Source organism: Nymphalis io, chromosome 4, assembly GCF_905147045.1.
Source record: "Nymphalis io chromosome 4, ilAglIoxx1.1, whole genome shotgun sequence".
Taxonomy (NCBI): Eukaryota; Metazoa; Arthropoda; class Insecta; order Lepidoptera; family Nymphalidae; genus Nymphalis; species Nymphalis io.
In genome coordinates, this window is record NC_065891.1 from 7,580,121 (window position 1) to 7,649,818 (window position 69,698).

The 69,698-nt window shown below is 31.6% G+C and overlaps 5 protein-coding genes and 1 long non-coding RNA gene across 11 annotated transcripts in view; 3 read left to right on the plus strand and 3 right to left on the minus strand.

The window, feature by feature from the left end:
* The first annotated feature begins 966 nt into the window (after positions 1 to 966).
* LOC126768213 (paired mesoderm homeobox protein 2B-like) lies at positions 967 to 33,628 on the plus strand. Its single transcript, XM_050486183.1, has 4 exons — positions 967 to 1,195; positions 9,118 to 9,314; positions 26,951 to 27,158; positions 32,586 to 33,628. Exons 1-4 carry the CDS (start codon positions 967 to 969, stop codon positions 32,783 to 32,785), a joined length of 834 nt encoding a protein of 277 aa, XP_050342140.1. The 3' UTR covers positions 32,786 to 33,628.
* Positions 33,629 to 37,908: 4,280 nt separating this feature from the next.
* Positions 37,909 to 40,219, plus strand: LOC126768223 (muscle-specific protein 20). The gene is made up of 4 exons (XM_050486195.1): positions 37,909 to 38,090; positions 38,382 to 38,593; positions 39,178 to 39,298; positions 39,728 to 40,219. Exons 1-4 carry the CDS (start codon positions 38,061 to 38,063, stop codon positions 39,917 to 39,919), a joined length of 555 nt encoding a protein of 184 aa, XP_050342152.1. The 5' UTR covers positions 37,909 to 38,060; the 3' UTR covers positions 39,920 to 40,219.
* A 14,036-nt stretch (positions 40,220 to 54,255) lies between these two features.
* On the plus strand, positions 54,256 to 62,329 carry LOC126768191 (muscle LIM protein 1). Of its 6 annotated transcripts, none has more exons than XM_050486147.1 (11): positions 54,256 to 54,481; positions 55,064 to 55,197; positions 55,738 to 55,903; positions 56,906 to 57,032; positions 57,276 to 57,372; positions 57,811 to 57,895; positions 58,751 to 59,047; positions 59,135 to 59,267; positions 59,474 to 59,661; positions 60,092 to 60,245; positions 61,441 to 62,329. In XM_050486147.1, the coding sequence occupies exons 2-11, from the start codon at positions 55,083 to 55,085 to the stop codon at positions 61,561 to 61,563; spliced, it is 1,485 nt and encodes a 494-aa protein (XP_050342104.1). In that variant the 5' UTR covers positions 54,256 to 54,481; positions 55,064 to 55,082; the 3' UTR covers positions 61,564 to 62,329. The 6 variants fall into 6 exon arrangements, 4 of the variants coding, with proteins under 4 accessions (XP_050342104.1, XP_050342103.1, XP_050342105.1 ...); XM_050486146.1 differs by lacking the exon at positions 57,276 to 57,372 and adding an exon at positions 57,522 to 57,618; XM_050486148.1 differs by lacking the exons at positions 57,276 to 57,372; positions 60,092 to 60,245 and adding an exon at positions 57,522 to 57,618.
* Positions 54,437 to 54,773, minus strand: LOC126768234 (uncharacterized). The gene is made up of 2 exons (XR_007669225.1): positions 54,612 to 54,773; positions 54,437 to 54,511 (listed from the first exon to the last, which is right to left on the minus strand). It is a non-coding gene; the product is annotated as an uncharacterized LOC126768234 (long non-coding RNA).
* Positions 60,162 to 61,027, minus strand: LOC126768225 (selenoprotein F). The gene has a single exon (XM_050486198.1). It carries the CDS (start codon positions 60,924 to 60,926, stop codon positions 60,420 to 60,422), a length of 507 nt encoding a protein of 168 aa, XP_050342155.1. The 5' UTR covers positions 60,927 to 61,027; the 3' UTR covers positions 60,162 to 60,419.
* An 845-nt stretch (positions 62,330 to 63,174) lies between the features above and the next one.
* Positions 63,175 to 69,698, minus strand: part of LOC126768175 (DNA repair protein complementing XP-C cells homolog) — an 8,162-nt gene continuing 1,638 nt past the window's right edge. Inside the window, exons 3-10 of the mRNA XM_050486116.1 lie at positions 69,681 to 69,698; positions 67,431 to 69,029; positions 67,077 to 67,351; positions 65,966 to 66,207; positions 64,879 to 65,104; positions 64,630 to 64,798; positions 64,255 to 64,409; positions 63,175 to 64,135 (exon numbers count right to left, since the gene is read on the minus strand). The exon at positions 69,681 to 69,698 is cut by the window's right edge and continues 253 nt beyond it. Of these exons, the coding sequence (XP_050342073.1) occupies positions 63,947 to 64,135; positions 64,255 to 64,409; positions 64,630 to 64,798; positions 64,879 to 65,104; positions 65,966 to 66,207; positions 67,077 to 67,351; positions 67,431 to 69,029; positions 69,681 to 69,698 (2,873 nt within the window). The 3' untranslated portion in view covers positions 63,175 to 63,946. The remainder of the gene's footprint in view (positions 64,136 to 64,254; positions 64,410 to 64,629; positions 64,799 to 64,878; positions 65,105 to 65,965; positions 66,208 to 67,076; positions 67,352 to 67,430; positions 69,030 to 69,680) is intronic.

Genomic DNA, 69,698 nt, shown 5'->3' on the forward strand with positions numbered 1-69,698 from the left:
ATATTTAAAAAAATATTTTAAAATTACACAAGATTTTTCTGTTATCGTTTGTTACTTTCCTAATAGCTGTAATAATTTATTCTTAAAATAAGTTAAAGGTAAGTAGTACTATTGTTATTTAGGTAAGTAGTAGGTAGGTACTACATAAATAAGAACAACAAACATGCAACACAAAGTAATATTCTTTAAAAGGTGAATATTTTCTTAATTTTATAATTAATAGTTATCAAAATTTCCATATCAATTAGGTAACTCGTCCGCCGTCCGCAGCTGAAAAGCGTTTCGCAAATAGCTTACAACGGCCACCCTAAGACAACGATCAATCACTTGCGATACGAAACCTTTTCCTTATAGCAGATCCATCTAAACTTTTAGAATATATCCATAATGTTATTTACTTGTAGGTATAACGCTTACGACAAAGTTGGAGCGCAATAGGGTTCCCGATTAAATATACCAACGGCCATTCATTAGTACCTACCTGGACCGTTAATTACAACTTTTTTATTTTCCTCAATGACAAAGAAACTGTCGGCGAAAAGAAAAGTAGACAAGTGTCGTGACATGCACCCTCGAGCGTGGCGCGGAGGGGACGAGGGTGCGGGGACCAATGGGGCGGTGTACCCGACCGCCGGGCTCGCCCATTGGCCCTCCTGGGGGTGCGGCCCCGCCCCCTCCTCGAGGCTCGCCCTTATTGAATTAGGCTTATCATTCGATTTCAAGTGGGGCGAGCGCGCGGTCCTCCGTGTCGGTAAAAACTATCCTTGTGATCCGATACCATCTGTAATCGGCATAATTCGATATACTCACGGCTCATCCAATTATGTGGTTGTGAGCTCTCGCGACCTCCAACACGTAAAGAACGCGCCCCGCGCGGCGCGTCACTTTTGGCGGGAGCTGAAAATTTTTCGTTTCTTAGGTTTCGGAGCCGATGTTAGAAAGTGCGTTAAAAAAATAGGTGCAGCTATGGAGTACGGGTATCTGAGCGGTGCCGGTGGTGGGTTCGACAGCGGTTGCCTGGGCTCCGGTGGTGGAGAGCTGTCATGGGGAGAATTGGCATCATGTGGACAGATGTCACAAGCTGCCTACCGTTACCAAGGCATGCGTTACCAACCGCCACCGCCACAGTGTGCTCGCCCTCAGGATGCTGCTATGAGAAATCACCACATATTTCCGCCGGCCATGAATTTACAACGTAAGTAACATTAACATTATTTTTTTATTAGCACTTTTCCGTCGGATGGTCTTCAAAAGAATTAAAAAAATTATAACATAAGAAATGGATTTTTTGTAATGCATTTAGTGATTTTGTCTAAATAATTTCCATGTTACGTGCTGTAGAAGTCATTTTATTGGCTAAACAGACAACCTTTACGGCGCACGTAGAGCGTATAAGTTGTTTTTTTCTTATATATAGGTATATGTATTTTGTAAAAGTTAAAGGCATGGAACAATGTAGTAGAAATGTAGTCATACTTTATATGATTTTTATATATTTTCTATAATGGGTATGCAGAAGTTCTTTTAAAGTAAGTAAGGAGGCTAGGCTATGAATTTTAATTCTAGTTATAATAGAACTCTTTAAATACTAATTAAATACGCAATAGATGTCGTCAATTCGGTATTCACTAAATGGGTACGACGAAAATGCATTATTGCATACATTTCAAATTAGAATTTAATGTTTCTATTCTATAATATACCTATATAATACTAACCTATATAATTTACTGGTGGTAGGGCTTTGTGCAAGCTCGTCTGGGTAGGTACCACCCACTCATCAGGTATTCTACCGCAAAACAGCAATACTTGATATTGTTGTGTTCCGGTTTGAAGGGTGAGTGAGCCAGTGTAATTACAGGCACAAGGGACATAAAATCTTAGTTCCCAAGGTTGGTGGCGCATTGGCTATAAGCGATGGTTGACATTTCTTACAATGCCAATGTCTAAGGGCGTTTGGTGACCACTTACCATCAGGTGGCCCATATGCTCGTCCACCTTCCTATTCCATAAAAAAAAAAAAAAATATCTTCTTAAAGATTATTTCGACACCCTAAAAATTACAAAAAAGTTAAAAAAACATATATATTATCTCAATATTTCGATCATATTTTAATTTTTTTTACCGTATCCACCGACGCTGTAGAACGGCTTCGTTCCCTTGTAGTTTCAAAACGAGAAGCACCCGATTCTTTGGCTGCTTGATACAACAATCACACAGGATATCCCATTAAAATTTTTATCAAACATCTAGCTGTGCTTAAGAATATCTTGCCTCACGATTTCATAATTGGAATGCTTTCTTATCGTTACTTACACATTGGTATTTATTTGATAATTATTTGTTAATACATATTGCAAAATCAAAATATTTTGTATTCAAGTAACCACTTTTGAAACGTTATGTTACAGCACTAAGTCGAATGTTAAGTTATCATAGTTCGTAATATTTTATATTCAAACGAGAAAAACCGGTAAGAATCTCGGTAATCACCTAGTCTTTACCCAAACACTGACATAGTCAAATATAAATGTAGAATGAAATTTATATGATCTGTATGAAAATCAACGAATATAAGGTAGTTATAAATATATAATTCCTAAGACTATAAATATATGACCCTATCTGGCAGACTCAACTACGTATAAAATATTACATTAAGCGTGGCAATAAAGTAATCCAGGATAGATTATTGCATATGTTCGGCAGCAACCAGAGCTGACGGCAAAAACAAAGACTATTTACTCCGTTCGGCTTAAAAACATAAATACCATGTAGACCAGTACTGCGGGAACTAAATAAATATAAATATTTATTATTTTTTTATATAAATATTTTTTATTTATTTATTCGAAGGTTTTCGTGCACGACAGAATTGAATTTACACTTCTCTTCAAGGCATCAATAGGCGGACAATTTTCTTATCTGTTTTTGTATAACGGTTATGCTAGTTAATTTATGGCTTGAGTAGTAAAAATCAAAGTTGTAATTTCATATAAATATAATTTTGTAGTTTTTTTTTATATACCTTGTGTTGTAATAATATAAACAAATATGTTTTGTACAACACTTTTTTTCACACATATATGATTTGTCTTAAAAGTATAAAAAATAAATCAAAAAACGACAATTTATGATATTCGATATATTTATTTAAGTTATAATGTATATAATCTGGATAAATATTTGCAAATATATGCAAATAAAATCATGATATGTCCTTAAAATTTAATTATGTGTACATACATAAAAACAATAAAAACGCAATTAATTGTAAATATTTAATATTTAAAAATTCGAAAAAAAAAACGAGAATTATTTAGAATATAACATACGATTATGATCAGATTCTAGTTGAATACATAAGACCCGAATAAAATAAATAGAATCAAATATTTAGTCGTCAACATTACGGTTGTTAAGTCATCAGCTCAGTAGATGCAAAAATATTGCGATTTGTTGTTGGTGTAATTTAATAAATTAATAAAAATACGTTTAATATAAAATTCACGTTGGGAGATCTTAAATACTAAAATCTGTATAATATTTTAAATCTCATAAATTAAAAAGATATAACCTTTTTTTCGATGTAAGATTTTAAAACTTTTTAATTAATACACATTTTTAATTTTTGAACGTATTTTCGAGCAGGCGTATCACATTCGCTTAACTGTCATCATCCTTTTTAATAATGGCTTAATAAGTTATATGTATTTATTTTAACTATTATACTTTAAAAGCAAATGAGCGCATAAGACACCTCACGGTGTAATCTAAGATGTTGCATCCTTTACACAACTAACTCACCCATAATCCAAACTATAGGCTAGTCTAATAGCAGAATGAACAAAGATAAATAAGCCAAAGATATGCTATGCGATTTGTTAAACTCAAACAGTTCTTGATTAATATATCTTTATTTATAACATACCACTATTCGACTTGTCTATTTGTGTCCAATTTAATTTTACTTCCAAAGTTCCGATAACAACTTTCATAACACCATTTTTGAGCAAATTCATAATGAATACCATATATTATTTTAGATATCGACCACGTCAATACATGACATCCGTGGTCGACAGTATCGAAGTTATTTATTTATCTTTACTCTTTCTACTATTCGAATAGGCTGTACAATGTAGGCATAAGTATTCATGTTTGGCGCTAAAATTACAGGTAAGTTACTAGTACTCACCCAAACGGCTCTGCACAGACTAAAAATGAAATATAATATTAAAATGAGTTTAGCTCTAATTATAAAATTTAAGAGCTAAATACATAATTTGACGTAATTTAATTAATTCAAGAGGTAAAGATCTGTCTATAAAAATGAATTTATATAATTGTAAACGTTTCTAAGATTAGAGAGAACTAGCAAATTCACTATGGTTTTCAATACCTATATTTTATAAATATGATTACACTTATTTCGTAGTAACACCAAAGTAAAATCGTTTTCATTTGGTAACAAGTGGTGGAATGATGGGGGAAATAAGACGACGTCATGAAACAAAGAGTGCCTTGGGCGGACCGGGTGGTGTGGGGGCCAAGTTCCAGCCGCGTGAGCGATTGCGTCCCTAATTGGCGGCGGCGTCCGCGAGAATCTTAGAGGGAGGACAGCAGTTCGAGCCAGTCTTGCTTGTGCCTTGGATCTTAGCCTACGGACCGACCCCCTTTTGAGAACTTTGTCTCACCCCCGTTAGCACCCGTACAACAATAATTCTCATCACGTAATCTTCAGTAAGCCCGCCTTATACCCGTTAATCACGTACAAATTAATTACAAGTTTGTATATTAATTGTTGAACAATTACAGGAATTATATGGTTATGTTGTATGCTTTTGCTTTAAGAATACCTATTTTCTTAATATATTTAGGTATGTAGCACTACCTTAACCAACTACTATAAAAACCGTCTAGTCAACTATTGTCTATAAATGTATATTTTATGTTGAGTAACATTAAATTATTCTGCATATTTGACGAAGCATATGTAGGCTTCCTAACTACTCTAATTTGTTTTCAATATAAGTCCGTAAATAAAATATAGCTCTATTTTAGAATAACATATCAAGACATATTTAAAAAAAAAAAACGATGTCACCAAAACTTTCACTACGTTCGAACTATATCGACGGATGTTTATTCGATTTGATTTGTAACGGAGAGGGAAAATTCGTATAGTTGGGTATCGTATAGTTGGGTATCCTAAACCAATATCGCAATTTCTATTCTCGCGTCGGCGCGCCTTTGCATGCAAGTGGACGGGTTAATTCGATTTGGTGGCACAGAGGGCAATATTTTATCGCATCATGTGATCTATTCTGTCCCAGTAAGTATAGTAGAGTGGGTCATAAAAAAGGCAATATCTCACAGTTGAGTTGCGTCGCGAGCCAGGCTCGTAACTTCTACAATGTTACTGTAACACACTTTACTTGAGGATAAGTTTTCATTTTGCCCATATTACATCATCATCTAAAAATATTTTATACGTTTTTGTTAGTTAAAAAAAACGTACTGGCTCACAAAACGACCATACTGGCATACTGGCAATATTATTGGCTATACAAAATTGTTATAATAAGACATTTCTAGTTATTAGCACAGTACTCCTCACGAATAAGTGAATTAATAAAAAATAGTATTTTTACTCCCTTTTTCGTGTCATCACGAGTACAAGTTCACTTCTGTTTCGGGGAACCCGTTTTACTACTGCTATTATCGAAATTTACCTACATGTTTATTCGCAAATATAAATTGTATTGGTGTTCTGCATTACTCTTGACTTTTATATTTTGTATTTTTATGATGCTACAAATTGAATTATAACTAAGATTTCTTAGATTTTTTTTTATTTTAAGGCAATTTTAACATCAATACTGTTTATTGAAATCGATCATTTCGTATTTTGGTTAATGTTGATGAAATATTGAAATAAAACATGTTATAATGTTGTGAAACTTGTGTTTTTTGACTAATATGTCAAGTATTTGAAAAAGATACTCAAATTAGTTATAACTTTTAAAGACACGCGTTTAAATTAACTAAGTAAAAAAAATAAGAAAACGACAGTCTGCCGACAAGTGTCTTTCATTTTTTCTCCGAAAAGCAGTGTCGGCCTGATCCAGCTTACCATTAATCTGCTAACCCTTCCGCAATATGCCGTGTTGACGTGCCGACATCGCCTGCATTATGAATGTCGGCGAACTTTGCGCGTGACGCGAGAAAAATGAACCACGGCCGTGTGGATGGCGAAACAATTTACTACGATTTCCTAAAGAGGAAAAATGCTATAATATATTTCCAGATATCATAAGTATGAATTGTATCTTCGTAATCAGATACCAATAGTTCAGCTTATATTTTAATTAGACAAAACACACGAGAAGAAAATAGTTATGTTTTAATACGTATTTGTAATGTCTTACAATTTTCTTAAAATATAATGATGTACATATATAGTTTAATTAATTTAATTTTTTATGTGTTTGTAAATTTTAAATAATAATACACATCCAAAGTGTAAATGCGCAGTATATCCTCAGAGCCCCTGAAGTCGCTCCGTTCAGTAATTAGCGAAGGATCTCCGGTTGGGAATAAGTCTGGGAGGGGCGAAGGGGGTTCATGGATCATATCACCTGTGAATTAATCGGCGTCTGACGATTAATTAGCACCACGTGTTCTCCATGTAACGAATTCATGATACATAGGTTGAAGATTATGATTCTTAGTTTTATTGCTATTTTATTAAAAACTAATTTATATTAAAATAATTATTTTTTTATTCAATTATATAACGGTATTAATAAAATAAAACTTATCAAATATTTTTTTAGTAAATTGACAATTACGTAAACTTTTTAAATTAACCCATAATGACTCATTCATATATTGACAATTGTTTCTATGTTGACAATAATTGTTATTTGTTATCTATAATTTAATTCATGGAGAAAAAATACAAAGTCATTTATAACACTTTATTTTCAATATCATCGAGAATAAATTTCCGCTAAGGCGGCCTATCTTAATGATCAGCCAAACACAGGGAATATTATTACAATTACTTTTTTATATTTATTTCTGTCAATTATTTGTTAATTATTCTGTCTACCAATACAATTTGATCGAAGAGATGTAGGATTAACAGCTCTATGTTTTTTTTCGGGCAAAGAGATGTAACAATTTTTTGTCTCCTGGCTGAGTTTGAGAATTCCTTAACTGGAAAATTCCATTAACTTCTTATTGGAGTATAGAGTTTGGAGTCTTGTAGGCTGGCTACTGGATTAAAGAGGTAGTTATAGTAAATAGTATTCAGTGTGTTAAGCCAGGATAGGCCGTAATTTTCGAAAAGTAGCTCACAATTAAAAAATATCTCAGATATAATTTCTTAATTATATTGAATATTTTAAATAAAAGTTATTGAATGATTAGGTTTGAACGTTACGTTATCCGAGATGTAAATGATATCACACTTATATTTAGAATCCATTTAGTTACAGTGACTTCCAGGTCTGTCTATAAAGCAATCAAATCCGCAATAATAATGATCGGGCCGCCTGCCTGACCCTAGAACTGCAAACTCAAATTAAACATCATAAGAACAGAAACATCTTGGCGGGATCCTCTTCATTAGGTTTCACAAATTGCGGAGAGGCGGTGCGCGGGCAGTGACACGAATTCCCGTCCTCCCCGCTATCCGCACCCTCTATTAATAATGCAAATGAGACCGCAGCTCGGCCAAGAAGCGAGTCTCGATTAATTCCGGTTCATTTGGGGTAATTGTCGCTGCGCGTGCGGTTTGCGGTTTCTATCCCGCACGTCCGTACTAATGTCTATGGTAACTGTTTCGCAGGAATTAATTATATTGTCAGTTAAAAAATGTTTATTGAATAACTTGAAATGAACCAAAAATTGCATAAATAAACTAAAAAAATGCAAGTTGATATTTTTATGTTTATTCAAATACAGAATTATATTACTTAGATTGTGAGTTAAAGCCATGATTAAAGCAACTGCAGTACAAATACAGCAAAATGTAGAACACAGTTTTCAACGGAATTTTAATCTGCGAACGCCAACAAGACTACGGAATTGTAGCGCGTAGCTCGTAGCTCTTAGTAACAAAAGAGTGCAGTTTTCCTTACGTAGCCAAGGCGTAGCGTCGGCTACGATCGATACCTATGCCACGCGACATGCCACCGCTACGGTTTTCCCACCCATTACTATTTAGGAGAAACGTCTTATATTGCTTCTGTATTTCTATAAGCGAATTATTTAACTGAATAAAAAATACGAATTTGGTAAAATAATCTTCTTAATCTATTATATTTACAATACAAGTATGTCAAGTATTATAACTATTTATATATTTTTTGAAACTAAGCAACCTACAACGGAAACGTTACCAAACAAGAAAACATTATAATTGTATGAATTAAAAAAAGTCGAACTAATAGGTAATAAAGATAACTATAACTACAGGTATACACAATTTTTTTTTCAGTTTTATATATTAAAAAAAAACATTATGAATTACGAATTATCGAATTACAGCCGTAAAAATGAATATGTTAATATATATTGGTGTTTCTAATATTTGCTTATTAGAAAATTTTGCTGATAGGGCAATATCTGTCTAATTGTCATTGTAATTTCTTCTTTATATTTAGTCAATATAAGGTAAAAAATATAAAATATAATAAGTATATCAAAGTATTAGAATTTGTAATATAACTTCTATAATATAATGATAACAGTAACTCAAAAATAATTAATATAATTTATAAACATGAAATATATACATAAAGGTGTAGGTACAATAAGTTGTACCTACGAGGGTGCAGTCGGAGGGGAGACAAAAATGGCCGCTTCTAAACGCGAACGAACCTTCTCTTTCATTCAGTACTACGAATTTTGTAGAAAACTGTAAAAAATATTATGTCTTTTCATCAAAATAGCTTTGTTAAATTTTTAATTTAATATTGCACTGATACCGATATTTGAGTATATTCTTGGTGTCTACTTATTAAAGGATTAACGTATCTGTGATTATTAATATTGTAAAACACAAACATTAAATAGCACGAATAAAATACATTTTTGTGTTACAGCTGGTCTCCCTTACAAAGTATACGGGGGACATGAAGGTTCCTTGACAGAGAAACGGAAGCAGCGAAGAATCCGGACTACATTTACGTCAGCACAGCTTAAGGAATTAGAAAGAGCCTTCCAAGAGACACACTACCCCGACATTTACACCCGAGAGGAAATAGCAATGAAAATAGACTTAACGGAAGCTAGAGTACAGGTAAGTTTTATTAATTATAATGTCACTGATATTTAGTATTTAGTCAAAATAAAAATAATTTGTTATTTAAAAATATAACAATATTTAAACAATATGTAATATTCACTACGAGACGATATGTCATGTTTGCTGTTTACAATTGACTAAAACCTTAAAATCGTCTAATTAACCGCATAGCCTTCGTGTCTATCGATTTAATGGAATAAAGTAATCAAAATATTCGAGCCTCCCGCTGGGCAAAAAAAAATAGAACCTTTTTTCCGCTTCGTCCGTCACTGCATTTCCACAGTCCAATTAGTGTCCGGTAATTCGGCTGTAGCTGACGGCGCCTTGCCAAAAAAACGTAGCAGACATTCGCGGTTAGCTACTGTTAATTTCATAATAGGCGCTCATTTTTATGTACGCCGGGTCTGCGACGCGTGCTCCTTGTTGCTCTTACTGAATATTTAATGTTACGGAATCGGGTGAGTGGCGCGAGAACTGATCACGTTCTGCCGCAAGCGACCCGCTGGTGACTCTATACTAATCTCATATTCTACATGACAACGCCCTAGACATTACAACATATTTTGATTCGTACTGGATATATAAGTATGAATACATATATTGAAACTTTTTAAAAATATTATGTTATCATCGAATAAATAAAACTAACTAATCTTAAAGATTCATGAAGCGTCGCCGGTATATAATACATAATGGAAAAACAATCGTAAAGCTATGTATCAGCGCAACCCCCATAGCAACGCTCATTACGTTAAAAAGTGTATTGGAATGGCAGACAGCCGCCATAAATATCGTGGGCGGTCGCGTAACTCAGCCGCGCGCGACTCCCGATAATTAAAACTCGCCTGGAAAATGCGAATTCACATATTACAATTAAAATTGGGTGTACGCGACCCGCGGTAAATACAGTATTCATTGTAGAGTGCAAACAAATGTACTGCAGGTAATTAAATTATTTTGATATATGAGTAGATACGTTTTCTGATTGTAGATTTGCATTACCTACAAGAGATCCATAATATATTCTATTAATGCAAAGCCATTTAAAGCAAAAGTATATTTAATAAAGGAGATTTAGTAACTGATTTGAGTTTATATTTAAATAACCTTCAGTGAAGCCTGTAGCCTAGCTTTAAATTTTAACATTAATAAAATTATTGCTTCACTGAAATCATTTTTCGTCAAACAATTTCCATTGGTCAACCAATACACGAGGGAGTGGCAGTAAATGTTAACATTACGAAAAGGTAAATATTACGAGACGTCCTAATTCAACACGAATCTTGCTCAAATTCATCCGAGGCGGTTCGCAAACATAGCTTACCCGAAGCGCTAAGCAAACGCACAATTTACCGTAACCGGCCGGCAACGATAAAAGAATGGCCACCTGCTACCAGAGCAAAAGGAATTGCTTGAAAAATGACCAGCTGCTTCATAATACGGGACGTATTTTTCCGTACTCACATTGTCATAGGGCTAGAGCAATTTAATCCATCAAGCGGTGCTGCCGTCCGAGTCGATAAATTCTATATAATTGCGGACGATTTTGGTTTTATTGTTATCCACGAACGGCGAGAGAGATTAGATTGGGAATATTCGGAATTTACATGTGAATCTAAATTACTAAACCGATAGAGAATATCATATTGTACGCTATGCAACTACTACACTTACATACCTAGTAATACTAAATACGTGCCCGACAAAATTGACATCTCTAACATTCCCATTATGATTTATTATTCAATATGGAACCCAATGAAAATTAAAGTTCAAAAAGTAATAAAGATTTACTTTTATGCTTATTTGAAATTTTAATATTGCAATTTCTAGCGTTGTTTTTATTTCCATAATATGAGATATTTATGAGGATGTGGTCTCATTGTTATTTCACATCGGTGTGGTCACTAAAATATGACGTGTGCCGAGCTGAAATGCAATAAAGATTGACACGACTGCCTTCGGGAACGTCCGCAAAATGTCAATCCAGGTCTTAGATCTTGTGCTTGCCGCTTGGGAATAGAATTTCTGGCGATTGAGTAAGGGTCTCCGAATAGAAATGTAATAAATACATTATTATGTGATTATAAAATGCGAACTTAATTATTTATTGTAGTAGGTCTTTAATATTTTAGTATTATTTATTTTTCATTTTAACTATTTCTTATATACAACGTGTACCGCCATGCGTAAACTTTGGACATTGAAAAAATATTTTGACAATCAGACACAAACATTTTCATTTATCTCAGTAAAACTTTGTATGTAAATTAATCATCTAATGAATAGTGTTTAAGAAATATTATATATATACTAATATAAAGCAGATTTTGTTTGTATGTTTGAGAGCACTAATCTTAGGATCTACCTATCAGATTAAAAAAAAATCGGTTGTCTCCTCTCATTAATAAATAGATTAGAAGGCTACTAACTGAGCAAGGTTATAAGTTGTGTCATATTTACGACCGAGCTTCTACGAGTCGGGTAAAAAAGCGCACAGCAGAATAATCTTTAGTTATTATTATTATAAAGAATGGGATTTACTCTCTGGTTTGATAAAAATTGTCACCGCACTAAATCTTTTATAAAAAATAATGCAAACACAAAAAATTATTAAAAGTTTCATTATTTAATGGTGTATAATATAAGTGAAAAAAAATAAATATTAATATATATATTATATTTATTGTTCTGTTTATTTATATAATATGTATAAGTTTTAATACATTTCAATTATAGTAGTAATAAAATATCCCAATATTTACTTACAAGTCACAACTTATAACTCAATCTTAGTGTTAAATGTATGTTTTTAAGAAGGGAAATACACATTTTTCTTTGGCTTCATTTACAAAAGTGTATGTAAATAAAATAAATACATTTAAATTATTCTAATTCAAGTGGTAAGCAATTAATATCACTGTCTCCCTATCCACTCCCGCGCAGGTGGCTAGTCGTATGGGCACGTGGCACGCACGCGTGCTTGCCACGTGATTAGACTTGCCACTTGCCATATAGACAAGGGTATAAAATCATTATGGTTATTGTTTGTTTGAATTGCAGTGCTCGGAATTGTTATGTTATTATTTCTTCATTTTATAATATGTTTGTTCTACGTAATGAGCAGAAATAATTCTGTTACGTTAGTACGTAGATATGTACGCAAAAATGTTATTACGTCATTGAAATAAAGTAATTCAAAAATAAAAAATATTAAATGGTTATAATATTTAATTTGGCTAGTTTCATCCAATAAGTCAATTATCCATTCATTCCTTCCATGAGCAAGGAATTCGCTTCTAAGTATAATAAAATCCACTAATACTTTTACTTTGACAATTAATAAATTTAAATTACATGATAAAAAATATTGATAGGTAAGACTTATTATTCGACAAAAGATTCTAAAGATGTAAAGAAAGCGTGGCGTCGACGACCTATACGATTTGTTGATATTCTTAATAAATAGTCTGGATAAATTAAAGATAAATACCATTGTATTAAATTAACGCGTAACTACTAATCTTTTTGTCGGTTGTTTTCGGTAGAATCTATATTCTTTAAATTTAAATTTAATTTAATTTAACCATTTAAAATAACTATTAAAGCGCTCGTAAGTGCTTACTTGAAAAAAGTATTTTAGTTTTAATATTGTTCTTATTTATTTATTGAAACAGCTTTGAACGTTATATTTTTAGAACTAGAGTAAATTCTGACAACTGACGCTTATTGGTTTCACGTGCAGTCGTCATTGATAAACAATTTAAATTGATTTTATTTAACAATGAATAGTATTTCAATCTATTAAAATCTGTTATGATAACGAAAACCAATGTAATTAATAGAATAAATATACTTCATTCTTACAAAAAATACATAGTTATGTTTATTTTATGATTTATTTAAGTTTGCAAAATATTTTAAACCAAAATTAAAAATTTGAATATTTTTAATGGTAATAACTACCATAGTCTACATTTTAATGCTATTTAATAGTATATTTGATTGATTGTAATGTTTGGTTATAAATAATGAAATGTAATACATAATTAGATTATATTTAGGATACTCACTGAATTAAATCTCTTGATTTCAATTTGAAACTTACCCTAATGAAACTACCGCCCCAGTTAATCGCGTTGATTGCGGTTCACGCAGTAAGTAATCACTTAAAGTCGACTTCAGGCCCGGGTTAGTCGCCAGAAGGGATCATCAACGTAATTTTTAAATACAAGTCACAAAACGTAAAAGTTCTAGAGTTAACAAATACACGTTTTTACAGATATTAAAGCATTAAGTAATGCGGAACAGTTACATTCTAATTGTCGAACTCCGCCAATGTACTAATGAATGTTAAGGTAATCGTTATCAATAGATTCCAAAAATATATATACGCTAATCTCGTAGTAAAGTTGTACTGAGTTTTCTAATTATTTTCTTTTTAATTAAATAAATATATGATTTTTGTATTCAACTGCGTTAAAGAAATTTATTGTATAGATTTGACTTAACTTATATAACTTATTGTTGCATTATCTTCAGTAATCTATTTCTACAAATCTTTAAAACAAATGATCTATATATCCTTTTCAGATTATTTTTATACGATTTTATTTTTCTTAAGTTTGTCCTTAAGAGTAAGGTCCTCTAATATAATTTATAATATTAGTACTAGCAAATCTTCCAGCATAACAAGTTATCGAATAAATAAAAATGTCAACGCATGCTTAGTGCAACTAATCGAAATGAAGGGCGTGACATTTGATATGGTAGAAAATAGCAATAAGTGTATCTGATCCCTGGCATCGTGGGAAGTAGTGATCGCGCGCGCGATTAGTTCGCGCACCGTGACCTGTATCTCCCACGGGATGTAGTAGATCTGATTATTCCTGTTAATTGATTAACATCATTTCACACAAAACTTAATGCGTGTAACATGTAGTTTAAAATAATTCGAACACAACTTGACATTTTTCCGTTTTTTTATTTTTTATATATATTATAAGATATCTATTGGTTTAAGATTAAATAAAAACACACTAAGAAGGTATACTCGTATAATTATCAACTTTAAATAAAGATTAATTAGATTTCTAAGTTATTTTAATTAATTATTGGGTTTATTTTCTACCGCATAACTTTTTTTCGTTCCTCTGAAAAAACGTATATTTTAAATTAAGGTGTGTGAAAAAAGTATGTAATAATATATATAATTCATACTAATGTTGCTTTGGTAAATTACTCAATTGTTTCCGAAGCAACATAAGTATTCATATTTTTTAGTTGTAAATCGCTCTGAATACACAATAACAATATTTTTGCATACATCTTCATTATTTCTCAATATTCACGTTAAGGAAGGGATACAAATCGTCGTTAGCACTTAAAGTGATTAAAATGTAGCGCAAGTAGAGATTGTCGTGACATCAAAAGTGTCTACTATATTTGCAGTCATATTAAGCCTATATTAATACAACAATAATTTTAAATGCAATAAACAATATTCTGCTGTGGAACTTGTGCTTTGATTATTATTAATAAAAAGAAATAGTTTTATAGAATAGGAAGGCGGATGAGCATATGGGCCTCTTGATGGTAAGTGGAAACCAACGTCCATAGATATTGGCATTGTAAGAAATGTTAACCATCGCTTATATCGTCAATGCACCACTAACCTTGAGAACTAAGATTTTAACTTATGTCCCGTGTGCCTGTTATTAAACTGGCTCACTCACCCTTCAAACCGGAACACAACAATACCAAGTGCTGCTGTTTTGCGGTAGAATATCTGATGAGTGGGTGGTACCTACCCAGACGAGCTCTACCACTAGTGAAACGAAATAAAACGCTCTTATTTCGGGGTAAAAATATAGAAAACCTTTTTTTTGAACACATCTATAATTAATTGAAATTAATTGGTAAACTATAGGCAGGAACTATTATTTGAAAATTGTATCTAAGTTAAAAGAAGATTTATTTATTTACTCAAGTAAACTATTATTGCATAAATATTAAGGAATCTGTTTAGTTTGTGTACAATGTCTAAATTCTAAAATTCCAATTTGTCGAAGTTAAATTAGCTTATTATTGCGGCAGTACAGTAAAGCCGGGTTTCTGAGGTACATTTATTGACGGTTTAGCAATTTGTTAGCAGTTCAATAATTTTTAAAAGTGTGAAATATAGTTTTCGTTTAATCTTAGGTTAACTTAACTGAACATCAGTTAAAACTAAACTAAACTTGAATACAAATGATAAAACCATAAATTAACCGTAAAAAATTAAAATTAAGATTATTTATGGACAAAACATTATTAGAATAATGAATGTATGCATTAGTGTTCATTTCTAATATATTAGTACCGTGAAACTTAAGCCGTGGCGTAAATCTTTATGCTAATTTACGAATAAAAACCTTAAGTTAGATATCGCATTGATAAGAATATTATAATAAAAATAATAATTTGAATACCATTCGCATATATAATAACAATGAATTAGAAGTTTTTTAAAATAATTGTTAGTGATAAATAGACGAGATTCATACAGCTCCTTAATGATAATTAAGAAAGTAATTCAAATATAGTAAAACCATACTATATATTAATGACGAATTAAAATTATACTTTTGGCACGGTTAGTTGGTTAATCGGTAACTTCAGAAACCGGGCATTAGATGAAATATTTTTTGTTGTATAAATTTGCTTTCTTTCGTAAAATGGAATGAAAAATTCATATTAGTTTCGTATTTTATAACCAGCAGATATTTATATATGTATTCCTTCTTATTTAAGTTTTATGTTGACTGTTGACGTTCGTGCTCCCAGACAATTATTTTTCATTTAAGCTCGCGACTTGTTGTTTTTTCCCCAGAGACTATGGGATCAAGTGCATGCGCAGCGCCCCCGTAAAATGAAAGTACAATTTGAATGTGAGAAATGTTCGCGGTATGTAGGGAATACTTACTTGTGCACTGTCTGGGGAATCGTAATTGTTGTTCACAGGATAACAAAATAAGGGTCTAAAAATATATATTTCTAGTTCCCACGCATGTCTCAATGGTGACAGACATTAAAAATAGCATTCAGAAAAGCACGATTCGTATTTCAACTTTTATCATTTATTTGTATACAATTTCTTAACCTCATATAAACTCCTCATATATTCTATATCTTTTGACGTTGATATAAATGAAATTAAAATATATACAATAATATACTAAATTGAATGTTTAAAATAACTAAAGCATAAAAAACTTTTTTAAAGAAATAAGTTATTTTTCTATGTATATCTAAATTTACTTTCAAAGTTAATAATTTATAAAATAGCAAAGGTTTTCATAAAAGTGCAAATTCATGCTCCCCATTGGGTTTTGGGTCGATTTAATGGGGGAAGCATAGGCGAAATGTCAAAAACTATCATACGAGCTAAATGTATGGATATTATAAACGAATCGCCATTGCTTCAATGTAGAAGAGGGTCGAATTATTTGTGTTATTTGATAGACACTTATTATTTTCTCTTACATACTTAATAATAAATTACATTTCCATCCGAGACTTATTTAGCACTTTAGTTTCTGATTATTTTATTAAAATCATATTTAACGTACACTTTGCAGTATTAAGTTAGTAATGAAAACTTTTTTTATTTAATATTTATATTTGGTTATTATATATTAGTATTTTAGTAATTATATAATAATATTAGAAGCATAAGCTCGATAGTAGAAAAATAATAGAGTATAATGACAATTTAGGATCAAATAATTGTTAAGAAAAAAATGTATAAAACTTTTCACGGGTGGTATTAATTTTTAATATTTTTGCAGTGATATATCAACCATATTTCGCTATAGTGCACGATTTTCTCACGAATCATTTAGCACGGTACGCAGACAAGTGCCGATATTGTCTGAGCGTTAACGTCACTATTCTGCTCCCCGTGGCATTTATCATAGGAGATTCGCGACTCATTTACTGCTCACTCCGTTCATTCACTGTGTAGGGAACCTCATCAAAATATGCGATAGCCATCTGGCATTATATTTCGTATAAATACACGAGTCACACCAAAAAATTACTACCTAAATTTGTATTCATTTTATAAATTTAATAAACTACTATTAAAAAATATTGGTCCTTATTATATATTTCTAAACGATATCATATCAAAAATATATTTTTTACTACAAATTGAACCGTAATTGTTCATATTATTATTATTATTAAGTATTCCGGTTCATCTTACATTATCATCGAGGAATAATTCACATGTTTCGGGAAGACTACAATCCCGAAGTCAGATTATTTTTTAATAATAATATATTTTTATCGATTAAATTATATTTTTGATAAAATATCTGCCGATTGTAATTGAATAATCAATCAGTATAACCGGCACTTCCCTACACGAGGTAGTTAAAATTGCATTGATTCATATCGATTTTGAATGATCACCGTGATTGGACTGAACAACGCCGAGACAATGCGTTCTAATCACAAATATCATGGCACGTGACACGGCAAATAACCAATAGAGATCAGCAGATGTTACACTAGTGAATTTTAAGTTCCTAAATAATATTTTTATAAATAATATTTTAATAAAAATTAAATGTAATTAAAAATACATTTTATATTTGATTATTAGTTATATTTCTATAAAATCATATTTGTAATAATATTCGTCATAAGTTGAAATTATATTTATGTACATTAAAATCTTACGTACACCTTTTGCCTGGAATTTCACAGTTACCATTTTGTAGTAGGTATCATAATTATTTATAATGATTTGTTAATTTTTGAAAAATTAATTGATAACTTCTTAAGCTTAATATAGTATAATATAATAATCTATATAAGATTAAAAAAATGATAAAATATAGTTGATATTCGTTGACTTTCATCCACATATTCGTACAAAAATCGTTTTCTTTAGATACTTCTGATGGTTTAAATCTATCTGAAGATAGTGTATTTAATACCATTTTTTTTAATTAAAAATAAATTATCTCGTTATTTTTGTAAAAAATGTAACAACGCCATTAAGAGTAGAACAAGTTTTGACTAATATAAATGGTGTTTAGTTATAAAAAAATAACAAGTCAGCAAGTAGAAGGCAATGAAGTGTTCACTATCATTGGGGGCGCATCTGTCGCTGGGCGGTTTATGACAGACTTTTTGTGATTTAGACAATTCGGATCATTAAAAATTCATTGACGCACATTAAACAAGATGATAAACGGTGTTAATAATTGTTTTACAGTGTTATGAACAGAGGAAATATTTGCTAATAAATATATTGTTTAATTGTCACCAAAGTTGAGTATAATGCTTATAATGATTACTAGTAATCGAAACAATTTTATTTCACTGAGTCTTACCTTTAACAAAGTAAATTACTGAAAAATGATAATATATTATGAACTTTACGATACCTACGTAATATTATATATTAATGTTTGTATATCAATGAACATGATTCTGTACTCTAATCAATGAAATTGGGGCTTATGAGTAAATAAAAAAAACCATAACCCGTTTGGGTAGGTAGTAGGTATAACCTTATAGTTTATATATAATCAACCAACTTTGAATTGTTGTGTTCCAATTTGATGGGTAGGTAAGTGTGCCCCTGGTTCAATATAATTACAGGTACAAGAGTATAACATCTTCATTCCAATAGTTATCACACGTTGATGGTGTATGAAACGGTAAATAATTTATACATTATCAACGTCATTGGTTGTAGGTGATGATTACCATCAAGAGTGCAATCATCTTTATTCAAGCAAGGTCTTCACTATCAAATGATTGATAAAATCAAAATGATGAATTTTTCAATTTTTACATAAAGCTGTTGCACCGGATGTAAATTCTGCTGTTAAGAACTAGCAAGAAATAGGTACGGATACTTGTTGATATATGTAGCTATTAATATACTGGTGTTTATTAAATCAGCTGAGTAGCTGACGTAATCGCATACAATTGTAATTTTTTTTTTAAATATTTTTTTCCTTCGATAACCTTTTTTATGTTTAAGTTAATCATGAAATCGTGAAATTTTGTAAGGCATATACAATCTACGAGTACAAGGGTTCTATCAAATAACAAGAGTTGCGTCAACGCACCTGTCGCTCGCTAAACACCATCGAATATCGTCGATAGACGGACAGACGGACAAAATAAACTACGTATTCATCTCTTTATTATGATGTGTTAATCCAGGATTATCAGCAAATGTTAACACATGTTACCAGTTAGTAAAAAAACTAAGCTTTTCTGAAATGTCTTATCTTTTCATTTATCAGCAATTCGAATTAGTTCTTATTTCGTACGCAATAAGTTCGGTTTTCGGAATATGCAGAAGCTTATTAACATTGATCGTATTATTGAGGGTAGCTAATATTATTCCGGGGCGTACGGTGTTGCCTTTTCATCCGCTAAGTATAAACAGAGGGGTGTGTTTGGTGTTTGATCGCTCGGCCGCTTCGCCGATTGATTAACTTTGTACTAGATATTATGAAGTAAATAACGTTATCAAATTGTAATAACATTTAAGTTATATTGATTTATTACTTATTTTTATATAAGTTATTCATTATGCTGAAACTGAGAGCCTTACGAAATGGTAATTCATCTTAACAAAGGTATTTTATATAACTTTATGTTTTAAGAAATATGTATTTAAGCAACGAGAGTCGATGGCTATGTTTTCTTAAATAATAACTTTCCTATTACAATTAAATTAATTTAATACTAATGCGTGCCTACGAATCCATATATAATATAAAATCCACAACATTAATTAGGTTTTATAACCAGCAAACCAATTATTTATAACGTAGGTAGCAAGCACAACTCTTCATTTTATTAATTCTATTTAATTATAATTCTTAAAACATTAATTATCGAATTTTTTGTTCTAAAATAAATATATTTAGCAAATTTTTTTATAGAAAACAAGTTTTGTATTTATGTCATTAAAATATCAATTGGTTGTAGTGGCTGATTGAATTCCATGAAAAATTACAAAAAACTTTATAAGATTTTGGTTTTTCGTGCAGATATGGGATCAAAGGGAGGTTGTGTGCTCGAGGCGAGTGCTGGCATAGTCAATATTTGCGCGTCGTCCCGGCTAATGAATACAATTAGATCATTCCGCGCGGCCTCACGTTTTTCATACGCCTCGCTAGCGCGCCCTCTGACGTGTCGGAAGACCTTTGCATGTAGTGCTCGTGCAAACACTCGCTGTGGTTTTAAGTCGAATCGAATGCAAAAAGATAAAATTATTAAAATAGATTTTATTTATTTTATGCTTTATGCGTGATGAGGGTAAAATTTAAAGGTCGGAATTAAGCACATGTTTCTATATGTAGTATTTTAAAGTAATATTTTTCTGATGCAAAATAGTAATTTGTCACATAATTTTTAATAAGATTTTTGGTTTTCTTTTGCTTATTAAAAATAAATGTCGCTTACATTTTTTAAATAAAGTCATATAATCAAACTCGTAAGCTAAAATTTAAATAATTCCACTTGCAAACATTTCATAAAAGGCTCGTCCGGTTTCGCTAAAATTCAGAGAAGGGTACAGCCAAGGATAAGTTGAATGCAGCATTCGGTGCCACTGAATATATTAGCCGTTGTTTGCTGTTTGCTCGCCAGGGTGCGCCACATGGCGACGTTACTGTTTATTTTAATACTCAACCATTGTTGCTTGTCTGTTTGTAAAGGGAACAGTGTTAAAGTACCCTTGCGGATTTGTTTAAGGTGTATGTTAGAATTTGAGTAATATTTTGACCATGTTAAATTATATTTCAAGCCATATTTAAATTTATTATTGGTTATTTATCTAAGGATTATAAAATTTTATGCTTACGATAATTTTATAGGTGGATATGGTGTAAAAACAAAGGGAGAAAAATGTTATTGTTGCTATTTTCTCATATACATAAGACAATAACTATATATATATATATATATTATGTTGTAGGAGGGGTAAATTGGCCACCTGAGGTTAAGTTGTAACTACCGTCCGTAGTCATTGGCAATGTAAAAAGAATTAATCATTTGCGCCACCAACCTTGGGAGCGAAGATGTTATGTCCCTTGTGTCCCTTGTAACTACAGGTTACAATGGCTCACTCATCCTTCAAACTGGAACGGAGCAATATTAAGTATTGCTGTTTGGCTGTAGAATATCTGATGAGGTGGTATCCTGACGAGCTTGCACAAAATCCTATCGCTTAGTAGTAATATTTATATGGTTATTATTACTATAGATATTTTTCTAGTTTGTGCAATTTTATGTTTTTAATATTGTGTTTCAAGATCAAAAATTACGCTCTCAAAGTGAACTCAATAGCTATTAAAATATTATAGATATTTTTCATCAAATAATAACTAATATATAAATATTAGTTATTAACAAATTAATTAGTTAGTAATTTACATATTTAAAGATTATTCTTTAAATGTGAATTAACATGAAACCAAAAACAATAATAGTATTATTGCAATCAATAATCTAACGCGTTATCAAAGGAAAAAATCATTGTGCCCAATTAGATAGCATCCTTATCTGCCTCGGCATCTGGAGCGTGTAGGTCAGAGATGGCATCTGCAGAGTGCATCTCCCGTTTAATTACATTTGTCGTCCGTCGCCCCGCCCCGCCCTGCAGTTCGGTTCATTTGCAAAGTGCATTTCGATGCCGTCCGATTGTTCCGACCCCGCGCTTAATTGCCCGCTGCCTGAATGTTATTTATTATTGACATTTGTTTGAATATTTGCTCGTAGTCAACGTTCATTTAGCCATTACCGGGAAACGTTAATCTAGAAGATAATAACGACCGTATGACGTTAGAATAAATATAGCCTTGATTCGATTTATTTTGTTATTTTTTGGAACGAGTGGAAAAGTTTGACGCGATATTGATATTATAAGCACGCATCGCATTCGATAAACATCGCAACAAATTCCTTCAAACACATCGGCGGACGTTTATTTGCGTCGACCCCACGCTCGACTTCACTCCGACTTCGCATTCCGCACGGCGTCGTATCGGTACTCATTTGTATTGGCGGTGGTTCCGTATTATTTGTTTGTTTGCGGTTGCCGTATACGATGTGGGGCTTTGATTTTTTCCAATTCGGAAATAATGCGGAAGGCGTGGAGCTCGGGGCGATCGGTACTCTGCCAGCGCCAATCAAGCGAGTCGCTGTTCGTTAGTCGCCAGCTAGCGAGCCTTACCGCTTGGTTAAACCGTGCACGTACGTGGGACCTTTCCACTCGAAAGCACTGATTTTCTCTTAGATTCTAACAAAATTACTTTTAAGAAATACTCCGTATCATATTTTGATATTCTACATTACAAATTAATATACGAATTTTATATAAGATTGTTTACAATTTTTAAATATTTTTACAGTGACAATTACAATCTGACGTCTGAGCTAACTGAAAATGTCTACTACTCGTGGTTATACCATATAGTACTTCATTACGAGCAAGACGTATGTGCAATCATCATTGTCATCATCATCATATAAAATTTTTTTTAGATGTCTTTTAGATATGTTAAAGATACAAGATGAAAAAATCGAAATCTATGACGAAACTTGGCTTAAAAGTAGTTATTTGAAAAAATCTCAGAAGTTATAGTTTTCAGATTGCCATTATTTTTGTAAAAGATATTGGTATATTTCCTAAGATTTATTTAATTATATTTTATATAGAACATATAAGACTGATTAAGAGGCCATTTATGATCAAACGCAATATTTTAAACACATAACTGAAAGCAACATGTTGGTTTTTATGTAGAAATGACTCACAGAAACAAATATCCTCGTCCGATTTGTATATCTTTAAAACTCTTTCATCGTGCATTATAAAGATAATTGTTGAAGTGTAACATTTTGTTATTAGTATGCTGATATTGTATTGCATTTCAGTAGCTCGCTCACTATTCCACGGAACAATTAATATTGATTATATAGGTACAAGGGTCGTAACAACGAAAGATCCAGGAATAAATGATGTAAAATTTAAGTTTTAAATGATGACAACAATCACCGCATTTTGTTGACTAATGAATGTTTAGCTAATTATGATTTATTTTAATGACATATCTTCGCCAAAGGTCGCTAATGCATTCATCTATAAGCGGAATTGCAGTGAAGCGGACACGAGTACCAATCTGTCATGGCAGTCATGAAGAAGGTGCAAAGGTGGACATGTCAGCTTCGTTATGATATAACGAATAGACTGCATAATAAATATATGCATAATAATGGCAGGGGTGTCAGGCTTATATAATAAAAACAATCTTGTAATGTAATCTTGAAAATGTTGTAAGTAAGCAAATTATTATTAGCAAAAAGATTTAAATATCAAATGTGACAAAAATTACTTTAAAAATTTCGATTGCACCTTTATGATTTACATACAATCCAGCGTACGGGCTAAATGAGTACATAGAACTTCCTTATAGAATTATTACGGATACAAATATAATCAATGTTAGTTTGTTATAAATTTTATTGCTTAGTCGGCCCTATTCCAGTTCTGATGCAGTTGCGCGCTGATTTGACATGCGACAAGTCATGGCCTTTGCGCAAGTACTAAATCTTTAATTCCAATGCCATGCTTCCTATATGTCTTGGTCATTTAAATATAAGTGAGGTATAAATTAGTGAAGTAATAACTTTGCTCAAATTGTTAATAATCGTTGTCAAATTGGCATATGTAAGCTTAAGGAAAGTATAAATCAAATAGGAAGGATCTTACAAGAACATACCTATATGTCGTCTTTGACAAGATAACTAAAGTGGCAAGAAACTTAGTGGTTAGTTTGTCTTCATATCATTTCAGTTATATATGGATATAAATCACATACAAATCAATATAATATACATATAATCAATTAAATCAATTAACTTTGAAACTGAACGTTTCTTAATAATTCTTTCATAGTTAGAAAGCTTCTTTATCTAGAATTAACATAGACAATATTTTATTTCAGTAATAATGAAATTTCCGCGTGCACGTTTGGTACATGTATCGATGTACTCTTAATGTCACAAACTGAATTCCACGCGGGCGAAGACGACGGCACAGCTAGTCATCTATAATCTTGTACGCTTTATTGTGTCTTGTATTATTTTTTTAAACCTCTTTTTAAAAACAAATACAACAATACAATAAATACTTCAAATTTATTTTTAGTTAATTTACTTTTTTATTGCCATTTTAAAGGAAATTGTTATTTGATCCTTGTACTTTAGTACACTTAATATCTAATTGATTAGTATAATAATTTTGCAATTACCTTTGTAATGATCGTTAAAATATGTTAAATATAATTTTAATATTAGTTTAATCATAACAGTCTTATTTCAAAGTACTGCTAATACTAAGTAGCAATAAATAAAGACCTGACATCATTGAATACCTATTTCTGACAGTACGTATGTTTCTTTATGTCAAAACATATGATATATTACAATCAAATATAAATTATGTAAGTTCTAACTAATTTGTGTTTCTCTTTGGATTGAAAACTAGTTCTGTTGAAATAAATTATATGATTTATAATTAAGATGTATATTATAATAAAAATAAAATTAAATAATTTCAATATTTATCTAATCAATTTCAGTTTATGATTTATCCGAGTATATATTTGATATTATCACGCATCGCATTTGATTTGAATATCAACATTTTATAATACTAATAAGATTATTAATTGAACATGTACACTGGTGGCCATATTTAGCTTCGTGTAATTATTTGTGACGTTAGTGTAGGCGTCTAGGAATATCACCCACGTGTGTACAGCATTATGATCATCACACAAATATATGATGAAAAATATCACGACACGGCCAAGTTTGAGCATAGTGACGAATTCTTCTTCTGAAACTAATAAAACATTCGAATTGTTTCGAGAACTAAAGTTCATTAACGTCGTCCATTATCAGTGCCAAGGCAAATTTACACAAATGTACGTAGGCGTTAAATGTGTTCAACATTAAATTATTAAAATAAAACTATATTGTATTGTTGGTTACACTCCATTAAATCAAAGTCCGACAGGTACATCCTACCTTCGTGACGAAAATCTCAATTATAATCAACTGGTTGGAATAATATATCAATGCCAAAAAATAATGTTTTCCTACGAATCAAAAAGAAAAAATATATTTAAAATAAAGTGACAAATGTTATTATGAAGAATGAAGATGTTATGAACTCATAAACTGTTTTTTTTTTAAATTAAAAATTCGTATTAATTATTTCCAATGTTCTATGTTTGCATCAAAAATTATCCTGTATTTAATACTCATATTATATAATTAATACTTATTACAGCTTTACGTGATAAGTTTCAATCTTAGCCAATTTACTTATTACATTTATTTATATTAGAGTTTTGTGCAAATTCCCACTCATCAGTTATTCTACTATCAAACATACACCATAATTTGTATTTATATGTTCTACGTGGAAGAGTTTGAGGACCAATGTCTACGTGGAAGAGGCATGAGGGACATAACATCTTAGATTCCATGTATGGCGGCACATTGACTTTTGTAATGCATCACTTATATTTTTTTCAATGGCAACATCTATAGGCAAAGATAGTCCTTTTTTCGGTATACATCACGGTAATATTAATATCATCAAAATATTAAATTATTAATATCAATTATTATTCATATCAAAATGACTAATATCTATTTCATTTGAGTAAATATTCAAAGAAAATTATTAGTCGTAGTATGAAATTCGTAAAGTAAGGTTCCGCTAATAAGGCTTGGTTACGTACAGTTCGTCAGAATACCAAAAACATAAAAGCGAGCAAACATCATCAACGAGGACTGCGATGAGCAAACAAAGCGTGCGTATGATTGTCGGACGACTCGCGTACCACGTTTTTTTTACTGTTACATCGCCCAATCAGCGCCAGTGGCAGTTGCAATTATCTCTCGCACCAAATCGAATTACGATCAATTCAGATTTGCGCGCATTCGAACGAATATAAAACGGTTTGCATTAAAATTTGGCGCTCGATGCATGGGATGCGTTCCCATTAGTCGGGTCGGACGCTAACTGTGTTTATTCATTCCGACCTGCGTTTCCTGGCAGCTTTATTATCTGTGGCCATCTTATCTATTCGACATACAATGTTTAACATCATTTTTTGATTACAGATTCGATTTTGTAAATAATATTATTAAATTGGTGTTTCGCTAAAAAGGTTATTTATTGGTAAAATAAAGTGTGTATTTAAATAAATAGTCTGGGAATAATATATTTTTCCAATCGTAATAAACAAATAACAAATGAAAGTAACAATAATTCAGTATGCAGTTTAGGTTTATATATGTCCTTTCTAAGTACATCTTGATGAAATAATGAAATATCAATGTATTTTTACTACGTAAATCGAGAAATGATCTACGACTCTTTCATATACAATTCTTAAAACTACTTTTCAAAATTGCAACGCACAAACAGCAACACGGTTGTAGCAAATAAATAAAATTTAAGTTTTCGGTTATTATTTATTTTTAAACCTTAAATGTAGTTGATTAAATGAGAAAAAAATATTTTTCAGGTATGGTTTCAAAATAGGCGTGCCAAGTTCCGAAAACAAGAACGGTTAGCACAGCAGAAAGCGGGCGAAGCGCCTGTAAAGGCAGAAGGTAAACGTGACAAGCCAGGCTCTCCTGCTACCTCGCCGCATCCTCCACCTCCAACGCAGCCTTCGCACCACACCCTGCCACATCTATCACCACCGGATTTAAAACCAATCACTTCAGCAGGTATAGATAGACTCGAGTATTTAAAATATAATAAGTAATTTAAAGATTTTTTTATCTATTATTTGTTACTTACATCATGCCGAAGCCTTTCGATAAATTATAATATAAGCAGTTATTTTTTATAAATCTTAGGTGAAAATTAAATACACATTGTTTTAATCTGAATGGAAATAATAGTAATCCTGGAGGATATTGTCTTTTTTTATCGATCTTATTTCTTTTAGTAAGTTTAACAATAACTTAGCAATTTAAATGTGAACATTTTAGACATTGCATACATAAATAATTATGGTAAGCCCATAAATTATGTAATTAAAAGAACTAGTGAAAATAAATCCACATATTAACATCCATCACTGCGTATGTAATTGGGATCAAATTAAAAAAAAGTCGATACTTATGTAATAGTCATAAACGCAGGCTATGAATTAAATAGTTATCATAAAATAATCGTTTACACACATTTAGAAGACATGTTCTAGACTGACTAGACTGATGTTTTTTTAAGAATATCTAATTATCGAAACATGAAATGTTGAACATGTTTTTTGAATACCTAATGACATGACGGCAGATGCTTAATCACCGTAGTGCAACAGTTAAATCAATTAAATTTGATACTACACTGGTACTACCAAATAGACACTGTATCTGACGTACTATGACAAAACATTGTATCCAATACAGTATTTTGTGCTAACACTTCTAAATGAGCTCGTTGTACAAGGCTACGTATTATTCGCATTCAAATATTTCTATGAAGTCTTAAAGATACTGAGAAACACCATAGTACAATACACTGTATCTTATAAAATGTAATGATCTGTTTTGACTAATTTTTTTTTTTTTTTATATTCGCCGGGAGGGCAAATGACTCTACTCCACCTGATGGTAAGTGGTAGTAGAGTCCAAACGCGACGACGGCCAGTACAGACGGGAAAAACGTTCTGCACTAGCCGCCTTCGCCTTGCCGGCCCGCAAGATGCCTCTTCACGCCTCGTTTGAAGGAACCCGGGTTGTAAGAGGAGGGGAACACGTGAGCTGGTAAGGAATTCCATTTTTTGGAAGTGCGACAAAGAAAGGAGTTGCCAAATTTCTTTGTACGCGATGGAATTGATGTCACAGTTAGGCGGTGACATCGAGAACCAGCTCGCGTGGACTTAAGAAGGAAGGGGGAAGCAGGGATTAGAGAGAATAATTCCTCAGAGCACTCGCCGTGATACAGTCGATAGAAAGCGCTCAGTGCTGCTCTCTCACGACGCAATTGTAAAGGTTCAAGAGTGTTTGTGACCTTTACGTCGCCAATAATGCGTACGGCACGTCGCTGCAACCGGTCCAAGGCCTCAAGTAGGTACTTAGCGGAGCCATCCCAAAGGTGCGAGCAATATTCCACGCAAGACCGTACCTGTGTTTTGTACAGTACTAAAAACTATATCATCCAATACTTACAGTATTTTGTCAAAACAGAACTCCTATTTTTGTCACCCGCCATCTATACACGCAGTGCTTTGTCATAACAGGCTTTTTTTTTTCGAAGAGGAAAGGCATTTACGCCTCCCGCCCGGACACGACCGGGACGGGTATGTGGGACTCACGGGGCAGAAGGCCACCGTCTTACCCACTAAAACCTCCTCGTTTCCGCCTCACCGCATGGTGGCCCGGCCGGTGAAGGCAAGGCCCTCGGTCCCACCACAGGCTGGCGCCTGGATGGGGAAACGAGTTTGAGAAGGCGGTGACCGAAGTCTGTCCACCCAGCATCGACACTGAAACTGGGTGAACCCGCCTCTCCCTCCTCCTTCTACTCCTCCTTCTACTCCTCCTCCTGTCTCCGGCAGCCCGAAAGGACTCCGGAGACCAACTCCTCTTCTCTCTCTCCGGCGGCCCAAAAGGACCCCGGAGTACTCCTACTTGCCACGACGCCGCTCGCTGGTCCACTCTGCGCAACAAAAAAGTACCAGGAGCGGCTTGCGACACTTCCGCCGCGTCAGTCTCAGCCGCGATCGAGAAGCATTCCGGAAAAAAAAAAACATCGGATTGCTTTTTTTTTTTTTATAGAATAGGAAGGTGGACGAGCATATGGGCCACCTGATGATAAGTGGTCACCAAACGCCCTTAGACATTGGCATTGCAAGAAATGTCAACCATCGCTTATAGCCAATGCGCCACCAACCTTGGGAACTAAGATTTTATGTCCCTTGTGCCTGTAATTACACTGGCTCACTCACCCTTCAAACCGGAACACAACAAAAATCAAGTATTGCTGTTTTGCGGTAGAATATCTGATGAGTGGGTGGTACCTACCCGGACGGGCTTGCACAAAGCCCTACCACCAGTGGTCAACCCCGTTGCCCAGGGTGCACCACGTGGAGGTGACTGACATGCACCCCGTCATAACAGGCTTGCTAAAGAGCTTTACAGTTATGTAGGGCGCTTATGTCCACTTTTACAGTGTTTTTTTAATATTTTTTTATATATCATATGAATGTCATGAAAAGAGTTATGACTGAAAACTCTCTCTTATCCACCGTACGCACCAGATCTATTTATTTTAATAGACTTGTTGATAAAATAACAAATATTATTTTATTTATTTCGATTAATCGTAGCCCAAGACAAATAAAAACAAAACCCGTGACACCGTATTCTATTTTGTATTTAATGATATTTATGGACCTTTTCCTAGACGACAACAAATAACACATTATATTAAACTATCGAATTTTAGTTTGAATGTTATTGATCATTTAAAAGTAAAATTCAAGTAATATATATTTTATTTACGTACTTTGTAAACGTAATTTTCATCTATAAGCTAGCATTCTCGTCACCATTCCACGCGGTTACGATTTGTACATTAGCATTATTAATTTTATTTTTATATATTTATGGCTTTAATGTAAATAATTGTCATGTTCATAAAACAATTAAAAACGTTTTAGCCGTGTTAATTTTCTTAGTATTATTATACTAGTTTTCACTTGCAGCTCCTGTGAATTTTACAGGCATAAAAATAGACCAACTAAACTATTTAAATGAAAAAAATAAGCAACAGACACTATAGCTTTGTGAAAGAAGGATAAACTAACAATAAACCGTTTCGCTTTTATAATACTCGTAGGGAAATGTGGATTATGAACGGAATAATAAATATCAGTTAAGGAATTTTGTGGGTTCAGTTCTAAATTATATTTATACATCAATGATTAAATTGTAACGTTAAAATTAGATTTTATTATTATAACTCGAGGGGAGTTATATTATAATATATAAAATCTACCATTAATTTGTTCGCACACGATTTAACTAAAATGATGGAGATATAAGCTTTATTTTTAAACAGTGATGTTAGTAGCGTTTGTGGCAAGGTGGTCGATGTAAAATTGCTCCGCCTACCTGTAAGATAACACTTTCTATAATTCAATATGAAATTAAGTAAAAAAAAAAAAAACAATAAATTGATACTTACACAACCATTCAGTATTTAGCCATACAGTAAACACAGTTCTTTCAGTATGTTATACAAAAAGAGTTATATTCTTCGTAAAAAGGAAATAAGTAGCATTGGGTTTAAATGGATTCTCAAAACACGTTTACTGTTCTATAGTTTGCCCAAGAGAGTAAGTATTTAAAACCATGTTCTTTTTTTAAACTTTAACAGATAAATAAAAAAATAAGAAAGCATTTTTTCATTTCTGTAGCTAACAGAAAATTAAATGTTAATTAAATTTTAATTTATGAATTTTATAATACGAGCCATATAATTTTTTTAAAGTTATCTTTAAAATTTTTTAGATTCAAACATTGATCGCTTATATTAAAGACATATGAGTCATGCATTCCGCCAGATCGCGGTCCAATCGCACTATTTCAGCGGATTGCGTGGGAGAACATAACAAGGCTGATTTCGACAACAGAAATGTTTGTCCTCAAAATAGAATTTAAAATTAGAAGATGCACTGAAATGTGACCATCTAATATCTTTTAAAAGTTTATTATTAGAGACAAAAGAATCAGGTCATGTTCGACGATCCTAACTTTTTAAAATATCTTTTTTTTATAACTCTAAAACAAATTACTGAACTTATTATAGATTTGTTCTTTTTTTAAAACAATGAAACTATTAAAACTATTATAAGGTTTTAAGTTAACTTAAAATGCCAGTTTCCTTTTAAATTAATAAACTATTTATTTGTAATTTGCAGTAGGTACGGTATATTCTTCTAAAATGTGGAATAATGTTGTGATAAATTTACAAACGCAAACATAATTTTCTTATAATTCTCCTGTCAGTTTTTATCTCCCTTATAATAGTAAGAGACGACGACGCGATCACGGATTACTGTGGTAAAAAATAAGAAATGTCAGTGTAGATGAGCAGTGTACAGGTGTGTTGAGTACGCATAGTGCGCAGCGCGGTGGGCCAGAGGGCGTATAATAGCTTGTGGCTGGATTAATTACATTACACTGCCACCACGCCACGCCATCCGCGCCAGATTTTCACTTCGGCTCATTTGCGCTAATTGTGCGCGCGATTGTCACTCAGGCTTGAATAAACAACAGAGCGGCGGCAAGGATTAGGTGATTAGCGCTTAATTGCGTTACCACGATTATTTCATATCCGGAAGCGTACCTGCAGTCTGATTTCACATTCGGGTAGATTTGTATGCAAAAGTTTTCATTGCTTTAATTGCAATTAAGAACCGTCTCTAAATTCCGTTTAAATTAAGTCCGTTTAAATTAAAAATGTCGCATTCTAATGATATAAATAAATGTTCGAATTTTTCTGATATTTTTTGACTAAATATCAATAAACGATATAGTTCGATGTTCTGTGAACATTTCATCAACATGTTCCAAATAATTATTGTGGAGTTTAATTAATCCATTAAACCATTTTTTACAGATATTTTGTGAGTCGTTTATTGTCTAATACGATATTCATAATGCTTATATAATTAAAAAAAAAGTTAAAATAAAAAAACGGTGTCTTTCTGAAATTTTTTTTTAGGTTTTCCATAAAGATTCTAGTATGAATCTTTACTTGGTACTCGTTTGTATTAATACACCTTATGGAATCAATAAATATGAAAAAATGCTAAACAGAATTTCAGATTATAAATATTACCCTAACTTTTCTTTTTTGCTCAGTAACTAAATTACGGTTTATCGAACTTTTAAAACATTTACAAAATGTATTTATTTATTTTATATTATATAACATGCAGAAAGTATATAGACGTAACACAACATAACTAATCAAATTTCATCGTAAATTGCCCATTATTTTAATGAGTTTTTTTTTAATTAGCTTACGACTTAATAATTTATGTACATGACACAATGTATATAATAATAACACATAAGTAGTATACAGAAATATGAAACCGATATTTTAATTTAAATTCCTATAACAAATATTTTTTACAGCTAACAAATTATGTGAGGAGTTAAACGGTGTTGGTGGTTCTGAACCCCCAGCTAGCGGAGTGGGGAGTGGCAAGTGGGCCGGCGGATGCGGACTCCTGCGCCAGCCTTCGGGTTTTCCATTGCTCGGGGTCGCGCCACCCAACTACTTACTCTCTGACCACCTCGGCACACTGGCCAAAACAAACAACCATCTTTTCTAATGGTCACAACTTTTTAACAACCTTCCTGCCCAAACATACAGTGTGCAGCAGTTCGAATGAGGCAGACATCAATATAATGGAGGCTGTTGTGTGGATTTGTATAAAGCAGTGTAGCGAAAATTTTCACTTAGAACTACAAATGTGTGACATTTTGGGTGGACTTTATTGTGTAGTGTTTAATGACTTCCTAAAAGTGAAATAATATTCCAAGTGCCAAACAGTCGTGTCCATTAAATGTAGGTGAAACGCAATATTAAACTCTATGAAGGATTAGATGATTTATAAATATTGAACGTAAGGGAAGTGTTCTTATATGCATGTATTTAAAAGTATTTAAAACCACTGGATTAAACTTCTCTATAAAGTTTTTGTTCGTGATATCTCATTTGCGATTTTTCGATTGAATCAAATGTAACATTTTGTGTCTAGTAAATATTATTTATGTAAATACGAATGAAGAATTGTATACGCTAACTTATTACTCCTTAATAAGTAAGAACAAACTGTAACTTTGAATTCTTTATTGTATAAGTAAATCATTAAGACATTCCTGATAATAGCAGACGACTGCGTTGTGATAAGAATTAGAATAGGTTTAACAATAATCTAGTCGAATTAAAGTCATAGCCAATTTGATTTAATTGAGATTATGTTACTATAAATGATTTAATTTATCAGAGATTTATTTATAGTATATAAGAGTACTTTATAATATTGTTTGAATCGAGGTATAAACTGGACGTGAACAATGTTGTAAATATGTATGTAAAATTGTTGTACATATGTATTATGCATTGTAGTGTTGTACCCTGAGTGTATGTAACAGTACTGATGACTAAGTGGAGGGTGTTTTAATAAAGAAATTAATAAATTGATGAATTTTTATTATACGTGTTGTTGTTTAGTTTAAGAATGATATGTTTAAAAAACATAAAACAAGGTGTCTTGTCGAGACAAAATTACCATGCTTACTAGCTCGAATTACGACCTTGAGGTCGGCAAGAGTGTGGAACCTTGTGTGTGTAAGTCTTATCTCCCTTAAAATACATTAACTCTACACCTTAGATACGATAGGTTTCTTGGGGTATTAATCTTATTACGCAGAGATGTTGCTGAGCCATCCCGTTCTTTTTTTTAAGTTTTTTTTTGTTGATATATCTTAAAGCTTAAGTATGATACGAATTGGTTGCGTAAACGAAACCTACTAGATTTGTTTTTTAAGTTATAGCTTTTAAAAATCTGTTGTTATCCCTTTTGTATATTTATAAAAAAACATAACTCTCTCTGTAATTCTTACAATAGGTTTATTGGGTCTTTATAAGAGATAGTTTTAGAAATTTTTTTACGATACACTTATTTTAAATGGATATATTTTACGTACACAGAATTAGTGAACAATATGAATGGACACTTGCATTGACTCTAATATTTATTATTTGAAAAATGTTTTTAAAAAGAAACAACGACATTCTGTAGCAAACTACAATATGTTACATTACGTTCAGTATCAAGTAGTCATATAAAACTTATGATGTATTAGAAATAATTAAATGTAAACGATTTCCATTTCGTAAATCGTCATTTTTTACAGAATATTAGTATTATAGATTGTCATATTTTTATTAAAACTGACATAGAAAGGATGTAATTCATAAAAAATAACGTGTTAGGGCTATTTACAATTACAGAACTTGAATTTGGTGTTCGCTTATATTATATAATAAAAATCCTCAAATGCTTTTGATTGAAATGACTTTGTCAATTAATATATTCAAATCACATGTTAAGAAAATATTAGTCGATAAATATTTAATTATCGAATAGAGTGTCGAATAGAGTAACTGCCGAGTTTTTTGCTGGAAGCTTAACTCTCGGTAGAGTTTACATTCTGAACCGCCGGTAGCCATAAGTTTAATTTAATCTTGTAAAATGACGGAATGAATGATTCAATAGAACCCGCAAGCGCCTACTTGAATAAAGTATATTTTAATTTTAAGTAACGTAATCTGAAGGATGATTATATCAAATTAGGAAAAACTATGTTTACGTTTAAAATAACTTGTTGCTTATGACGAAAAAATGATTATTTATATAATAAAGTAAATAAACATTCAGGTAACACAAGCTACATCCTACGTTCCTAAGAAATTATTCAGCTTCAACACTATTATTTTTACTGGTGGTAGAGCTTTTTGCAAGCTCGTCTGGGCGGGTACCACCCAGTCATCAGATATTCTACCGCAAAACAGTAGTACTGGGTATTGTTGTGTTCCGGTTTGACGGGTGAGTGAGCCAGTGTAATTACAGGCACAAGGGACATAACATCTTAGTTCCCAAGGTTGGTGGCGCATTGGTGATGTAAGCGATGGTTAACATTTCTTACAATGCCAATGTCTGGGCGTTGGTGACCACTTACCATCAGTTAGTCCATCCTCGTCCGCCTTCCTATTCTACAAAATAAAAACTATCCGGTTAGTAATCCGTTACGTGTTTTCGATAAAAGTATTCTGATAAATTACGCATCCTATTATTAAAAAAATTAGAAACAAAACAGATCATATTTAAGAGTACTCTGAGTAGCTTAATATTGTTTATTAACTTATTATACGCTTTTAAAAATAGATACCGTATATTTTAAATGGATTTGTTTTTACACAGTTTTTTTACATTTCTAATAATTATTTATAAGTAATATTACACAATTTAGTTTATTTTAGTAAAATATTTAAGTAATTAAAGATTTCTTTCCCTAAATATAAAAAAAAATAATAATAAACACATGGTTTTAGTTAAACTCTAATTAAAATGAATAAAACTTAGCGTATCAATTTACAACTAGGTCTAAAAATGTATTTAAAATTCGACTCGATCCGTTAGGTTAAAGTGGCTAAAAATTTATCCGCAAGGTAAGAATGACCCACACATACTAACATGTGAAGTAAAATAAGAGCTTTTGCTAATGTAGCGGTTACCTTACTATTGTTTTGTTCATCCAAAAAAACTTTAATTTGACCTTTTCGACTCTATATATTTCGTCACTATTTTATTGTAAAAATGAAACACTAATAATATAATATATTTAAGAGGTAACACATGAAATAGTCTAAGCTGCGTGGGTATCGGCGACAATGATAATTCATCGGGTACTCAAAGAGCCGTAGTGGGCGGTGAGACGCCTTGACGTTGTAACGAACGGTCTGTGTGTACGATACGAACGACACGCATATCACTCCCGCAGCGACTGCGCGAATCATGGCACTACCCACAAACAACTAAGCTATTCTGTAAAATCCAACACTCGATGCTCGACCCCTTCATGATATCAATTTGAAAATCACAATATAGTTTTTGCCTTATAAATTGTAGACAATTTCGAGTATCAGATTTAAGATGATTCATACAGAATAGCTACACCGATTTGTATATTTTGTGTTTCATAAATAGGATATTTATTATTATCGTGTCATTGTAATAATTGTTTTATAAAAATCTTTAATTATAATGTTGTAGTCATTTGATGCTAATTTTAGATTCCGCCGATTTTCTTTTAAATTCAACCGATAATTTTTATAATAAGCACTAGGTGATATTTTGCTGTATTATTTTCTGAATACGTTTATTGTATATTAAATAGAACTCTTTATATATTAATGACAAGTATGCGTTAGAAAATATATTAAATACAAATATAAATACATAAAAAATTAAAACTATTATAATGGGTATAATGTAAATTAGAACGCTACAACTCAATTTGTGATTGACTACGAATTTATGTATACATAGTGCTAAATTACTTTTGTTTATTTATATAAACCCATATGGTTGCCTACTGCCTAGTAGTTAGACGGCTAGCACTACAGTGTTTTCTAGTGCTAGGTGCTCAATTTGTTTTTCTAATAATTTGCCTCGTGTTCGGCGGTGATGAAAACATCGTGACGAACCTTCATGTGCCGGATGAAATCGCTATGCACAACTTCGTTAGTGGACTTCATATTTTTGTCACTATTGATGATGAGTTTACATACTCAGTAGTTAATTTAGTTTGTATTTAAATCTTAATAATTCCAATACAATTTGCTGTCTTCTTAGAAAAATTCCAAGGTTTTAAGCTGTCTCTGTACTCAATTTAATTATAATTAGCTCAGTTGCTTTGTGAAAATTTTAATATTTATCTTATTCGTGTAAGAGCTCATTGGCGTGCCACTGGAGAGGCCTATGTCCAGCAGTGGATGACAAGGGGTTTATGATGATGATGATGTAATAAAATAAATACATAATTATTAAATGAATGAAGTCTTACTGGACGCATTTTACGGCAGCTAATTTGAACAGTGATTTTGTAGTGCAGAAGTTCCTAAGTACAGATGCGAACTCTTATAGATTCAAAGAGTGGCAATACGACAAGAACGGAGATAGAACAGACATAGCACTAAAGACTAATCTGCTTTCTGAAACACGAGAGTTCTGCGTAAAATGTGTCAAATACATTAATTATCTAAAATATAATAGGAAAATAAATATTTAGCAGGACCAAAGAAAGGCATAACGTGCATTCAAAAGTACGGAACACCGCCTAAGGGAACTTTCGAACTCTTCGCAAGTTATGAGAATTAACTAACAGAAAAACACAATAACATTTCAATTGGCCTAACGCGGGAATTCAACTCGGTGCTAGCAGACTTATAAGCTAATGCATAAATAAAGCAACAATATTAAAAAGAACACAATGAAGCTGTTATAATTTATTATTCTTTTATTTTTTCTTAGTTCTTGACATATATACATTAAGCATAAATTATATATTAAAGTATTGTTAAAAAAAATTACTAACCTCTTGATATGAGAAGTAAGTGTTTAATTTCAAAAAATAATAGCATATTTCAAATTTATATTTAGGTATATATAATTAAATATTATGTATTGTTTCGTAGTTTTTAAATGCGTTGTAAATATTTTTAACAGCGATTATATTTTTAGGCCAACAACGCAGCAGGCGTTGAAATCACGTCTTCCCTCACAAAAGTAACTAAATTGTATAATTAGAAAAATGCAAGAGGCATTCATAATTTCTCTAAATAGTGCCTCTTTATAAAGGTTGTTGAGTCAGAAGCTTATTTCGTAGTCTCGTCAGAGTGGAGGTGCGATGCGTAAGAGTTTTCCAGAAGGGCGCAGCCTGCATACTCTATAAATACGTGGTTGCGGCTTTCAGGAGTTCAGTCTAGCGGTGCTATTGAGAGAGTAATCACTAAACAGCACAACACCACTCACAAACATGTCTCTGGAACGTCAAGTCCGCGCTAAGGTCAGTATTGCTAATTATAACTTTCAATCTGTTCATAAAACTATAAATTATTCGTATTTTCCTATTAGCACTTAATATGAAATCATTTTAAAAAATATATTAATTTATTCATTAGTTATTTAATTGTGTTAAACCTTGTTTTTTTTTTTTTAATTATAACAAACAATTATATTTATTACCAAAGCTTTATTTATATTAAACTTTAATGAGTGTTTAGCTTTAACGGTTCTTGATTAAAAAAAATGGAACATCCTTATATAATAACAATAAATATTTTTTTCATACATGTAGCTCGCTGCCAAGCGTGACCCTGAGAGAGAAAAAGAGGCCCAAGAATGGATTGAAGGCGTCCTCGGAGCTAAATTCCCACCTGGTGAAATATTCGAGGATGTACTTAAGGACGGAACTGTCCTTTGCCAGCTTATAAACAAACTGAAACCCGGATCTGTAGCCAAGATCAACACATCTGGTGGACAGTTCAAGATGATGGAAAACATCACCAAGTGAGTACTTTAATATATAGATATCACGGATAAATAAAATGATATTATACACTTTATTTCCCTAGAAATTAAAACGTTTATAATATATATAAGTTATTAGTACGAGATATACACAAGAAACAAATAAACATAATGAGAAAGGGATAAAATATAGTTTCTTGACTCAGTCACGATACTAACTGTCAACGCTATTATGGCCACTAGGGCTGACAGAAGGAAAAAAGCAGAAAATATTAAAAAATACACGTTGGAAACTAATAACTTCGTTTAATAATAATATTGAAGAAATTATAGACAGCAATTTCCACATGTGTATTTTTTGTTGGAATAAAAATTAAGCAAAAAACAAATTATTATGTACCGAACTATTCTCGCTCATTGGCGCCTAATAAATTTAAGATAAGGAGAAATAAAGAAAGGAATGAAGAAAGGAGGAAATAAAGAAAATGTATTACAAAATACTAGCAAAAGATTTTCAAGTATTTTGTTACTATTTTATTTATTTAACTCAAATTGATGTTTTAACAAATAATGTGTTTTTACTCTTAGTAAATGTAAATACTAAATAGATTTTTTAATTACAGCTTCCAATCCGCAATCAAAGCGTACGGTGTCCCTGACATCGACGTTTTCCAAACTGTAGACCTTTGGGAGAAGAAGGACATGGCTCAGGTCGTCAGCACACTGTTTGCTCTTGGTCGCGAGGTAAATATTAAGCATTTCAATGTATTTGCAATATATTCTTGTAACATGAAAAACTAACTTCCTATACTAAATTATGTATTAAAGACAAAGACAAATTAATTTCAAGTTTGAGATGGTTATAGATTTTGTAGATTACTATTTCGAAGTTAACGACTCAGAACACATGCATGTTTAGTTTATGATAAACATGGCTACATTGAACGACGTGAAACAAAATGTTTGGTTTAAACGTGTTTAATTTGAGAAGTTGAAACGTTGCCAATACCAACTAAGATTTACGACCTTCGTAACGTTATTTCACTTTTTACAAATATACAAACGGGAAAGAGAGGCCGAGTTAGGTTATTTAAGAGCTAGCGCAAGGACGTTATCAATTAGGTTCATTGTCTTGTTTTGTAAAGTTATTTCAAGGTATTTGGTTTGTTGTAGACTTACAGGCACCCCGAATGGAACGGCCCATACCTTGGACCCAAGCCCTCCGAAGAGTGCAAGCGTGACTTTTCCGAAGAAGTCTTGAAGGCTGGACAAACAGTTATCGGTCTACAGGCTGGTTCCAACAAGGGTGCTACACAGGCTGGACAGAACCTCGGTGCTGGCCGCAAGATCCTCCTCGGAAAGTGAAAACCTCGTCTCACCACCCATCAAAGTGATATTAATTTTAAGTTATTTTTTTATTAAACTGTGTGCACACGGACGCTATGATAAGACTTACGCTTCTCGTATACTAGTCTTGTGTGATGTGTAAGATTGTGTGTTCTCTTGCTTATCAAGACAACCTTAATAAATTACCTGTAGCTGTAATACCTAGCTGGTATAATCTTATACAATCATGTAGCACCAAGTTGGTTTTATACCTAGGATAAGAAATTATATTTATTTCCATTTTATTATAGCCTTTTTATAATAAAAAAATATTCTTAATCATTTAGTTTTATTTATATCGATAGATAATGCCTTCATGACTATAAAAGATACGTTTATTTTTTATGATAATACAACACGCAAACATACTGTAACAAGTACATAATTCTTTTAGAATCTTTATTTTTTATTAAGTTACATTATTAATTACAAATTTTAAAATCTCAAAAATCTTTTTTTTCTGTAGTTTGTACCTACTTTATTGCCAACTTTATGTATATTTTAACTAAGAGAATAATTTATTAATTTAAATCTAGTTACTGTAATAATCATTTATCCTCTATGACCTTATACTTTGTTTATTATTAATTATGAAACATCAAAAAAAGGAGTTCGCTTATTGTGGAAACATTAGAACTTATCTACCTAGACGTGCGTTAAACATTCCAACGTCAAAATCCAAAAGGTACTTGGACCTTTTACTCGTCGTCATTTTGCGAGCCTAGCTTTGCGTTGAAGTCTCCCATCACAACTGCAAAATGATCTTGTCGCTACGCAACTCATACCATAGCTAAACCTGGTCGTCGGAGTGTATTTATGTCAGTTCGGGGTAACATAGAACAAAATAGCCCTAATCTATAAAATAAATATATAGTAATTTGATTGATATGGTGTATTTTCCGAACTTCACTGAAGAATAAACTATTCTTTTAGCTTTGGAAACATAACAAAAGAAGCTGAGGAGATCTTCAGACCTTTATAGTAGAGGTATATCCACAAAATATATCGTAGGTTTTTTAAACTTTTGGTACTATTGAGGAAGCATGGCATTTACGTGATCAGAATCCGGTCCCGACACATTTATGGGTTCTAAAAAGTACTGTGGTTACTTAATAATTAGGATAATATAAGTATTCGCCAGACAAACAGGATTTACAGTATCTGTCTTATTTATAAGCGATGTCATAGTAGATGATTATTATTTTATTTTAATGAATAATATTTGACACCCAAAAATACAAAATCATTTTATTTTATTTGTATTTTATTATAATCACTAACTATTAACAAAAACATTTCTCAACGTGCGCCACGTACAACTATTACTCCAATCGGACAAGGAATCAACACAACATCAAGGAGCAATTTGAACTCTCGTTCTAGATGTGATGATACCTTTCTAATGATATATCATTATTTATTTTGGAGCAGCTACCAGAATCTATATATTTACTGAAATCATCTTATAAATTCAACAGGGTAGAGATAAAAAAACATCAATACTCAAAATTATATTTTATTTCACAAATCGTAGTTTAAATATTTATGATGTCAAAATTGGATTTAGAATTGATTATATTCAATGTTCTTGCATTCACATAATGTCCACAGAATAAAATCATACTGTTGAGTTTCATTCACCGGGTCTTCAACAGGATATTTAATTTTCTGCAACAGTACTTTTTACTTTAAGGATTAATAAGTAAATGAACTATTAAATAAATGAATTTTAATTTAATTATTTTTTTTATATTTTGCAGAATGTAAATGTGATACTAAAAACACATTGCTTCTGTTTTGTTTGAAAATTATTATTATTGTTTATTTAAAAGTCCGATGGTAAACTTATTTCAAAGTAAATTTAAGTTGGAAAATCTAAGAAATTAAAGTAAATAAGAGATATTTTTATTTCTACATCGATTTTTTTTTCTACATTATTTTAGTTTTGTTTTTAAGTTTGCTGTTTATCCTGCTATATGCTCCAGATAAATGCTGTTCATCTGCTATTCAAAATATTGTCAAATTATTCTAGATAGACATCACAGATTTAGGATATTGTCAATGTCATAACATCCGATCAATATATACAACAACATAGGATAGCCATAGCCAATGCGTTATCTTGGCCATTTCAGAACCCTTCTCTTCTACATTTGTTTAAAGTAAAAAATTATCAAAAGCAGGATACATCTACAGTCTACCACGAACACAAATATATTTCTTACCAAAGTTACCAACAATGGAATATTTTAATAAAAGTTGTAATAATATCGGGTTTATTTATAACAAAGTTTATTGGTTGACGTCAAACTCTGAAGGCAATTTTTTTATCTTAGTAATTTATATAATAAAAGAAATCCCTTTAAAAGAAACGCTTGAAGTGAATATTAAAATTTACTGTGACAAACATTAAACTCCACTTGTTGAAAGTTTTATCGGATAAATCGACTTAATAATATTTATTATAACAGTCATTGTAAGCACAAAAATTGATTTTTGAAAATTATTTACCTTAATTGGTTAAATTAAACATGAAAGCTTATAGTCCGTAGTTTTTAATGTAAAAATATTTCTTTGTTATATATTTGTTATATAAATTGATAATCATTATTATGCTTAACACTTTTGAGTTGAACTTTCAATTAAAATACAACTCTGTTAATCTATGCCGTAAAAAATATTTAATGACCTTATGGCCATTAACTATATTGTGGAATAACTTTAACAGTTATAGTGACACAGCTCTGACTTTTGTACTACCTACTTAATATTCTTTTAAGTTTATTATATGATTTCAATAAGGAAACACAAATGTCAAGAAATGTAACGCAAGAATGAAGAAGGACATAACGACTCGATTGTGGTCCATCACATTCATGGAAATAAACAAAGATAAATAGTATACCGAAATAGTCCCCAGAATCCTAAAAATATTACTTCAATCAATGATTCTATACCACCAATACTATGTGCCGTGAGGCTTTAGTGAAACAAATAAATATTTTTAATGAGTAAATGAATAACATTTTATTTATCCTCTAATTTATTACCACCGGATTGTGCCCGCAACCTACCTACCATTCTGCTGTATAAGAAATCCCTATGATTTTTTTATAAAATATAATTTTTCCCATAGTTTTACTACGTACTTTCCCAACCACCAATATATACCAATTTAAGAAAAAGACGATTAGTTTTTTATTTCATGTGGATGTCTCTCAAGATACGCCAAAGCCTTGGTCGGATCACACCACCTTCTTAAGATTATTGTCAGACCTGGCTGAAGTTCCTTTACATTATTTGATCCTCCGTCTCCGCTCAAGTAGTACCTACTCGTCTATAGACGGTATACCGATTGTGACGTCTGTCTTCTTATATGTCTTCATATTATAATGAAATTGTTAGTGATTATGAGCGTGAATCAATAACAGGAAAATGTGGACCACTACTGAACAAATTAGTGCCAAGTGACCTGAAATTAGCCGAATAGTTAACTCCTAATGAGACAATCAAACAAACTTTCCGAAAAAAGAGAAAATGTTTTGCTAACACTTAATTACTGCCTCTTAAGTATTATTTATAAATTTTAATAATATTCAAAGAGCAAAGATACGCCTTGTAATTAATTTTATACTAAACGAAATCATTTTACTGAACGAAAAAGCTTTCGTTCAGTAAAATGATTTCGTTTAGTTGATTAGCATCAATCTTGTTTAAAGTATATATATTTAAAGTATATTAACTGCAACATTATTTTCTAAAAATATTTATCGAAAGTATTACATTACAGCTGATTCTACCGCTTCTTAAAATTACTACAAAAAATATGGTATTCACGAATAGATATGGAACACGCCCGCCATCTGTCTCGTTAAACTATAAACAGACACATTCGCAACAGCTCAAAATAACGGCGAACGAGAATAACGATGCCGTTAACGAATTGCGTCTAACGCGGTCGTTAGACTCATTATAGCCTCGTGCGAAACCTTAAAATAGGATTCAGCCTGCCGTTCTCGATTTCTTGGTAAGCTTTTATTAATAGACTACTAGTTGTAGAAGCCTGCGTTATTCAGTCGGGCGAAAGTAGCGGAGCCTTCAGCACCACTATTCCGTCCTCACCGTAGCCAACAGATGGCGTATGGTGGAATTCAGAAGTTTTTAATTTTCTTGAGCTCCGTTAGATGGAGCTATACAGTAAAGGGCTATCATGCCCTTTTATAACTTTTAGTTTTAAATTAGTTTTAAGATTCACCAACAGATGGAGGTAGTGGTAAGTAAATATTTTTGTTATGATGATTTTATTTTTAAATAAATTTTAATGTTATTTAACAATAAAACTAACCAACCACTCTTTTTACGTGTACTCGTATTATATTATTGACAATTAAGTTGAATTATATTGTTTTTCATATGATATTTTAATACATAACATAAGTTAAATCATTATAAAAATAGAACTCATTGGATAGCAACCATCTTAATATTAAAGATTGTCTTGCGAGGTATATTTATGTTCGAGTCCAAAAATGGTGCATGTCAGTATGTCGGCAGTAGAAACTGTTAATCGTGGTATAAATTTAGCCGTGACTCTCAAACGGCCACTACGGACCGTGCTGTCTACAGCCAACTCCTTAGCCCCAAAATATTAATAATCATCTTTATCGTAGCACTCAGGAATATTTTGTAAAAATTTATATTTCAATAAACACATGTTTACTACATACATTTGTACGTATAAATTATTACATCTTTAAAATATATAGTTATTACTAAATCTTTACCCTTTTGTCATTGCTGCACAGATGTTATATAATTATTTGTTTTATTTGCACGAAAATTAACTCTACCTTCAGTCGTGTTTGAATAGAATATAAGATAACTATAATTAAATTGCGTTTTTTATGAAATAATAATAGATAAAACCCCGTTCGAGTTTGATTGAAGAAAAAACATTCATTTCACGTTTATAAATAATTATTATGACAAATCCAATTACAACTAAACCATACCAACAAATAATGTAGCTTTTCAATTGTATGTAATATAATGTTATATTAAATTATTTTACGGTTAGCTTTTTGTTTTCTGTTATATTTACATATTTAAGTATGAGGGTTTAATACATATATGCGAACAATACTAAGAGCTAAGGCTTAAAGTTACCTTAACAGTTATAATTCCAGAGAAAGAGCTAAGTCTTACCAAGCATTTCAAAGACATTTAGTTCAGCATCAGGTTTTGAAAAAATAGTACGGTCGATAAAAAAAAAATGCAAATTTAATTAAACCGAAATAATATACGTATACAAATTTCGGATCCATACTCTTGATACATATCAAAAGAGGTAAGAGTACTAGAAATACTAAAAATCACAACTATATTTTGTATTATTGGATTTGTCGTGGAGGTTTACTACAAATTAATTACATGCCCTAATAGCAAGTATTTTAGATTACATCTTGGGTCATATTGTGAAATTTTTCTATAAATAAATTCATAGTAGCAGCTGTACCCCAGACATTTGGTAAATTTGCATTCCTGTTCCTCAAAAAGAACATAAGAAGGCTGTCGCGCTGTTGGCTAGTCGAATACAAACATCTGATTCAGAAATTGCCAATTGTCGTAGCAAAATCAGTTTGTTTAATTTTTGTGAGCAAAATTAGTGGTATGTTGTTGTTCATTATAATAGTACCTTTTGGTTTTGGCGATATAGCTGATTAGAAAAATATTATTCAGACCACAAAAATCATTTGATATTTTTTTTCACAAAATGTGTGAAATGATATTATTGGTAGTATACCAATAATATAATTTCTATGTTAACATTTGAAGTAGGTACATCAGTATAACATATTTACGTAATGCATGACCTTTTTGAAAATAATTTTACATTACGTTGCTTTAAAGGGAAGTATCGAATCATGCGTACCTGCAAGTGACGGATAATATTTTGCCATATGACTGTGTAAGCTCCAATTCGAACTCGAGCCGCGTGGTGGAATAAACTCCAAGACTTTTCATAAAGAGTTTTCCCAGATGTAGAATTGTTATGGGCTATTGTTTTGATTGATATATTTGACTTCATTTAGTTTCATGACATAAAGAAACATGATCAGTGTAGCGTCAATGTTGTTGAAAAATACAACATCATAGAGGAAAGCAGATTATAATTTATAATTAACTAAAGTTTTGTAACTAATTTGTCACAAATAATTTAATGCGAATCCGTGAATTTCCGTAATAGTATCACGTGAAGATTATTACAAAGACTGTGTCATTAAATCTAATTACGTTTTGGCAACCCTTAATAAAATATTTGATTCATATATGATTATTATTTTTGGATACAGGTGCAATAAATTATGTGTTGTTCATACGTAGCTGTTTTTGTTTTAATATTTTGAAAGTTTTAATTAAAAAAAATATTAGATTATAGAAATAATATGGTGTTCAATTTAATTACATGTAATATATGTTAAGTATTTTTATACAAGAATAGTGATAGTTTTCATAGCTAACAATATTGTTGCGGACTTTTGGCAAACATTACACTTTCACATTATTATTATTCAATGATAGTTTGACATTGAAAAACAATTTTTAAATAATGACACACCCGGTGAGCATTTGCTTGGCCTGCGTCATACAGGTAGGTAAACCCAAACTAATATTGTGAACGAACTAGGGTTCCCACCATACTTTAGAGTACATTTTTGACTTCACAAATATTCAGTACTGATTTTTCTCATAAAATTATTATAATGTAAAGAAAAATTGTTTGTTTTATATTATGTGTAGTATAAAACTATGGGTAGTCTTTTTATTATTAATTAATAGCAGTTTCAATTGAAAATTTATTATAAAAAACGCCAGCCATTTATTTTAGGATATCTCGTATCACTTTCTTTTAAAAATTAAATATGAAAGATGCAGAGATCTTATAATACGTTCAATTTTTGTACATAATATCGAGTTGTGGCCACTCGTATTTCTGTGCCACACGCTTTCAGGAACCGAAATAGCCCCGGATACATATACGCATACATAATATGATGTTATGCCCGCAAGTATTCGGTCAGGAAACTGTAACATTTTACTCTCGTTTAGAACTGAATAAGAACACGAAATTAGATATATTTGTTATTTATCATCTGCTAGTAAAAAAAGTATAGTGGTATTTTAAAGCCTTGATTTTTATAGTTTTATAATATGCAATTGTATGTGTATTGCTTATCATGAATTATTTTAATATCGCATATGATTGAAATTAGAGCACAAAATTACACAGATTTATACGTAAACTTTTTTTTAATATAAGGATATTATTATAATAGGCATTTTATATTATTAAATTAGACAATATATGTAAGGTTCTTTAGCGCACAAATTTACTAGTTGCCGTATTTATACATTTATCTCGGAATTATTTACCGAGGAGCACAAATTGTAGGATTGAAAAATAAATGTGAATAATAATGGTTTTATTACAAATTTCATTCAGTAGTTACCAATTAAACTGCATAATAAAAATACAATAACGAACAATCTAAAAAAACACATCAGATGCAATTAAATCGTCCGCAAACAGATATCGATTATTTTTATTAATGATAATGACTGTTTTTACAGTTTGATCTTTAAAATATTACTATTTATTTATCTGTCAAGTGAGTTTTCAGTTTCACATATAAATCCAGCAAAAAGCGAATATTTTGTATTTATTAAAAACTTCACGAGGACCTACCTATACTTAGTATGAAAATATTTTTAGTGATTTTCATTGCATTCTTTTCAGTTTTTTGTTTTGGTCTATAGATTGCTGGATATTTTTTCAAATTATTATTAAAACCACACCCCAATAACGCCAGTGATTGTGGTAAATGTTTTAATAGTTTTTTCTTCTCCTCTACCGAAGAGTACATAGAATACTTTGTATCTGAGATAGAAGAACTTTAATACTATTATTAATTATATATCTATTTAATAAGATATATATATTTTTTAATAAATGCCCATTGCCCATTTAAACAAAGAAAATAAGTAGATGATAATGTTACATTATGATTATCTAAAAGTAGTCTATGAAATTTTATTACAACGTAGGCGGCTACCTACAGTGGGAATGAGTAATACGCAAGAGTTTTGTAGCGCTGAGTAAGCGGTGCTCTGTGAGGATTTCCATTTTATTTTAGCAGCGGCCCACGCGCTACGCAGAGAGATCCACCACACCTGCAGATTCAGCTTCAAACACCTGAGTGTTACTCAATCTCAAATATTTTACATTCCATGAATAAAACAAACGATTACAAAATTTAAACTGTAACTACGTTCCGATTTTATTTATACGTTAAGATCTGAAAAGTGTAAATAATGATATTACTGGTATATGATCGGCATTTAAGTAAATTCATTGTATTTTAAGCGGCATGTGTTTATCTTGTCCATTTGCTTATATTAATCAGATGAAACGAAGACGTAATTGACCTAAATACACGATGGTGCTAAGCTGTTAATCTCCCAGATCACGTGACATTTCGGAATAAAGATCTAAAAGCGAACTAATCGTATACAAATAAAAATTTAAAAACATCAACACACCGAATTCTATACATATGTACATATACTCAAGTTAAATGCGTAATGATGTTACTTTTTTGCATTCAAATAAAATAATTTTAAAGTACAAAAATAACATATACTCTTAATGTTCCGCAGCATCTAATTAGACTGTAACGAGTTTTTACATCACTCGGTGAAGTAATGCGAGTCACAAAGGGGCGCGATCGAGATATGGACAAGTTTGAAAACGTGCCAGCTCTGAATTTTGCTGGTAGACATTTTTCACATTTCACGGCCATAAAATTTATGTTGCATGTAATAAACTGATACAGAAATATCGCTGTTCGTATAATATTTACAAAATATCAGTTTCCTCTTATTAGAGTAATAGAGGTCCTTTAGACTATATTTATTTTATCACAGTTTTTTTAATAAATAATACACATAATTTATTTAAGTCATTTATTTTTAATACACATTAATTCGTGAAATATCGATAGATATTTCTTCTGAAAAAATATGAGGGCAGATAACGAACTTATTTAATCAAAATAACAGGTATATAATATACCTCTACATATTCCTACTACTGTCCGACGGTAATAATATTCTACGTCGCTACACTTAAATGTAGCGAATGCTAATCAGATCACATGAACAAGATATAATTGTAAAAACTTATTTATAATAACAGTAACTTGTTACCAAATCTTGTGACATCAATGTCCTATAACTAGCAGCTAACCGACCCCAAGTAATTAATTGTAATTTGAGGTATAATATAACACTTTCCAATAAACTATCAGCTCATGGGATCAATTCTACTAATCTATAACGATAAAGATGCGTTCCCGATTCAATTCCATTCCCACATTGTCTATTCTATATTTATTCGGTCGCAATCGAACAGGTACGATATTAACATATACCGTTACATCAAACTGACTTTTATATACGTATAAAATGGACGTCGACTACGGTCAATAATTAATTTGGAAAACGGATAAGCGGCAACGATTACGCTTCGATTCGATTGCGATAAAGTGACAATTTGTTAGTAGAATTGGTCCTCAGTTGTAAAAGTGAAAACGATATATTATTGTTACTTTCAACTCAGATCACATTTAAATACTCAATATGCTATGTAATGATTCATCTGCAAGTTCTTATTTTGAGATATACTCGTAAATATAGTCAGTACATTGTTTTCACAACACCACTTAAAAACTTTGTAACATAAATTAAATGGAAATGAATATCGAAATTCTATGCTTATATCATGTTATGCCTAAATTGCAGACCATCTATGATATACGACTAAAATACTGTTGCATTATTAGTATTATGAGTTATGATGCGTTGGATGTGTATTAATAATAACCATAGTTGTAGAGCAAGTATCATAGGTACTTGTTCGGTGCACTATTAGATTCTATCGTATCGAAAAATATGTATGTGTGATAGTAGGTACAAACTTAATGGTAGAGCTAGTACTTCACATGTTTCATTTAATTTGATTTCATTTACTAAACGATTAGTTGCTTTTACGGGCTTTTAGTCTAAATGGCTTATAAAGCTACAGACCTTTAGATCTAGAGATCAAAACCTAAGTTGGACTAATAAAAAGTAATATGGGTTATTTAAAGGCTTTTTAAATATATTTCCAAAACAAAGTATTATGATCAGGAAGATTATTATCAGTAAACATGAAATCAAACTTCTAAAAATAACTTAATCGTGAATTGCTGACATGGTGCGCTGGTGAATTTCCTATTTCTTCTTAAAACAAAATCAGTTGGCTGGCTCGCTACCATAGATGCGATGCCCCGCTATTGCGCCAGTAACAGGCCATTCTTTACAAAGACTAAACTCAATAAAAATGTTTAAACATTATAACAATAAACTATCTTTGACAATTTATCGATAGATCATCAATCACGACAAAAATAGTAATGTAATGTTAAGAACGAGAGAAGATGATTAAGATGGGGTTCAAACATAGGCAAGACCTATTGAATTTTCATATGCTTAATTGATGTTTATAATTCTTCTCGTGCTTTGTGGTGAAGGAAAACATCGTGATCATTCTTGCATGTGCCGGGTGTAAATTTGCCACATGTGTATCTATTAAACCACATTAGAGCAGCGTCGCGGAAAAGCTCCAAACCTACTCCTCAAAAGCAGAGTAGGTCTAGTTGTAGTAGTAGTAGCCCAGCTGTGGGTTTATATACTTTAATTTTACTTTTTTTTACTTCAAGTAAGGAGTTGTACTACTCTGAAATAGAACAATATCTCTCAATTTGCGAAATAAAACGTTTATCAAACTTGTCAATGATGTAGAATTTCTTACATAAGTGGGACATTTATGGTCTAAAGTGTAAACATCCCTTAAAAGGAAACAAGCTAGATGTACAACTCTGATTCCATTTTAGTTTGATAGCCTTGAGTACGTTATGTGCTCGCCATGTGTGCTCAGCTAATAAAGTTGCAGTTGTAATTATTTTTATTTATTGATTAAATATATACATAACATGCCCGTTAACTTGATTTGAGTACATTTTAATTTATATTACAATAACAGCATGCCCAGAAAACAGCAGCGCGTTTCGAAAACAAAATACAATTACATTTTAAGTAGATATAATCGTGACGACCCTTTACAAATGGAATGAAAAGCATTAGTTTTATTTTCTGTTTAACCCTACAACTAGGCGTGAAGGTTTTGTTATGAAATGGTATAAGATAGTAGTCATGTTAGGTATCTAAGTAAAAGTAGATAGTTCACTTGATGGTAGGGCTTTGTGTAAACCCTCTGGGTAGTACCATGAGTGGGTGGTATCTGGGTAGGTACCACCCACTCATGATGATTTGTGTCACATATTGTAAATGTCACATATTGCAATCACATATTGTACCGACAAATAGCAATTTTTCGTATTTGGAGTGTTCCGGGTAAAAAGTTTAAATAATAGATATTGTTGACTCAATGTATCATTCAAATAATTACAAATGCTATATATTAAAACAATATGCACATCTTGTTGATGGTTGAATTGTTAATTTTTGTTTTAGGTTCTATATAGTATATATATATATATATATATACATATATATAAAACTATAAATATATATATATATATATATATATATATATATATATATATATATATATATATATATATATATATATATATATAGTTTTAATTTTATCCAAATGTGCAGAGTTATTTTTGTTAATACAAAATATTAATAGATAAGCAGGTGTACAGAAGTTGGCAGAGTACGTTATATGATGCGATCCGCAACTGGACTAATTGTATATATACAATAAGATTTATTAAATCGTTAACAGTTTTCTTGCTATTTTGTCCATAACATTTTAGTTTTTTTTTATGTAAATTAAACAGCCAGTTTTTTATCGGTTAATGAATCGACACTTTATATTTGAATTTAGTTTGACACAAATAAAAATTTCTAAAAAAAAAAACACTTGCAGAATATTTTATTATTACCATGGCTTATAAATTTACTCTAATTTAATATAATTTAATTAAATAGACATAAATAAATTAAAATAAATTAATCTTGATGTTTTATTATTAATAATTTATTTTCAATTTAAAAAAGTGTTAATTAAACAATACTGATTTTAAAATGAGTTGTAATTCAAGTTTTGAACAGCTGTACGCCATCATCACAAATCATCTTTTCGTAAGCGTTTAGTCTCACGACAAATATAAAATTGACTGTTGGTCATTGTCGATTTATGTACAGTTTAAACTTGCCAAAATTGTGAGTCAAGCTTGGTGATCTTCAGTCTATCTTTAATTTATTTTTGTCTAATGATACTGATTTCGGGATATGACTCATGTACCGGTCAAATTGGAAAACGTCTCACTTGTAATAATAATAACATTTGACGTCAATATTGTTTTCACATACGTATGTAGACATATTATTTAAGCTTCATAAGAAATTTCATCTTTTATCAGTTATATATATCCACACTCTTAGTTAAAAATCCACCTATATTTAAAAAGGAACTGTTATATATAAAATTATAAATATTATACAATTTTACAACTAACATGACATGACTTTTTCTTATAAACTGAAGTATTTAATCTAAAATATTAAAACTCGAAGTTAACTCAATCATTATGAATCTGTACAAAATGACAAACTAGGTCTTTGAATAATGTAAAAAAAAAAACGAGGTGCAAATCGATTATGAATTTTATTAAGATATATTCATAAAATCGGTACTATAATAGAATTTATTGTATTCTGAGATTTTATAAAATAAAGATGATTTTAGGTTTCTTCTTCAGGGCTTCTAAACATTCATACATAGCATTCTACATGTAATTACATTATACAAGTAGCTCGTATGAATCAATCTACCTCTTAACGTGAATATAATATATTTTAAATTATATTATATAAGAAGGTGGACGAAGAATCATGAATGAGTCACCTGATGGTTAATACAAGTATTTATGTTAAAGAAGTATAAACCCCTTATTACAAGTCCATGAACTTTAAGATTATGTCCTTTGTGTCTAAAATTATATTCATCATAATTCACAGTAGCATCCCGGAGTCTAGAAGTTGGAATTGTGAAAACAGGAGTGTACCCGTGCCTCGGAAAGCACGTAAAGCCATTGGTTCTGCGCCTGAACTCTTTGCGGTCGTGTCGGTTTGCCATCCCATCAGACTATGAGTGTTTGGGAATAGAGAGTGCACCTGTGTTTGTGCACACACTTGTGCACTATAATATGTTCTGCGCAGTCGGCTAATCTCTCTTGAGATTGGCCGTCGTGGCCGAAATCGGTCTGGATGACATTATAATTTGTTGTTTATTTATTACGCAATTTTATTTTGCTTTGTTGTTCACCATTCCTAGTAAAAGTTTTTAGAATTGTATCTCTAAATGTCATTTGGAGTGATAAAAAATATATAGGTACTTCTTGTTTAGCCTTTTGAAAGATATGGTCATAGAGCAAGCTTAAAATGCTTCGATACCTTGAGTATTCTTATTAAGAATTAAATAGTCAGTAGTCACTTAAGAATAACTTACCGTGGAATATCTATAGCCCAAATATTAATATTATATAAATTTTATAAAATATGAACAAATCTCTCTTATATACATTTATATCTCTTTACTTTAAGAACTTTATCGCTAAAGGGACTATTTCGTTCTTTTAGCACCTACATAGCTACATAAATTATTTTGATTAGTATATTTTTTTTATTATTATTTTTAAAAGACAAAATATATATTAATAATTTATAAAAAAAAGGGTTTTGTCTTTTCTAATAGTTGTTGACTCATATTATAGCTACCGGATATTGAAATTGTATATTAAAGGAACTTTTGGTAGTATTTTCACTACCATTCAGAGCAGTTTTGAGCATATTTTCAATTGACTTTGACCAAAACAAGATTTCATCACCATTAATTGGTCAATGATGATGTATATTTGAAATTCTATTTAGGTAGATATCTATAACATGTAGCAAATTAAAAAATGTTGATATGGAACACTATTTGAGTAATAAACCGATTTTTGTGAAATTTTTGTATGGGTTAAATACCCATACAAAAATTTCACATAAGAATTTCAAAGAAGAAAACCACAATTATAAAGAATAATAATAAATAATTGAAATATATTACAGTACGCTATTAATTAATTTATCTATATCGCTAAGGTGATGAAGATATTATATTATTATTACGGTTATTGTAGTCAATAGTAATGTCTTGGGGTAGTCAAGAAGTAGAGCCGAGGGCGAGGGTGCGAGGGCGGCGCGGACGCCCCTCCACTGGGGCCGTGTGCAACTCGCGCATAGACTACGGTGTTCCACTGCCCTCGCGCATCATTCGACCTCCGCGAACCGCAGTCTTGGCACCAACGCCCTGAACTGTATACGCGTCCGGGAGCTCGACTCTCGTAGCGACTCGACGAACAGGTCCGTGACTGGTGAAAGTGATATAGAATCCTGTAAACAAAACTTAACCTAATCGCGAGTGTTTTTACGGCTCCTTCCTTATGCACTCTATTTATAGAGTTGCATTGCCAATCCAGAAGCGTAACTTTACCTGGACGCCCCAAATTAGGAGCGTTAGAATTAGAGCCCACGCAGTGGCCGCCTTACTGCACACGTCCTTTTGTCATGTCTTCTCAATAATTGGAAAGAGCCGTATTAGCTAATTTACTTATTTTTCGTACATGTGGTTGTTGAACCATAAAGTGCAAGTTTTAATGCGATGTTAGTGAAGGTGGCAACTTGGATTTTGGCCAATGAATGCAATAGTTAAATTTAAATTTGTCAATGACTCAATGATGCTTTATTTTCATTTCGTATGTGTGTTGCTTTTAAAGTGACATAACATCTTAAAAAAAAAAAACAAAAATTAAGTACAAGTTAGTTAAAAATTAACAATAAAATTGATCTATTTCCAAGGTGCCACCTTTATAGAAATATTTTAGGCTGCCTTATTGATTAAACGTAAATTTTTTATAAATAAAACATGTAATATTTCTTTTTCAGGATAAGTTAAGCGAGCACAATGCCTTTCAAACCCGCAGATAACCCTAAGTGTCCGAAATGCGGCAAGTCCGTATACGCGGCAGAAGAACGTGTCGCCGGCGGACTCAAATGGCACAAAATGTGCTTCAAATGTGGTAAGATATCGAAGCATCTAAACTAGTTAAAGCCTTATTACAAGAAATTATCTAAAATCCCCAAAAAATTTTATTAAAGACCATGTACAATTCTTTACAATACATCGAATTTTATAAACATATTCAAAACTGAAGTTATTAAGTAAGAAAATATTAATAAATAAGAGACTACTTTACGTAGTTAGTCAATATTAATAAATAAGAGATTATTATTCTACCATTTTGTATGAAAAATTAATGCATATTTATTTTTGTCTACTAGCAGAAATACTTAGTTTTAATTCATGCGAATAATATTGACATAAGTTAAACACTACACCCTGCAAATATTTATTGTTATAATGCTAATTCAATTTTTCTCATATTTACACGTTTTTTAATAAATTAGTTCGCTATTTCCATTTTGAAATTTATATAAGACAAATAATAAAATTCATATAATAAAACGCAAATGAGCACATTTTTAATAATATCAATACAATCTAAATGTAAGTATCCATATGTTCAAATCATTTAAAAATCATTTTTGGTTATACACAGGTCTTTGCCAAAAGTTGCTGGACTCCACCAACTGTACAGAACACGAAGGTGAACTTTACTGCAAAGTTTGCCACGCGCGCAAATTTGGACCTAAAGGCTATGGCTTTGGTGGCGGTGCTGGCTGCCTGTCTATGGACACTGGAGATCACCTTAAAGGCGAGAACGCGTAAGTACTAAATTATTTCGAACTCCCGCCGCCCGCGCATCTGAGGGTCTTTCCTTATCTAAGGTCGTTATTTCGACCGGCCTGCGGGCTCGTACGTAACAACATTAACCGCGTGTACATAATCTCATATAAGCAGAAAGTGCGCGCTCGGCTGTAAATTATGCGCTGCCCGACATATGCATGACCAGTCTCCGTTTATGTCGCAACAGGAATTGAGCGCGAGCAGCCGTCCAGCAGAGCTAGCGGGACGCCGACACGCATCTCGGCCAACCAGCGGTGCCTCGCGATCGCCACTGTACTTTAAATTATTCTAGTTAGGGTTATTTATTCGCTATCGCTTAATTTATTTTGTTTATCGGTATAATTATTTATTATTTATAAAAAAATGTAATAAAAGAGTCGACTACCATTCCGAATTGTTGTTAAACGGGAACGTGGTCGAGACCGGTTTGGGCCCGACCCTCAAAGGCAAAGGCTCTCGCCGGGTCACTGCGTTCCCTCCCTAGATTTTCCCTTCCTCGTTTTCGGGGCGAACCGAAACAACTGCACAACGGTGAGAACCCAATATATAAAGCCTTGGCACGGCTTTGTACGCTCGAGACGCACCATTAAAGCATGCACAGAAAATTTACGTCATTCTTGTTTTAGTAACTTTCTCCGCAACTGATCCAAACTAACATTTAGTTAATGCTTGTCATAGATTTAATCATAGCTAATCCATGTAATGGGATAAGGAAAGCGCCCTCTGATAAGACGTATGTAGTATGTGTGACTAGACTTAATCACAAGCCAACACGGTGCGGGCGGCCGGGAGCCCTTACCTTCTCCCATTACGGCGGAGGTGCGCCGCCGGCATTACCTGCTTTGCTACCATAAGTGTGAATCATTTCGTTTTTAGGGGTTATTGGAATATTCCGATGCCCAATAAGCTTTTAACATTTCTTCTTAATTATGGCTCAGACAGATTATACGAGTAGGCAATGATGTAGTTTATTTGTACAGGGGGGGCGTCCGAACGAATGGAGCTTGCTTGGAGTCTCGTGTTATAGCTAAGGCACCACCAGGTGAAGGTTGCCCTCGTTGTGGCGGCTATGTATATGCTGCGGAACAAATGCTAGCTCGCGGAAAGGTAAGGCGTTTTAAAAGTGTCACCTTATTTAAATGTTTTTCTTATACGGACGAATATAACAAAGGTTATCATTAGTATCTACACAATCTTTTGAACTTTATAAATTCTTATCAACTTTCATATCATTAAATAAAAAACATGCAAATCGTATAAACACTTGTACATCATAAAACTACTCTTTAAGAAACGAAAGAGTAACAATTGCTTATTAACAGAGGAATAACAGCATAATTTGTGCCGTAGGAATATCACAAGCGATGCTTCACATGCTTAACTTGCAACAAGAGTCTAGACTCAATGACGCATTGTGATGGACCAGATAAAGAAATATATTGTCGAGGTATTTGAGTACTTACGTTTACCACCTAAACGAACATTCCATTAGGAAAGTTTAAGTGCTAACGTTAAGTATAATTGTGGTAACCGCGTGTACCTGTATATCCTCGCATGAATGCTTCCACACATCCTCATTATTCACTATATGTCCAGGCGTGGCACAGGGAGTGCTTCAAATGCGGCGACTGCCAAAAGCGGCTGGACTCTACCAACTGTTGCGAAGGCCCTGACAAAGACATTTACTGCAAAGGTTCGTTCCTTTATCCAAATTACAACAAAACTAACTTTCCATAACTGTTTATGTTTTTTTCTTTAATAATGTTATATTTAAATGCCCATAACTTTACCTATATTCATGCAACAGTGAATGAAGAGATATGCTAAATAGCATGTATAATAATCATTAAAGTAATTGGTTGATCATTTTCTTTTTTCTTTTTAGTTTGCTATGGTAAAAAGTTTGGACCTAAAGGATATGGATATGGAAAAGGAGCAGGAGTTTTGCAAAGCGATCCTTATGCCAACGGGTAAGATTATTTTAAAAATATTCGTAGATATTCTTGTTTGACTTTGTCGATTTAAATATAAATACCAATATTTTGTTTTAGCATATAAAGTACATGCGATTGGTATATGCCTCTTTTTGCTATAACAGTGATGGGTTATTTTTTATTTTAATCTTACGTATTAAGTTACTATTAAAGGTGTGATACAGCAACTTTTCTAAAAATATTTTCAATTATGTCAAAAATTATCATCTCAGGTTACAGACAGGTTTAGGTTATTTCCATCGCTTCGCTTTCATAAAAACAGCTTATAATACAAACAAAAGATGGCAGAATGCCAAATCGTAAATAGAATGCGCTGTTCGTTCTCGAACGAACTAATTTTAATATAGGCAAGACTAGCCACGCGCTCTTACAACATATTTAATCTGATGCAGAATCTACCCATTTATCTCATTTATTTTTAGGTTATACGCGAACTTTTAAACTCTAATTGCATAACTGTATGTAATCTTTATGTAGCGTAGGTAGCGCATATAGGTAATGTAAATATGATGATTAAATAGGTATAATATAACTAATTTATTTTAGTTTATATTTTATAATTATCGAATAAAACGAATATATCAAGAATTAAGGAAACTTTAAAATATAATTTTGTGTTAAGTATTAATTTTATTACATTTTCCTAAATATATAATAAAATGGGTATGTAAAATAAGGTTCCAACATAAATATGTAGTTAACATGAATATTTTTAGTGTAAAGATCATGACGAGCCAAACTACATTTCTTAAAATATTTTCTGACTTTATATTTAGGTATGTATGTATTTTTTATTAACATTTCTAAAATATTTACGGTTTTACGTAACAGTGACCAGGCTCCTAAGACAAAGGTGATTGACACTGCCGCAATACAGGCGCCTCCTGGAAAAGGTTGTCCGCGATGTGGTGGAGCCGTCTACGCTGCAGAACAAGTTTTGGCTAAAGGTCGTGAGTGGCATCGCAAATGTTTCAAATGCCACGACTGCCATAAGACTTTGGATTCTATTATCGCATGTGACGGACCCGACAACGATGTGTACTGCAAGACCTGTTACGGAAAAAAATGGGGACCGCATGGTTACGGTTTTGCATGCGGTTCTGGATTTCTTCAGACTGACGGCTTGAGGTAAAATCTACCGCAATTCATTCAAAAACTTTCTACATAATATAATTATTGTAAATTAATTTCTAAATATTAAATTATTTCTTATAGCGAGGAGGAAATTTCCGCTAACAGACCTTTTTACAATTCGGATACCACTTCCATTAAGGCACCTAAGGGTCAGGGTTGCCCCCGATGCGGTGGAATGGTGTTTGCAGCGGAACAACAGTTGGCTAAAGGAACTGTGAGTATATTAACTTGTCATCTTTAATATAGATATTAATCTATAAGTTGTGATTGTAAATTTATTACAATTGAATCATGAATTCAATGTATTCAATATATATTTCAATGTAAAGAAAGTTACGCCCAAAATAAATACCTACATTAGTTTGTGAACATTGTAATTTAAACTGAATCTTTTAAATAAAAATTACTTTTTGTCAATAGATGTGGCACAAGAAGTGCTTCAACTGCGCTGAATGTCATCGCCCATTGGATTCGATGCTGGCTTGCGATGGACCTGACAAGGAAATTCATTGTCGCTCGTGCTATGCCAAGCTCTTCGGTCCCCGAGGCTTTGGTTACGGCCATGCTCCTACACTCGTTTCCACTGATTCGGAACCAACAGTTACATAGTAAGTTACTTGAGATAATTAATAAAAAAAAAATTATTCTTTTTTTCAGATTTACTTTCGTACAGTCCATTTATAATGATTTTATTCTTCTTGTTTTAGAAATTTAACAAATAATATGATCAAATAATATTATCTAATTCAAACCTAGTTAAACAATTCCATTGTTCTCCTTGGTCACTATGTAGTCAGATATAAATATGTTAGTAATAGTGTCTAAAAAATACTTATTACATATTTAATAATGTTGGACATTTTTCCCATTTCTTTGTAATAGTAACTGTGTGCACGAACTCACAATGTATTGTTTCCCTGATTTTTTAATGAAATAAAAATTTGTGTTTACAAAACTACTTTATCTAAAAAAATATACATAGGTATATCAAAATGTGATAAAACACAATGTACTTATCATTTGATAATACTACTACAGCACAGAACAGTTACCCTTCACTGGACAGAAGGCAGCTAAAGGTCAGGGATGCCCACGTTGTGGATTCCCTGTATATGCTGCTGAAAAAATGAATTCAAAGAATGGCACATGGCACAGACGATGCTTTTCATGTGCTGACTGCCACAGATCTCTCGTAAGTATTTTATGTGTACATGTTAGTATTATCTAAACCTTTTTTTATAACAGATGCTTATGCTATAATTTGAAATATTAAGATTAGAATAATAAGAACAAAATCACACTTTCGACAATTAATATAACAGTTCATTATTATTATCAAAATTATTTATTTTATAAAAATTATTTATTAAATAAGATTAGTTTTTAAAAATCCACGGTCTTCATCTTCTTCCTTTATAAGGTGTGTGTTTAAAAATTCTTCAACTGAATCTGTATTCCATTTTTCAATTGCCACTGTTTCTCTGACTATACCATCTTTGTCAAGAAGCTTAATTATTGGGTCTAAGCCACGTAAATATTTAATTTGCAAATTCGGAAATTTAGCAGGTCTGTCACTTTTAACGAATGCTTGAATTTGTGGATAAGCTGGGAATTTGCAAGTGCAAACCTCTAGAATAGCGCGTGCATATTTCTTTTCATTCGGTGTTGAATCATCGTTATGACAGCATTGCTTGCAATGTTCTACTAACTGATCTAAGCTGAAATCTTTTAATTGATCGCACGATGAGCATAGTAGATTTGCTTTTATGAAACCAAGGGAAGCACAATCTTCTGTTGAAAAGTCTGCTAAACTGATATCCGCCAAATACACTGTTAAAATAACAAATACCACTGCTATTTTTTGGGCAGCCATTGTATTTAAATGTCTATTTCTTCATGAATATTAAATTTGTATTATAGTGCCTAACCTAATATTGATAAAAAACAGTCAGAGCTACTGTCAGCGTTAAGACTGACAAGTCAGTGTCAACTAAAACTAACATAGATTATATTCATATTCAAGTTGGGAAAGTGATCTGCAATATAACACATAATTATGTACTTATTGAAATTTTATAAATTATATATAAGAATTAAGCAATTAATCCAATAAAATATTCTATATTTTATAAATACATTACTAAAACAATTTTTAAAACCGAAACAAACTTTTAAAATGTATAATATTATTTTGCTTAAAATTGTAATTATGTAAGATATACAATATTTTGCAACAAAGTATCAAATAAAAATGTACAGTGTTATGAAAATATTCAGAAACTGAATTTCATAGCGATATTTTAATACATAAATTGAATCATCTAAATTAGGAATATTTTTTATCAATATGATTTTAGAATAATCTAATAAAAAAAATCTTGTTTTAGGATTCCACTAATTTGTGCGATGGGCCCAACGGTGAGATTTACTGTCGCGGATGCTACGGCCGAAACTTTGGACCAAAAGGTGTTGGATTCGGTTTGGGTGCAGGCACATTGACCATGGCTTAATAATAGTATGAAGCTGGACTTTATAAGATTATAGAATGCGTGGTAGCATGAAAGGAATCTAATCTATTGCATATCGCTACCTATTATTTCCATCATACCATGTATTAAACTGGTTTTAATAATGGTTGATAATATCAAATAAGACTCATGTATGTAAAAGATTTTATTATTTGATAAGGCGAATATTTTATGATAAAATATAAATTAAGGTTACATTCCTTTCATAAGTACAAACTGTAATGAATGTGTCTGGGCCCTTATTTTATAAATTCGTCATAAAATATCGTAGCGTAAGATGCATAGACTTAATAGTTATTAATAAGTATGTAAGGTTTATAAACACTATATAAAAATAAACAAAAATACAAAAAAATATATATTGAAAGGCTTTTTTAAGATGGCATTGTGAATATACCTTTAAAATATCACTTTTTTGATATATAAGGTAAACTGTCCTGTAAATGCGGCAAAGATTACAGTAATATGTAATCGTTTCGACCGACCAGATCTTACAAAGAAGATCTGAAGGAAATATACATTCATAAATATATATCCATACTTATTATATATTTTACACCAAAGATTTTTGTACATAATATTATTCACTTTATCATAAAAACAGCAGTAAGTTGTGCTAGATTTAATATCAAATGCTTTGAAGCTTTCGCAATGTAACATTAAATATCATAAATTAAGGCAGCTTATTGCATTATACTGCAACTACAATATTCGTTATTTATCATATTTAATAAATAAATAAGCACCAGTTTTATTTTTTATTTATGAACCTGTTAGATTATAGCTATAGCGATTTTATATTAAATTTCGTCCTATTTATCTTGTGAACAAAGTATTGATCGACTTTTATAGTTCAAGACATTTTTATTTGACACATGACGATATATGCTAAAGTTCATTAATTGTGAAACGTGGTGCATGACCGGTACAAGCAAACCACCCGATAACACCTGTACGATAAATATGTATATTTCCAAACAAAAGGAACAGCTACTAAGAGTACCGGTGACTCGACATCCGACAAGTGGGAACGGACTCTCGCCTTAAATAGTACCAAATATATACATAGATCAGTGGTGCCGAAACTTTTCTGATGAAATAAATTCATAATATAATTAAAATATATTTTTTTTAAACTTCACTATACGATTTCAAAATAGGAATAAATCATTTTATTGGTGATTGTGTAATTATTGTAAAATGTAGTGGCGGATTTACCAGCAAGCTGAGTGGACTTAGATATAATACAAAAAAGTGTAAATTTATAAGATTGAATTTTGATAAAACTTAAAACGAAGAATACTTGAAACCTAACAAAAGTTAGCGTTACCGTTAAATACAAAATAAAAGGGTTTTAGAGAATTTGAAGAAAGTTCTTCAAGCATTCTTCGTTTTAACTTTATCAAATAATATTAAGTCTTTATCAACGTTTGTTGAAAATTAAAAAAGCTTTTTTTCATTATTAGTTGAGGAAAGTGAATATTCGTATGTGCGAGTTTAAGGGGTAGCAAAAATTCAAGTCTATTCTTGTGAAGTATATAAATCCGCCTCTGATTAAATGAAATAATACAACAATAATTAAAAAAATGCGACGTTTATTTTAGAAACAATTTAAATTGACATTATTAACGCACCAAAATAAAACAATTGCAAAATATTAAATAAAAGACTGACATAATTTTTAATTGAAAAAGTATATTACCCATTGTTGATGGTGTCCTGATTGAATTTTTTTGGTCATTCCCAACTACGCAGGTGTTAATAATAGTGCAGAAATGGGTCGAATAAAACGTAGGTGCACTATATGTTCCTTCACTCTCATAATTTGATAGTACCGGAGAACCGGAGAGAATCTCACCGGTTTAACATTTTAAGAGCTTTCCAAAGCACGAGCGTACACACTGCCAAATTCCAAACTTCGGGCCAGTACTGAGAATTTCTAGACCGAAAATCCAATAACTTTTTATAGACCCGACCAGGGGTTTTATTCCGAACACCTGCTTTTGCAACCTTAGCTAGCCAATAGCAACAACAATAGGCAGAGGCAACGACACTGATAAATTAGATTAAGCGAATATATTCGAATTTAGATCATTACAATATTTTTTAATACCAACATATTTTTTGGAAATATGTAACCAATTATTGAGGTAGATGTTTTAGGTTTTTCTTAACATATAAAACGAGACTATGTCTCAAAGGAAACAACATGCAATTTAAAAGTAAAATTATTCGATCTTCATTGATCTACAAAATTAAAAAAAAATCCCTTGTTTGATTGTTTGTTTCATAGAAAATAGGTGGATTCGATCATAATGGCATTACTATTTATAAACTATTTAACCTAGTATCTACTCAATTTTAATTATTTTTTCTTTACAACGAGCCTTGGACCCTTTGCTTTAATTTTTTCTTTAGATGTACTTGGCTCTTCGAAACCATATTTAGCTTTCAGCCTTTCTTTTATGAGTAGACCTCTTATAAGTTTTCTCCAATTACCATAGACTCGTGCATCAATTTTTTCTTCTTCTTTTCGTTCTTGTTCTTCTTGGTCCTAAATATCATAAGCTATCCTTAAATTATTCTAATAAAAATATAATTATTATGACTAAGATAACTAAATGAATATCAAATTACTTAAAAGTTCATTTCAATTTCAAATAATTAAATTACCTTAAGCCATGCTTCTGTAATAATATCTTCAAATTCTTTGCAAACAACAAAACCATCAAATACAGGATGGCAATAACCACCATTGTAATCAAATCCCGTCATGGCTGGAGCGCAATCTATGTTTAATTTCTTCGCTATTCTATTTAAGCCATGTACTAAAAATAAATTGAGAAGTTTATATTACTTTGGTACTACTTTTGTTTATTATTTTAAAAAAGAGTATCTTTATACATACATCAGTCTGATTGGTTGGAAAGGTGAGTGAGCCAGTGTAATTAATGAGTATGGGTTATATACAATCTGGTGGCCCATCTGTTTTTAAGAACAAATCCTTATATAAATATATAATAATAAATAACTTCAAATTATGCTTACACTTTATAAGAACTGTTCCTTTTGGTAACATACATTCTTTGAACAATTCAACATTTCCGTATGGATTTCGAGGTACAATACCATTTTCAGCTGTTGGTGGTTCATAATCTTTTACTTGCCAAGGTCCAAATATTTCGAGAGCTTTGCCTGTTATCATCTTGTTCGAAAGCTGTAAAACAAAAAATAAATATAATATTATAGAAACCACAAACAAAAATGATTAAAAATTGACTTCATAATAATTATTACTTTGTCCCATTTTGGGCGCGCTTTGACAACTTTGTATGGCTCTTCGCCGAGTTTCACAACCTTTGCGTCTTTAAGCCAAATCTCACGTGACTTGCAGACGTATACGCAATCGCGCGCATACACAGGCTCGCTTCTCACAAAACCTAGGACAGCTGCATCAGGAGGGTAAATCGCTTCAAATTTAAGCAAATGTCGCTTTAATGCGTATAATGGATGATTTTTGTATCTGTTTAGAAAAAAAACATGATATAAAAGTATACATTATTGCCAGGTATTAGGTAACAGTAACAGCCTGTGAATGTCCCACAGCTGGGCTAAGGCCTCTCCCTTTTTGAGGAGAAGGTTTTGGAGCTTATTCCACCACGCTGCTCCAATGCGGGTTAGTGGAATACACATGTGGCAGAATTTCAGTGAAAATAGACACATGCAGGTTTCCTCACGATGTTTTCCTTCACCGTCAAGCACGAGATGAATTATAATCACAAATTAAGTACATGAAAATTCAGTGGTGCTTGCCCGGGTTTGAACCCACGATAACCGGTTAAGATTTACGCGTTCTTACCACTGGGACATCTCGGCCATTATTAGGTAATCGAGAATTAAATTGATTTAACATGATATAGGCCCATAACCCATTCAAGATCCTTCATCTAATAACAGTCACAATCACTAAATAACAGGTAATATTTATTGTTGATCCTCTATCAAAATGAGAATTTGTATATCTGTTTGACAACTAGAAGACTAGTAATAGTCTTTGATAATAATTAGACGATCACCATGAACATTGGCATATATTTGTAACTGCACTTTGCTGACACTCGCCAATAGATGGCGCCGCAACACTAATTTTTTAAATAACATTTTAGTTAAATTGTTCACCATGATAATTAAAAGACAGGACAGTCGTCTGTATAAGTATGAGATAGTTTGACTTAGCTGTTTCACCTTGTAATTGTATCACCAAAGAGTAATGCATTTTATTATTATTTTCATATCCATAACAAACATATATAAAATGAGAAAGTAAACCTATATAAAATTACATCAACAAATATTCAATTACATAGTTTTCAACATCACTTACTCTGAAATACTTTTAGGTAAAGGTGCTTCTAGTAGCATTCTGTTCAACCTTTCATCTTCCTCTTTGTCTCTAGCAGTTTTTGGTCCAATCCAAGGCTTAATAGACTCTTCCCACCAAGCTGTTTCAACGCGCTGTTTACGGGTTATGGTATTCCAATGTGGTACATACCTTCGAGTCAAATCTTTTAAATAATTATTGTTGTCCCAACCAACAACATATCTTACAGGATGGGTTGCTCGATTCTATAAAAAAAAACAACAAAATAACAAACCAATACAATGTTAATATAATATAAGTAATTTGATTTATTTTATCGAATAGGAAGCCTACATTATATATTCAGAAAAACATTTGTTATTGCATGTGTTAAAATATTGTAACTGACAAAAAAGAAAACAAAAAAAAAAAAACAAAAACATCTTTAACTTAAATAACAAAATAAATAACTAAATTTTGATATAAATATAAACTAGTGCATTATAATGTAAATTGGTTTTTATACATTAAAAGCTAAAAAAAATAAAAATAAAATTACATTAAATAAATTTATTAAACCAAAAATAATTGGTATCTGTAACTTGAGAACATACATTAAGAAGTTTGTGCATTAATTATTCTTCAATTAAGCTTAGTAGTCACTATGTTTAATTTTTGTAAAACTTTCGGACAATCTAATATCTCATAAAAGAATTTTAGGTAAAAAACAAAGTTCTGCAATATCTCTGCGATGAGTTAGTTTTAATGTTTTATAATGGCGTTGTTACGCCATCGTAGTTGCTTAGTTTAAGAATCATACAGTCTTTATAATTTTTTTTTTTTGTATTTGTTCTAATCTTTATGTGTTTTATAACATAGATTCCAGACTACTGTACAGTAATCTAACTTGCTTTTTAATAATGAATTAAATAATATCAATAATATACTGGATTTTTTAAAAGCCTTAATAGATCTGATTATAAACCGTTATAATGTCTTTAATTATTTGCTCACAACATTGTCTATGTGTGGAATAAAAGTCATCTTTGCATCAACAACAATACCCAAATCTCGAATCTGTGTAACAATAATAAAAAATAATAGTAATTAAAAACAACAATAATTCAATACTTACATATAGTTCATTAACACAATGTACTTTGCCTTTAATAACATCAACTGGCACCCACTCTTCCAATTCCTCTACATATATTTCACACCATACATCAATTTTATTTAATGGTAATTCATCATCTGTAGATATGACACGACGATCAACCTTTTTCACATTGATTTTAGGTTTTGAAGTGGTTTTAGCCGGTTTAAAGTCGTCGTCGCTTCCTGCTTTACTTTTTGCGGACTCTATAGCTAAATAATCACTGTCTTCGTCGGATTCTTGTTTGACCTTTGCTGAAATTTAATTTAAAAAAAAAAAAATTTTTAATTCATTGTGTTGAAATATTTAGACAAACAGATGTTTTGTACTTACTTTTAACGATACCTTTCTTTGCTTCAGTTTTTGCTTCTTTAACTCTTTCCTTGATAATATTAATGAGGTCTTTTGATACATCATTTTTAGGTTTTACTTTTTTCTTTGCAATGTCTTTATGGCTGACTCGTTTATCATCTTCTGAAGCACTGTCTGTTTGTTTAATAATCTGGGACTTCATTACAGATCCTGTACATACTTGAAATTGTTTTTTTGAGTCACTATTGAAATATTTACTTTTGTTTTCAGTAGTATGAGCACTTCTTGTTCGAGTTTTTTTAATTTTTTGCTGATCATTGTCATCTTTAGATGTTTTAGGTTCTGAAGTTCTTGAACGTTTCCTACCAATTTGAGTTGTTTCTTTTTTTGACACGACACCAAAATATTCACTTGAAACATTATCATTATTCTCATTTGTAACTACAATTTTTGGACCTTTTTTGGAGTTGTTTTTTGATATTGGCTTATTAGTTTTATCCATTGATTGTTGTACATTTAGTGTCGTAGAAATTATATTAGTTGCGCTTTTATTGTTTCTTGTTCTTCGGGAACTTATGGAGACGTTTTTTTGTTCTTCATTATTAAGTTCTGCAGCTTTTTGAGACTGTAAACGATTTAAGCTTAATGACTTTCGAGAAGTTTCATTTTTATCATTAATGGCTTTACTTGTTGTAGATATTTTATCTGAAAGGTTTTTTAAATTATTTTCTTTTTGTTTTTTAATAGAAGAATTAGTATTATTCAGATTTTCTGCGTGTTTAGCGATATTTTTTCGTGTTCTTTTTGGAGGTGAAATATTGTCTTCATCTATATTTGTGTTGCTACATTTTTTTGTTGCCAAACTCTTTTGTCGTCTTGTTTTTACAGAATGTTCATCATCACCACCATCTACCTGCATTATATTTTTGACTTCACTGGAGGAATCATAGTTCCCATCAAGTTGTGGTATTTCATCCTTTTTATCATTCAATATCTTTTTCGATTTATCTGAATCTTTTTGTTTCTCTTTAATCTTTGCTTGTTTATTTTTTTTATTATCTCCTTCCTTTTCTTTTGTTGATAATGAACAAAGTTCGGAAGTTGGTGGTTTTATGGGTAGGGTAACAAAGTTAAACATAACTCGACATTGCAATCCAAGGCTTCTTAACATAGAAACGAAAACAAAAACCATATATTTTTTAGTAGTAAAAACTTTACTCTTTATTTGTTGTAGCAAGAGACTCTTTAATGGCGGCGACTTAGGTTTAAACTTGTTTTCACTTTTGTCTTGGTTTAACGTCATTTTATCATTGAACCATGTTGTAATTTGTTCTAAGTATTTTATGTCAACTCTGTCTCCAGGGTAAGAGTCCTTTGATGGAACTACAGATAATGCAGCTGCCAGAATCGTTGGATCATTTAAGACTTGACTAACATAGTTACCATGTCCTAACCAACATAAAACATGGACTTTATGCATATAAACTTGATATTCTTTCTTAACTCTGTTAATTTTTCTTTTCATCATCATTTCAACATCAAGTTTTTTTGTTCTTCTACAAATATCATTTGGAATATCCACTATAAGTTGTAAGCCTTGTTGTGGTATTTCATTGGCTTCTAAAAGTTTAAACAGAAAAATAACTTATTAATTCCTATAATACTTATATTGTAGAGCCATCTAGTAATGGACATAAGAAAATCATTATTTAGACAATAATCACAAATTAGGAGTAAGCTAGATACCACATGTACGAGTGTCAGTCTTTCTGACTCACAATGATATCAAGAACAGTTTCATTGTGTACAAACAGCTAGTATAAATAAGTCTCATTTCTGTGCTAATATCTTCTCTCCTCTTGTGTGCTACTAGTTTTGGAGCTTATACCGCAATACTGCTGTAAATATGTGTAGGGTCAACATGTGGTCGAATTTCCTCCGATACCTGTATCCTTCACAATGTTTTTCTTTACCAACAAGCACACAACATAACCAAAATCTTTTAAAATTAAAAATTATATCCAAAATTAAAAATTATTGCTAGTATATTATAATTTTTTTTTTTTTATAAATGTTAAAACTAAATAAAAATATTTTTCCTTATTCAATTTTTTGATAATTTAATATTATTTATATTAGTGTATTTTAAAGAACCTTAAAAAGGATGAGTTTATTGTGTCGTAGTTTATTTCTTCTACAATTCTTTTACATTATGGTACACAAAAGTAATCATACAATAATAGTCATAAATAAATATTTGGGAACTCTTACCCTTAACTTCCTCCCAGT

Coding starts and splice junctions, on each gene's coding strand:
- LOC126768213 (XM_050486183.1), top strand. CDS start 967: ATGGAGTACGGGTATCTGAGCGGTGCCGGTGGTGGGTTCGACAGCGGT. Junction 1,196..9,117: donor GCCGGCCATGAATTTACAAC/GTAAGTAACATT, acceptor TTTGTGTTACAG/CTGGTCTCCCTTACAAAGTA. Junction 9,315..26,950: donor TAACGGAAGCTAGAGTACAG/GTAAGTTTTATT, acceptor AATATTTTTCAG/GTATGGTTTCAAAATAGGCG.
- LOC126768223 (XM_050486195.1), top strand. CDS start 38,061: ATGTCTCTGGAACGTCAAGTCCGCGCTAAG. Junction 38,091..38,381: donor AACGTCAAGTCCGCGCTAAG/GTCAGTATTGCT, acceptor TCATACATGTAG/CTCGCTGCCAAGCGTGACCC. Junction 39,299..39,727: donor TGTTTGCTCTTGGTCGCGAG/GTAAATATTAAG, acceptor GGTTTGTTGTAG/ACTTACAGGCACCCCGAATG.
- LOC126768191 (XM_050486147.1), top strand. CDS start 55,083: ATGCCTTTCAAACCCGCAGATAACCCTAAGTGTCCGAAATGCGGCAAG. Junction 55,198..55,737: donor CAAAATGTGCTTCAAATGTG/GTAAGATATCGA, acceptor GGTTATACACAG/GTCTTTGCCAAAAGTTGCTG. Junction 60,246..61,440: donor CTGACTGCCACAGATCTCTC/GTAAGTATTTTA, acceptor ATCTTGTTTTAG/GATTCCACTAATTTGTGCGA.
- LOC126768225 (XM_050486198.1), bottom strand. CDS start 60,926: ATGGCTGCCCAAAAAATAGCAGTGGTATTTGTTATTTTAACAGTGTAT.